The sequence below is a fragment of the Cucumis melo genome, chromosome 7 (genome assembly GCF_025177605.1).
Source record: "Cucumis melo cultivar AY chromosome 7, USDA_Cmelo_AY_1.0, whole genome shotgun sequence".
NCBI lineage: Eukaryota > Viridiplantae > Streptophyta > Magnoliopsida > Cucurbitales > Cucurbitaceae > Cucumis > Cucumis melo.
The window spans coordinates 3,518,125-3,590,213 of NC_066863.1; the positions used below are offsets into that span (position 1 = coordinate 3,518,125).

The 72,089-nt window shown below is 31.8% G+C and overlaps 3 protein-coding genes and 1 non-coding gene across 11 annotated transcripts; 2 read left to right on the forward strand and 2 right to left on the reverse strand.

Annotated features, from left to right (window-relative positions):
• The first annotated feature begins 4,896 nt into the window (after positions 1 to 4,896).
• On the forward strand, positions 4,897 to 6,404 carry LOC103503252 (uncharacterized). Of its 2 annotated transcripts, none has more exons than XM_051087642.1 (2): positions 4,897 to 5,456; positions 6,214 to 6,404. In XM_051087642.1, the coding sequence occupies exons 1-2, from the start codon at positions 5,033 to 5,035 to the stop codon at positions 6,324 to 6,326; spliced, it is 537 nt and encodes a 178-aa protein (XP_050943599.1). In that variant the 5' UTR covers positions 4,897 to 5,032; the 3' UTR covers positions 6,327 to 6,404. The 2 variants fall into 2 exon arrangements, with proteins under 2 accessions (XP_050943599.1, XP_008465611.2); XM_008467389.3 differs by having other exon boundaries at positions 4,898 to 5,446.
• A 102-nt stretch (positions 6,405 to 6,506) lies between these two features.
• LOC103504218 (bidirectional sugar transporter SWEET2) lies at positions 6,507 to 9,510 on the reverse strand. 4 transcript variants are annotated; one of them, XM_051087640.1, is made up of 7 exons: positions 9,167 to 9,510; positions 8,340 to 8,376; positions 8,018 to 8,234; positions 7,754 to 7,912; positions 7,527 to 7,646; positions 7,290 to 7,438; positions 6,507 to 6,813 (listed from the first exon to the last, which is right to left on the reverse strand). In XM_051087640.1, exons 1-6 carry the CDS (start codon positions 9,219 to 9,221, stop codon positions 7,325 to 7,327), a joined length of 702 nt encoding a protein of 233 aa, XP_050943597.1. In that variant the 5' UTR covers positions 9,222 to 9,510; the 3' UTR covers positions 6,507 to 6,813; positions 7,290 to 7,324. The 4 variants fall into 4 exon arrangements, with proteins under 4 accessions (XP_050943597.1, XP_050943598.1, XP_050943596.1 ...); XM_051087641.1 differs by lacking the exon at positions 6,507 to 6,813 and adding an exon at positions 6,876 to 7,139 and having other exon boundaries at positions 7,289 to 7,438; XM_051087639.1 differs by lacking the exon at positions 6,507 to 6,813 and adding an exon at positions 6,876 to 7,198 and having other exon boundaries at positions 9,167 to 9,507.
• A 5,449-nt stretch (positions 9,511 to 14,959) lies between these two features.
• On the reverse strand, positions 14,960 to 31,841 carry LOC103501845 (alpha,alpha-trehalose-phosphate synthase [UDP-forming] 1). Of its 4 annotated transcripts, none has more exons than XM_008465564.3 (19): positions 31,569 to 31,841; positions 24,555 to 24,743; positions 23,654 to 24,120; positions 23,437 to 23,534; positions 22,868 to 23,256; positions 22,460 to 22,574; positions 22,228 to 22,329; positions 20,795 to 20,945; positions 20,177 to 20,265; positions 19,605 to 19,653; positions 18,711 to 18,811; positions 17,613 to 17,800; positions 17,042 to 17,159; positions 16,461 to 16,637; positions 16,258 to 16,380; positions 16,091 to 16,178; positions 15,868 to 15,998; positions 15,658 to 15,756; positions 14,960 to 15,467 (listed from the first exon to the last, which is right to left on the reverse strand). In XM_008465564.3, the coding sequence occupies exons 3-19, from the start codon at positions 24,039 to 24,041 to the stop codon at positions 15,093 to 15,095; spliced, it is 2,781 nt and encodes a 926-aa protein (XP_008463786.2). In that variant the 5' UTR covers positions 24,042 to 24,120; positions 24,555 to 24,743; positions 31,569 to 31,841; the 3' UTR covers positions 14,960 to 15,092. The 4 variants fall into 4 exon arrangements, with proteins under 4 accessions (XP_008463786.2, XP_008463787.2, XP_008463784.2 ...); XM_008465565.3 differs by lacking the exon at positions 24,555 to 24,743 and adding an exon at positions 25,043 to 25,177; XM_008465562.3 differs by lacking the exon at positions 24,555 to 24,743.
• A 40,075-nt stretch (positions 31,842 to 71,916) lies between these two features.
• On the forward strand, positions 71,917 to 72,005 carry LOC127150420 (small nucleolar RNA R32/R81/Z41). Its single transcript, XR_007822725.1, has one exon. It is a non-coding gene; the product is annotated as a small nucleolar RNA R32/R81/Z41 (small nucleolar RNA).
• The last annotated feature ends 84 nt before the right edge of the window (positions 72,006 to 72,089 follow it).

Consider the following 72,089-nt stretch of genomic DNA (forward strand, 5'->3'; position numbering starts at 1 on the left):
TATCCATCCCACTGTCAACAACACTAGACCATTCTAAATCCATATTAGAGACATGAGCAATAGCATGGGCAACTAATGGATGTCTTGTAATATGCCCTTTAACTAAACTTAGAAACCAAGTAACATCTTTATCTTCTTGAATTTGAACCACATTTTGAATATCAGTGATACCATAATCCAATAAGATTGACAATTGTATTGAAGAAGGAGATGCATTAAATCGAACTTCTCTTAATATCAAACTCACAAAATTTTCAAAACACATCATCTCATCAACCAATACACCTGTAGTCTTGTAATTCAAGTAACTATTTGTATCATCCCACTGTCCACTATGAAACACTACTATTGGAAGCTTAATCATAATTTCAAATTACTGCATAATTAAAAAAAATAGTGTATTAGTGCTAGAAGACAAAGTGTCTATCAGTGATAGACTTGTATCATAGTGTATTAGTGATAGACTTCTATCAGTAATACACTAGGATACAAGTCTATCACTATCATTAATAGAAAATGATAGACATGTAATTCTACAAGAAGATGAAGTCATATCAGAATAATAATAAAAGGAACATGTAACTCTTTTAATCTAAAAGCATGAAATCGACAAAAAAATATTCTACAAAGATTCAAACTTAAATTATTAAAATTAGAGGAAACAACTAAAATCAAATATTACAAATAGAAAAACTAAAATAAGAGGAAACAACTAAAAAGAAAGATCAAATCTAAAATCTTTAAAAAATATCTGATTACATACCAGATGATTTAACGAAAGTAGGAGAAAATAGACAATAAGATGACGACTGGTTGGAGGTGGAAGAAGGTGTGGTTGGAGGCGGAAGAAGGCGTGGTTGGAGGCGGAAGAAGTTGTGGTTGGAGGCGGAAGAAGGCGTCGTTGGAGGAGGAAGAAGATGTTCTTAACGTGGAGAATGGTAAAGATGAAGAAGGGAGAAAATCACGCAGAAGGGGAATGGAGGAGGAGAAAGTCGCGCCAATATCCTTTTTAAAACAAGGGCAATATTGGAATATATTTTTAGAAAATAAAAAATTTGCTATATTTGCAAATTGTTTAATAAACTGACATATACTTAATATTTTATACCAAAATGGTTATACATTATAAAATCTCTAAATTAAATGATAAATTTTTCCATCTTTATTATTAATAATATATTAAAAAATAAAAAAGCAAAATAAGAAAAAATTCTATTACAAATAATATTATAATTAAATTTACCATTTAATTATTTTTTTCAAAGAAAAATTTGTAGCTTGGTTTTAATTTATATTACTTCTCTCATTAACAACATATAATATTTATAAAACCTTTTTTTTTACTTCTTTATTGATATATTATACTCCTCCTGTCTTATCTTTTCATTTTTTATGTATTCAAATTCAAATTGGTATCATATCAACTTAATTAATTATAAACATGATTAAATATTATATTATAATTAACATCACGTTCAATGGTTAAATATAACAATGGGTTAATTTTAAGTGATCTTTTTAAAAAATAGTTACCATATAAAAAAAATTGAAAAAGGAAAAAACTCACGAGTCACAACGTGAAATAACTAAAATACTTATGCAATTAATCGGTTACACACACACGTGAAAAATGATTTTGTACCCTTATACCAAGTCTAAACAATATGGTATTCAGTCTAAACGATCTTGTATCAAATTTAAACAAAATTGTACTATTGTATCCAATCTAAACAATTTTGTCCCCTTGTACCCAGCTTAAACGATTTTTTAACACTTGTACCCAATTCAAACGATCTTGTATTCTTGTACCTAGTCTAAACAATCTATCAATGATAGTGATATGTCTCTGTCTATATGAGACAGACAATTGATCATTTAGATATTGTACTAAAAAGAAAGAAATAAGATAGGGATGAAAAAGAAATAACAAAATATGGAATAGAAGGTAATTAAATAAGGAATAAGGAGAAGTTGAAATATGAAAATGGATATGTAATAATTTGAATAAAATAATAACATGAAGATGAGAAAAATAAATTGCAAAAAATAAGAAAGAGAACGAATAATGGTCCACCAATATTCAAAACCAACAATGGACAAATCTGAAATTTTTGAAAAAATAATAGTGGTTTCATGCGCTTTAATTTCTTGTTACACATCGTAAATATTTTTTTTTAATTTTGTTACATTTCTGCCTATTTTATAAATTAAATTCAAAAATACTTTTTGTCCATAAAATTTTAGTAGTATTTTCCATGCACAACCAAATATTGTCATATCTAATTATCAGACATCTTATTCCCAAGTATTTCATTCTCAGGCATATTTTATTCTCAAACCCTATAAAACTTTAAACCAAACGACCTCTTTATTTCACAAATTTGAGAAGAAATACATATGTTTTTGTCTTTGGATCTTTTGGATGTAGTTTTTAAAATATAGAAGTTTAATTAGTTACAATCATCGGTCGATTGAAGTCGACTTTTCAATCAAACTGTCATCAAACCGACTATGGTTGGTTTAGTAAATGTTCAAACCGACATCGATCGTTGATGAATAAACATCAATCAATTTGGAACTTTCCAAAACCAACACCAACCGACCCTTTCCAAGACTTCGGTTTGGTCGATTGAATCAATTTTTCTATTAACCATACTTACCCCTAATTAGAATATGAATGGTATAGAAGCTTATTGTAAATAGCAAAATTGTTGATCATATTTACAAATATAGTAAAATGTTATGGTCCATTGTGATATATATTTTGTTGTATTTACAAATGGGTAATCATAATATGTAGCAATTTTTAGAATAATTATTAAGTATGTAGCAATATTTTTAAAAAATTGCAAATATAGCAAAGTCTATCAGTGATAGAGTCTATCGTTGATAGACTCTTATGGTTTATCAGTGATAGACCAACATTTGCTACATGGTCTATCAGTGATAGACTCCTATCATTGATAGATTTTGACAAGTTTTGCTATATTTGCAATTTTTTTAGAATGTTGCTATATACTTAATTATTTTGAATATAATTGCTACATTTGCAATTATCCCTTTACAAATACTTTGATTCATTTTAATGTATTTGAATCCTCTTATGACTAAACCAACTCATTTTCACAAGCACACGTGTCCAATCTCGTGTAAATTCACTTCTAAGTTTTTTTTTTTAAAAAAAGAAACTATTTGATAAAAAAAACCAATAAAAGTCAAAATTTAATTTCATTTGTTTTCTTTTAATCAAAATATAAATATTTTGTTAGGTTTTCTATTTTTTTTTTATGATTCTCGTTAAAAAGATGTCCACTGCTAAGAATATTATTTGTTTACAAACACACTTGCCCTATACAAGACAACACAACCAAGTGCTACACTATGGGTATAAAAATATAAATACAACATTTACTAATTTATGAACAACAAATAGCTTCGTCCTTTTTCACACAACATCATCCTCTACTTTAGGCATTAATCTTCATATTTTTTCTTTTGTGTTTTACATATACCATGGATTTTTTTTTCTTCTATTAACAATACTATAGTACCAAATCAGAAAACCACTGTGAATGATCATCAGTCGATTGGTTTAACACTTTAAAAATATTTTTTGGAAATTCTCCATTCGAAACTTTTCCAAACCAATCCTGACCGACCACTTTCGTTTTTCGATCAAATCGGATTGACTTTGGTTTAATTGATCAGCTCGATTTTTTGATCTATCATACCCATCCCTCAAAACTGCTTAGAAGTAAGTGAAATGGAGAAGATTAAAACGATTCTCCTGTACATCTTTACGAGACAAGGATGGAATCAAACCAAGAAAAAGGGAGTGCCATGCAATTTGAAAGGAAAGTGTCTGACACAATGCATACAAACTTATACATAAACAATGATAAAATTTTAACACACAAGAAGGGACCATAGACATTCATTGTTTTATCAATCTTATTTAGGAAAAGAAAGAATAAGAATGGAAAAAACAACAGATTTGAGCAATTAGTGGTTACATTTTAATTACAACCTTCCAAAGTCCGTGAGTGACATTAAATATTTGCTTCAAACGGTGAGACATCTCCAACGGCTCAAACCCAGCGGTGGATCCATCTCACTTCTCAAAATACTACTCCTCTTTCTAATCAAAAATTTTCCCTAATATATCATTTTCATCCATATCCATAGTAGTGTCTTTTTTTTTTTTTTTTAACTATTCAAAATTTTATTTTAAATAATAAAATTACTTCGACTATTTTCAAATACAATAAAATTTTAAAATTTGTCCACAATGATTCGTGATATTGATAAATTTCTATTAACGTCGGTCAACGTGACACCGATAAAAGTCTATCATCAATAGAAACTAAATTTTTTGTTACATTTTGTAAATATTTTGGTTTATTTTACAATATTTGAGAACAACATTTTAAATATATATATATATATTTATATATATAGCTTTTCTTTAAAGAAATATATTTTCTCTTGATAAATAATGCCGAGAATGATCGTATTAGTTTAGTAAGTCGGCCAAAATTCACTTATGTAACATGCTATATACATTCAACTATATTTATATTGAAACTTATTGTCATCTATAAAATAACCATGTTTAACTAGAATATAAATATATATAATTGGTCTATTGTATATCAGAGATCGACCGAACAATGTCAATAGGCGGTCGTGAATATTAACCTAATCACACACTTAAAGTATATATATAAAAGTTGTGGGATGACAACTTGATTTGAAGAACAAGGACAAAGTATGGGAAAATTTTGAATTTATATATATATATATATAAAAAAAAAGAAGTATTTATGGAGTGATTAATTGTGAAGTTTAAGTAGCAAATATTAATCATCCTAACAATTATTGGGTCTCATATATTCAAAAATTGAAATCATAACAACGGCAACATTCCATTTAAAACACAAATCTTATGGTTACTATTACTAATAATGAGTTGACAGAGACAGTATATAGCTCCGACTTCATCACCCTCTTCCAATAATATGTCTTGAAAGCCATGGAAGCTCTGTGGAATTTAGAAGACAAATGGAAGCTCTCAACCCAACAAGCCTTCGTTCTCTTAACGTGCACGTTGGCCGCCGTCATTGCCCTCTGTGCGGCGGCTTGGGCGAGGAAGAGAAAGGGGGAGAAGAAAGCCCACCGACGACGGACAGATCAGAGGTGGTGGAAATGGGCAGCGGAAATTAGGTGGAAGGGGAGCGGCGGCGGCGGAGAGACGCCGGTGCGGCTTTTGGGCAAAGAAGAGGAAGGGGAAGAATTGGGAAGCCGGAATTCGACGGCGGCGGTTTGGCAACGGCCGATATTAATGGGGGAAAAGTGTGAGATGCTGAAGTACAGTGGGCTTATTCTGTATGACGAAAGGGGAAGATTGCTGCAGGATCAAATTGCCGCCATGGAAAATGGTTACAAGGTGCTGATCCGTAAGTTCTTTGGGAGATTTGAACACACACAAACCTCTTTTAAGATTTTTTTTAACAATTCTAAACTTCTGTTTCAATTATAAACAATATCACAATTCTAACACTTTCAAATCTTATTAAGGAAAGAGAACAAATTTAATGTTACTAACTCTTTCAAAGGTTATACATTTTAAAAAGATGTTCAATATTTCATACTCATAATTGTTTTATTAAAAAATCTAAAGAAAGAAAAATATGTTTAGAAAAAAATGTGATTATTATTATTTAAACATTAGAGTTGGAAGTTCAACAAGGATTTCCAATGGTTAATTAATGGCCAAGTCTCTTTTTTCTCTCTTTTAAGTAAATTAATGGACAAGTAAGCTTTAACTAACATTTTCATTTAATCATGATAGCTTGGAAACAAAGTAATCATGACCTATTATCATTATTCAAATGTACTAGAACACATTTAAATGATTTAGTCAAATTAACAACACTGTAGAACACATTTAAATATCTAAAGAGATAAGATTTTCTAGTATTTAATTTTAATAACAACATTTGAGTTTTTTTTTTTTTTTTTTTTTTTTTGATAAAATATGTATTGTTGTTTTGAAGTATATCTATTATCAGAAAAATAAAATTAATCATCTAATTAGGAGGCAAGAGAGATTAGAGTCCTTTGACTCAAGAAAATGAAGTATATGTCATTTGGTGTTTGGACTTTTTTTCCTGTCTTCTAACATCACATGTTTATTTGATTAATTACATGTAGGAAGGAGAAGGCATAAAAGTAAAGACAAGGTTGAAGGATCTACTTTGATGCTCTTTCTCTACTATGGGAATCTTAAAAAAAAAAAGAGGTGTAAAAATTATACAAAGGGGTGAGCTTTTCCAATGTAATATCCCTTTCTTCTTTTTGGATAGATTCTCTCCTAATAACTTTTATTTCTCTCTCTTTTTACACACCATCCACTTCTCTTAGCTTTCACTTTCTTTTGAGATCTTTGGTGGCTTTAGACAATTTTATGTCCATGAAAGACACGAGTAGTTGACACGACCATCAGCTTTAACTTAAAAAGAAAAAGTTTATTAAAAGTTTAGAACTAGCCACGCATTAGAAACTGTGAGCTTTCTGTTTAGTTCATGCAAGTGAATCGATACAATTATCAAATATGATATAAAATGGAACAAGTAGCTAAAGACTAAGTTCGAAACAAGTGCAAGCTGTACTTATTGACATATAGCCGAACTTTGCCAAGTTTAAATCCAAGCTCTATCCCAAATCAACGAGTAAACTTGGAAGAAGAACCTACCGGAGATGGTTAAACTTCCTTCGTTGTCCTTTCTTTTGGTTCTTATCTGATACAAGATTCTTCATATTCAAACAAAATCAGAGAGAGAGACAGAGAGAGTGAGAGTGGAGAAGCAGAGCAGTGGAGCAAAGCTTTTAAATCACAAGGCTAAAAAACATTACAACATTCTTCACTCTTGAGAATTTGGGGTTGGTTGTCTAAAAATACGCCATTTAAGTGATTGGTGGGTTGAAAAAACAAACCAATCAATCAAAATGAAGAAATTAATGGAGAGGTAATTTTACAACAAAACACAATGTAGCCCGATAACGGCTCATTGGCTAACAACGAACTGCACACGGATGCTGTGGAAGAACCAATTATCAACCCTTGGAAATCTGTTGTTCGTGCGGTAAATGAAAAACATTTTCAGATTGGCTGTTTTCCTATTTTCCACACCATGTCCTTACCGTAGCAGAAATCCAAAAAACTAGATCGTTTTAGTCCGTTAGTTAACAAGGATAGATGATAAAGCACATGGAAATTGAAATCTTACCTCGTTATCATGATGTAAATACACAATGTACGTATCTACGCATATGATACAATTAGAGGTTCTCTAGACTCCTCTCTAGCAACTCGACTGAAGTAGCAATACAACACCAATTGAACACTCCCCAACATAGTTCCTATTCCATTTGGGGCCTGCAGTTAGGCAGGAAAAACATTTACGTCACATAATCAATAAAGTAAAAGTGCAATGAACGAAGGAAATGGGTAGGACAATGCTTACATAAACGAATAGATCGTAATTGAACAGTCCATAGAGGAAAAAAGATATGCTCATGAGGAAGGTCGAAAGGGAGAGATAAAATGGCATAAACTCCACACTTTTCGTTCGAATCACCAAATTCTGAGAGCACACCAAGGGAAATTGAAGGGGTAAGAAAACTAGAAAGTAGGCAAGCCTTTAAAACGTCCAACAATAAAGATAGAAAAGAAGCTTAAAAATAGACTTACAATAATAAACAAGGGAGAGGCGAACATTGATACGAGAGATGCACAACTCAAAATCCCGACAACATTCCGTCGCAAGGGGAGGTCAGTTATTTGTAAGCTCCCAATAACAATAACTATAAAAAGGCCAAATACTCCAAGCAACAATCCTAGCATTTTTATCTGTTACAGCATGAAGAGAATATTTCAATAAGTTAGACCTTTCACAAACTCCCATCATTCATAAAGACATAGTCCAGCACATATTATAGACAAATGAGTAACCACCTTTTTCCCCTTTTCAGCATATGTTATGAAGAGCAAGATGTAGGCTAACTGAAATACTGCGCCTATCGAATTGACCGTCATGACCATCGTGTTTCTCGGAGAAATGAGGGGTGTGCCATACCACAGGCAAATAAGGCAGTTTAACAGAGCATATATGTATGGCAAACCCGAAAACTGTTCTGTTGTTTTGTTTCTGATCACACGTCTAAATGTATCTCTGCAAATTAATCCCAAAGAAAACAAATCAATAAAATGGTGAGCATATAAATTCTACACCATTACTTATCTAGAAAGTCTAGTAGAGCAGATAGCTAGAACTTACAAAGGTGACAGGAAAAGCCCAAAAGCAAATATGTGCCCTGCAAATGGATAAAAGTACAATTTTCATCAGGAAAATAACGATTAAAGTTAATCCGTTGATCATTTGGTTTTTAATTATTGAAAATTGTAATTGTTTTCTCACATTTTCTTTGCAATATTTTTCATCTTTGTTTCTAATTTCCAAAAACTTGTTAATTCAACCCCTTCTTCTTGAAGGTGAAGACAGTACTAAAGAAATGATGATGAACCAAACCTAAATTAAAAACTCCAAACTAAAAACGCTAGTTACGAAAATTTTCAAATCCCTTCCCTTCACTGTTCTTTACGGATACAAACAGTTCACAATATCTTAATCTACTGCTGATCATCAAACAAACTTCATTTTAAACAAAACAAATACAATGATATACCAAATAGCAGAACCGAATGAAATGGCATTCATTTATTCATTAGTTTGACTTCAAGAAATAAAATACAGCGGAAGAAAAATCAACAACTTCCTTAAATAAGCCAATAGATTAGGGTAGACTTGATACAACAAATTACCATTAATCAATAAACGACATAACAAAACACAGAGCTCCAATTTCAAACATGCTATCAACAGAAATGATCAAAAGGACATGACCAAATTGAAGGCAAAATCCACTTTCCCCCTAAGAATTTCCCAAACAAAACAATTTCGAAACATGTTATCACCAAAAATGATCAAAAGGGTATGCCCAAATTGAAGTGAAAATCCATTTCCCCCGGAAGAATTGGATTTTCCAAACAGAACAAACTTCTCCAGCCATTAACGGAAGAATTGAATACAAGAAAAAGACGTACCAGCAACTCCAGCTGCATCCCTGCAAATTGAGAAGATGGAACCGAGAAGAACCATCTAAAATAACTTTGAAGATACAACAAAAACTCTTCGTCTCTTGTAAACAAATGCAACACCAACAAAAAAAAAGAAAAAGAAAAAGAAAAAGAAAACGTATATCTCCGCCGGAATATCACCGGAAATCAAATGGTGGGATCGATTATGAAACCCCAGAAGCGAAGAGAGAACGATGAAGAAGAAAAGGGGGAGACCCGAATGATACTTTACGGGGATTTCGTTAATTGAAAAAAATGGGGAAATGGGTTTTTTTTTTTTATATAGACAAAAAAACGGGGTGGAGGTGGACGGATCTTAGAGATGAACACGATTTTTGTTATTTGTTTTTTTTGAAAAAAATTAAACTAATTTTGCACTTATCTTGTGGGGGACAATATTTGTTATTCTTTGGTGGACAGGGCATGTAGAACTGATCCAAAAACGAGTAGACAAGAAGGAACTCAACTAATTTTTGAATAAAAGTTCATCCATATTATTAAATAGGTTTAGGTTATATGAAACAAAAATTAACAATAGTTACGGTTACTTCGGAACGCGGAGATTTGGCAATTGGCATCATCATTATTTCAAATCATAACATCCATAGACTTACGATAATCAAATATTTGAACTGTTCAAATCTTTTATTTGTTTTTTCTTTTTTAAATCTCCATTGGGAGAATCTTTTCCTTTATTTTCGTTTTATAATATTAAGCTGACTATATCTAAAATTTAGTTTTTAAATATAACAAAATTGCTGTAACTATAAAAACACACCTAAACTTTCAAACCTCAACTTTTAAGAAAATACCTCTAAATTATTGAAAAGGTTTAAAGAGTTTGAAAAGTACATTTGAACCTTAAAAGAAAAAGTTAGTTTATGAATTAAAATCGTTAATATCTTGTTACAAAAGTGACTTTAAATTTTAAAAAAATTATCTATTATTAGTATAGTGATAAAGGAAATGCTGGCAGAAGAAATAGAAGCGACAAACACAAATAAGGAATGTATATCTAGTAGAATAAGCGTCTACGAAGATCATCCCTTTTTCAAACAACAACAATGCAATGACATTTTGAGTCGTACCACTCTACTAACCTAAAAGGTTTAAATATTGTCAATCTCGTAAAACATAACAAGTTTAAATAAATTTAGGAAAAATATTAATTTGAACTCTAAACTTCGAGGTCGTATCAATTTGAACCATAAACCAAATAATTGTATAAATTTATCACTATACCAACAACATATTTAAAATTTAGAGTTATTTTTTGTATAAACTAACAGTTTTAGTTCTTATACTAATTGTTGTATTTGTTTTCTTTTATAAACTCGATGATATTTTTTAAACTTTTTAATAATTCATGGATGTTTTTTAAACAAAACTATAACAGTTTTCATCCAAATCTAATAAAAGAGTATTTAAATGTATTTTTGAAACATTTAAAGCTTAGGATTTTTTTTTAGTTTGTAATTTAGCCTTTAAAATATCATAACATTTTACCTTACATCAATAATAGAACGTGATAGACTAATAAATATCTGATACTTTAGTGATAAACACTATTTGGATCTATCACGATCTATTATCGATAGAAGGTAAAATTTTAGTAATATTTTCAATCATTTGAAACCATCTTCCTTTTACAAACATAAATTAACCTCTCAACATTTCTTAAACGACATAGATCACACTAGAATGTCGGTTTAAATTTCTTCTACTTGATTCTTTTACCTTTACATTATTCCACTTTGTTAGTTTCTTTATTTTTCAAGTTGATTTTTCTATTTTGTCAAATTTTTAGTACTATTTGTTAACATTAATCATAATAAAAATTTCAATATTTTCAATGAAGTTTCTCATTTTTAACATATTTTTTCATAACCAATCAAACGAAAAGGTAAATTCTGTCTCTTTGCATTGCTCATTTTAATCATGGAATGATACTAAAGTCAATAATGGTGTATGCACCTCTTTGTTGTCATTATTATTATTATAAATTCTTTTTAACTCAACCATAAAAATCAGATTTTGAAAAACATAATTCATATAGATATCAAAACTTGAACCCATACCTCCGAGAAATAAAGTAAAAGTTATATAAAATTGAATATGAACAATTTATTTTTTCTTTTTATAATTATATTGACCACCACTAAAACAAAAATTACATGTATTTTTTATAGACAAAACTTATAAGTAACATACATGTCCGTAATCAATATATATGTTGTTCAAATCTCCTACTTTTACCATAATAATAATAATAAAAAAGTAAGACATAGTAATAATAAAAAGAAATAATAATAACAACTGAAAATTTAGCATGTGGTTATTAAACACATGAAGGGGTCATGTGTCGGTGGGTCGAAAAGACATCTAATCTTTCTTTCTTTTAAAGTGTAGTTTTCTTGTATAGAACAAAAATTTAAACTATTAACAAAATATAGAAAAAAAAAATGTACCAATAAATTTTACTACATATTTTAAATAATGGTAATATATTTTTGACTATGTTTAAAAATGATTGGTAATAAAAGGTAAGATAAGAAGAAAAAAAGAATAAAGATGATTGGGTTGTGATATGAACCACAATTTATGTCCTACGTGGAAAGTAAAGAGTTATAATATATAAAAGAAATGTACAAGTTGTCAAATTGAATTAAACAACGTTTCACATTTTTTCGTAATTTGGTCTATAAAATCTACGCCACTAATTTCAAATTATGAGATGAGGAAATTAAATGTGGATGAAATTCAAACAACCACTATCAATAATTATTCACACCAATTTTAATACCCCTACATAATATATAATTCAATTATTAACGTATAAATCCACCTATCAACGTCTTATTGTATATCATGTTAAATCGTAATCAAATTTAAGTATGATCATATCAAACGTAGTATCTTAATAATAGAATCGTTTAATAAGAATAAGTTCACCGATAATAGGTATTTACACTATTGATTGTTCTTATTCTCTGTAGACATTTTCGAAAGTTTAGGAACCACTTTTTAATTAAAGAGCCAACTTATGTTGAAATTAATTCATTTCTTTTAATGGTTAATTTGTTTTCTTTTCAACAAGTGAAAACGGAGGGATTGAAACTTATGACTGTTCACTTTGACTAAAGTAATTAAACTATTATTCTTTTAATGGTTAAGCCTTTTTAAGTGTATGAATCAAATTAATAAACATAACTTTCTTAAAATGACTTTACAAATGTTATAACTAAACTCATTACCGTATCTCAAAATCCAAATAAATTATGAAATTTCTAAATTGAAACAAACAAAACAAAAAAAGTTATGAAAAAATAGAATAAATTTGAAATAAATTCACAATTTGCTATTTCTATATATTACTAACAGAACAGACAAAAAAGCCACAGTCAATGAAGGAGGTATTTTATATGTTGAAAATATATCATATTTTTCAATAGAAAATATCAAACAAATGTTAGACATTATTACATCTAAATTAAAGCATGTGGACCATTTTTTTTCTCTTCTAAAAGTACAAAATAAATATACCAAATGAAAGGAGGAGAGATAATGAAATAAGAGCCATGTTTTTTTTTTTTTTTTTTTTTTTTTTTTTTTTTAATTTTTTTTATATATATGAAAAAAGTTTATTTTTGCAATTGATGACAATTCTCTCTATATATAAAGGGGAAGAAATTGCATCTTTTTTTCTATTGGTTCAAAATATTTAAAAAGATTATAATTTTGAAAGTTGCTTTCATGAGAAAATTAAGGGATGGAATTGCTTTTGTCCTTTGCTAATTCTCATGTGAAATAAAATAATTGTAAAATAGCCATGTCAATTTTCCATACATAATTTATATTTGCCATGAATTTTATCCACAATATTTAAGAAAATCATTTTAAATAATCAAAAGTTTGAAAATATTTATAAATATCACATATTCTATCCATTAGATGTGCAATATTTGGTTATATTTTGAAAGATTAATTCATTATAAATAAAAAAAAATATAAGATATAATAAAAAGCAAAAAAGAGATAATGAGAAAATTGTTACAATTTTTTTTACAATTAATGATTATATGCCATTAACATACTAATGAGTGTATCTATCTTCTTATGCATACATTTTATGTAAACTTTTTTCATTACTGGAGGAGACAATATCTTACATCTTCACTTAAGGGGGAGTTTATTTGACAAGGTTCTAAAGCTTAATGATTAAAGTTTTTTGTGCTATGCTTAGGACCGGAGAGTTGAAAGTTTGAAAACGTTGGTTTCTTAACCCTACGTCTCATTTTGGTGCATGTTTTGATGTGTCCTATTTTCTTCAAGAGATTGGATATTACAATTCTTATGTTTCTGTCGTGGATGTTGTACTGGCTTGATAGTACTATCGCAAGTGGGATTAAGGAAGAGTAACTCTTTTCATGTTATGGATAAATGTTGTACCTTTGAATCATAATATTGTAATCATAAAATGTTACACAATAGTGTAATATATGACATCAAATTGAATTAACGAATTATGATATTCTTTTTATATTGTTTATGTGTTTATCGAGTTGTTCTTCCTATCAATAACACATGATACAACAATTACTACAACAATATTTATAATATATGAGGGATGGATCCTTGTAATAAATTTGAATAAACCATTTAATTTATTAATGGTAATTGTTTCACCCTGAAACTTTTGATTCAAAATTTAATTAAATCGAAACCACTTAATAAAAGATGATTATCCAAATGTTTCACCAAAATAACAAGAAAAACTATGCCGCAAGAGATTAACAAAGGAATAGTTTGACGATACTAACGAAAAATTACTACTATATATTTGAAAAATTACATTAATTTTTGCCACAAATTAAAGGAAAAAAAAAAAGTCATATCATATTTGAAACTCATTTAAAATATTAGAATAATGGAAGATTAAAAGAATTACGCAATCAGATTGTGTCGAAAGGAAGTTGTTCAACACTAGATGTTGCGTCTACGTGTAATTATTTTGATTATGGAAGAAGGATAAGTTTGAACATAAAAAATAATAATAATAATTGGACTACTATTTTATTTACAACTCCAACCCTTCAATCTTGTTGAAATAATCTGATGCCATTTCATCTATTTTTTTAATAAATAAATGAATATGTAATCAATTTAGGGTTTTGTTTTATTTTGTCAAAAAGAAAAATAAATTAATCATTATTGGTATCCTGATCATGTGTGTTTCATGTCATAAAAATAAATTTTAGATATTAAATAAGCTATCATTAAAACACAAGGCAATTGTATATATTAGTCTACTAACATAAAATAAATAGTAAACAATACATGAATTCTATTGATATTTATCATAGTCTACCAAAATATCAAATACTATGAAAATATTATCCTACCATAGTCTATCAAATACTATGAACAATGTTCACAGTATCAACCATGGATGATAAATTACTTATAGTGATATATCACTATTTGAGTGAATTTTTTTATACCCGCGAGCGTAAATTAATCTTATGAGACAACCCTAGACCTATTAGTCAGCCATGATATAACAATACTACTTGAGTATAACCCAAGCTATGCTACATAATTTCCATTTTTCTTTAGGGTGAAAATGACGGTTTTTTTCTTCCACAAATAGGCTTAGGCTTAGGCGGTTGGCGCTATGGAAATACTACATATTCCATCAACTCATCAAGCAGGTGAAGGGGTAAAAGCCAAACAACAAAATGGAACGCAGGAGGAAGCAAATTAGAGAACATAACAATGATACCACTATGAAATAAAAGTCATCATACCAAACATTTTTTTATATAGCATGACCACAGCAGTATTTCTACATAAACATGAAGAAATAAAGCAAGGAAGCAAAGCATACTTGGTCTCAAGGAAATGCATTTGCACCTGCCAACTCCTTTAGGAATGCCACCACTTCATCTGATGATCCGAGCAGATACCGAGCATTCGTTCGAGCTCGTCCAACAGCACAAGAGAAGTAGTTCTCAGCCTTGAGATCAAGCACATTCCATTGGATCTTCTCCGGTGATGGTTTACGACCGTTTGCACAGTTATGATTTGAAGTTTTCTTCTCCAACCGACCCTTATTGTGAGGTGATTTTGATCCATTCCTATTTAGAGGAACTTTGATGGAAGGCTTTCTCTCACCCGTTAACTTAAGTCCATCGGTTCCCTTGGCTCTTGGCATGCCTATAGTATCCGATGGAAGTTCTGGCTCAAAGAAAGTGTAGACATCTTCATCCTGTTGACATAAATAATTTGAATGAGTAAAGGAGTAGTAAAGAGGCAAGGTACCATCATGAACTGATAAATCCAAAATATAAATAATAACATTCTTCAAAACATCTTTAAACAAACGAAACTTATGGCTTGATGAATAATTACAACAGGTACAGGTTCTATAACGTGTTACTTGTAAGGACGAATTTTACCTTCCCAAGAAAATGGCCTACACACAAGACATAGTCTATTGGAGTCGTCATGGACTTGCTGTGAACTATTTCTCCCAATATTCGGTCAATTGCTGATCCCTATCCCCCCCCCCCCCCCCCCCCCAAAAAAAAAAAAAAAAAAGAAGATTAGGGAAGAAAATTTTATTTAGTATGATGAAAGGAAAATCCAGGGAAGAAAACAAGACTGACCTTGGTAACACCAACAGCTCGCACCTCGACGGATCGGCTACCTTGAACAACATCAACTGATGCATTAGAAATTGGACCTGTCCATAAATGCTGTAGCATATCCCTTGCTTGAAGCCTTCCAAACTCAACATCTACATCAGGTGATGAGACACAACAGTAAAGAAAAGGAGCTTATAATTCATGTAAGCATTTATAGAAGGCGGTTTGTCTGCGTATCGAGTACCTGCATATTTATAGTTCCAAACAAGAGAAGTTTCCCGGAGCTCATAATGGGAACGGGGAGTTCTCTCTGTGAAGTACTCAAACACATGCTGTAGGAAAAGAAAATGGAAAACAAGATTAGAAGCTGTGAAGAATATTCCATTTCATTAATCGTCCTAATTTAAGCACCTTCACACTGTCGACCCATTCCATATTCAAATGCTCAGGCATTGTAGTCATCCAGTCCCCCCTTGTGAAACGTAGAAACATTCCATTCTCAGCAGCCAACCACATGTCATACTCCCCAAAATTCTGTGAAAGCATTGGTTTTAGAAGTAGGTAAAGAGGATAGAGGCGAAAATAAAAAAGGAACATGAAGTTAGAAAAAGTACATCATCCAAGACAGTTCTGTCACTCCCACTGAGAATGACTACTGTCGTATTTGGGTCATTGCAAATTGCTGTCAGTGGTTCTTTCAAATCTGGGTGTAGTTTCAGATCCATTTCTCTAATCTGATCACCTCTTCTCTCAGGTGTGTCCACCGGTTCAGTTAATGTTGAATTGAACCCCTAAATCAAGAGCACGTGAATGATGTAGGTTAAATCATACTAGATTAAAGACGTACTACATTTTCACATTATTCAACCTAGATGCCTAAAAGGATCTAGAAGAAAGCAGAAAAATTAGTGAGCAAAGTTAATGTGCAGCAATTGCAAAATCCGAGCAGGGTCGTTTTCTCGAGTTAACTCCAATTATCTTCCTTCCATGATTTCACATTTTTATATTGAAAATATTGGTTAGATGTGGCTCTTCCAATCTCAAGTACAAAGTTTCGGTGAAGTTTTAGGATGACATGAATTAAAAATACCCGTTAAAGCAAAAACAGCCCCAATATAAAATTCCCAAGGTTTCTAAAGCAATTTTTCTGTCATTGATCTAGGTAGGCGTATATGATTAGGAGTACGTAGCTAACCAGTATAAGTAATCTATTAGTAGATTGCTCATAATGTTTAATTGCATTATCAAATGGAAGCGGGGGCGGACATTGTCGAATCCTTAGTTCAGCTTCAACGACCGTATCGTTAAGTTCACTGCAAAAAAATAAAAATTTTGTTAGCATCAGCCAATGTTTAGTACTGCCATTAGTTTCAGAAATCTTGTATGAACCTCCACTATGAGTTAACTTTAAGAAGAGAATCGCCAATCATATCTTGGGTTAGTTATTTGAATTTACATTATAACCGGCAAAGTGACACTCAGATATACATAATTTTAGATTGAGGGAGAACTCGTGATTAAGGCGACGACATATAACATCTTTGGACATGATAGTCCTGCGGATTAGGTGATTACTATAAATGAGTACAAATTTCAATAAATGGTTATAAACCTAATTCAAGATTTTTATTAGGTCAGATTTAATCTTTAGAGCACATATGTTCAATAAATCCAATTAAAATAAAGCTTCAGAATTCAAAAAATAAATAATAATTTAACAAATACAGAGATAAAGGTCCTGCACAGAAAGGTCCACAAATTGATACCTCACAAAAGTTTCTGCCCATTCCTGAGCAGTGTGTGTAGTCACATGGAGAAAATTATGCCTATGGCGTTTTTCTCTTTCTTCAGCACCCATATTTAATGCTCGATCAATTGATTTTGCAACTTCTGTTATGTTCCAGGGGTTGACCAAAAGTGCTCCAGCACCCAGGGATTGTGCAGCACCCGCAAACTACAAAAAGCTTGAGAATTAGTAAAGAAAAGAACAATTCAGATTTGAAAAATTTATAATGTCAGAGCAGAGTGTATTCAATACCTAGGTCTGTTATAAAGAAAAACACATGCAATTATATTGACCATCAGTGGCTTTTATTTCTCATCTTATTGAATTTTTGTAAGATAATTTAAAGGAGAGTATTCTATGGTCAGAACGTCATATACATACATACATAAATAGGTATATAATTATAGAATCATTAATAGAAAAGTAATACACAGAAATAACATTTAACAGAATGATGAAAAAGTTACACACACACAAAGATATATGTAAATAGTTACAAAAAAACTATGATAAACGAAGAAAAGAATCCAGGTATAACAGATTAAAAAACTGTCCAGCTATATAAAAATGAGACCAAGAATGTGACCAGACTACATCTTTAGTTAACTCTATTCCAAACGATAGTGAAAGTCCTTGACTTCTTGTATAAGTACAATTATACTCGTTTGAGTTCCTTTAAAACCAAACATAACGATAAGACTCAAAATAGAAGATGAAGCATCAGCATAAGAAGAATAAAGTATTTGCATGAGGTTGAACCGCTTGAATCATAACACCAATCATTCTCATCAACAAAAGATGATTAAATATTCGCTGTCAGTTCAATTCCTTTTGTTTTACAACACGGGGAGTTCACTTCATTACGATTAATGCCTATACCTGAAGAAATCTGAATTTCAAGTACCAGAATAACATGGATATGCATTCCTAGGTTATCTTAAATTTCTACTGGAGTAGAACATAAAACGTTCACTGGGACTGGGAAATAGATTTAAAACCAGGGGAAATCACATACTCAGGTTGGAGTTTAAACAACAATGACAGCAACAATATTGACACTACGAGTTTTCAGAATTACCTCGCTAAGAATTAGAACCCCTTTCTTTGCATCCTGGCAAGCAACAAATTCATAACTGACAAGATTCATTCCATCCCTCAAAGATGTGACAAGTGCTACATCTACGGAGTGGCAAATAAAGAGTTAGTAAATATTAAATAAAAAACATAGACATTTATCTGACATCATATTGTGACATCCCTTAAAGATTTCAATGTCATAATGCAGATGAAATGAAAGTTGGTGACATATTTACACTGTGTCCCAATATTTTGGAAGCAATTACAATCAGAGGGAAATTCAACTAACACACAAATAGGGGAGAGAAGTATACCTATGCACCGACTGACCTATCTCAAATCAATTTTAAGTTCATTATACAAACATATTTTTATATCTAAGTGTCTTGTACACTGCTTATGTATTATGTGCAATTCGAGGACAGCTACTTGACCGCCAATATTTACTAATTACCAGTGTTATAACACCCTACAAAGCTTCAATTATATTATATGAACTTGTCAGAAAACTCGGGATTAAATCCTAAACAAGTGGCCACCAACTCAAAATGGGGTTATTTGCGTTTCAAATATTCAAACAATATTTCATATTCTAATACAATCACCGAAAGACTTGTCAGAGCTGAACCCAATCAGCAACCTTCACAAGTCAGTTGGGATCTTGTTGTGACCTGTCATTGAAGTAGGATATACAACTAGCCGAAACTAATTACATATTAATGTCATCAAGGCACCGATGGGATACAAATACATCATATAGCATCCACAATACTCAGAAATTAGTGACAAAAACCTAGAGGTATGAAACCTTATGTGCCAATGGTGTCAAGATAAAAACATTTCTATGAAATGTTTCATGATCAACATTTGGCAGATGGAGAGTGAAAATTAATACCAGTGACAGCATATAGCGCACACAGTGCATGAAAATCGAGGGAGCGATCCTGCAGAAAAATAAAATACTTGTTTAAAGCTGTTGCAATGTTTCTATACGTAAAGAAATTTGATTATGGCCACTATAATGATTGTAAAATGACCAAACATATCAAGAAAACATCAGAAGTTTTCTAAGATGCAACCCTTGTACTGTTTACAGTCTCACATAGAACAGTCATGTTTGAATACTTTGCAGAAAGAAGGAGTATCTAGATTGAACAAGTGATACTCACTTTCATTGATTGTTTTGACAATGGTTTTCATTTACTTGATCATCGAACCAAGCATTGAAATGAGGCAATGATACAAGATTTGAGAGAGCATTATATTCCATCACTAATATCTAACAAGCAAAGCTATTATGTATCCAACCATTTATTCACGATACCATTGCATCATAAACCATTACTAATAGAGCAGTTAAGAGCGCATAAATAGCTCACATCTAAAAATCCTAAGAAATTTCAAGCACAAAACAAAACAACGGAAATTCTACATTCAAGAAAGGAAATAAAGAAATTGTGGACAAACCAGATGATGTATAGGCACAGTAGTCAGTGTTCCAAATCTCCCATTAATACGCCCAACTATTTCATGAACTTGGCTCGTAAGCTTTTGATCTGTATTGACACAGGATACAACTTATAATTGATATCTAGAGATGCCTAAAGATAGATTAGGCCAGAAAACATGTAATATTGAAAGAAAACAGTGTATATATGTTGTTGTGTTAGACAAGTGCATGGCGCAAAATGAATAGCAGGATTTTCCAATAATTTAAACAGTATTAGAGAAAGGTGACAAACAAAATGGGGGGGGGGGGGAGAATCCTATGCAAGCATATTGTTTGTTTATTTATATCTTAGCATAAACTATTTATCTATGATGTTCCGGAAACTTCTTTTCTCATATCAGTACATCTTAAAGACACCAACATTGTTTGCAGCCATAAACCAGCAGCGCTTAATTATGGAAATAAATGCCTTATAATTCATGTAACTGGACGGTTGAAGTTTAAAGGATTGCAATAGTCTAAAAACCCAATTAGAAATTGAAGCTGACAGTGATTTCAGCTATAGCTTCGCTTAAATATACTAGCACTGCACAAAACACATTAAAATAGAAAACGCATAGAGAAAACAACCATACATTCTGGCACATCTGTTCTTGTTGGCACTGCAATTTGCAGCAAAACAACTTTATCACGCCAATAAGGGTTTTCCTCCAAGAATTTTTCAAATGCTAATATCTTTTGAGGTATTCCTTTAATCATATCAAGACGATCAACCCCTAACATTACCTGCAATGCATAAACAATAGCAAGAATAAGACGAAAGTCCACATGACTGCGTGAAATTTAACTGACATCATTGAGAATGGAATAAACCAAGTCTTCACTTGTTTGCTTTCATGAATAGGACTGGGATAATGCACCATGAACAGCTAGCTTAATGAACCAAACAAAAGATTGTTGGCTAAGAACCACAATAACAATATATGTCTTTCATCATTATAAATATTTTTTAGGCATTGATGGAAGGTTCTAAAAAGAAGAAATACAAGTCGGAAAATATTAGAAACAAGAGTTACTGATCAAATTGAGTCACAAATCCTAGAAAAATTAAGACTAAACTAGCCATGAGCTTTCCATGGTCATATGGAAACCTAAATGAATTCCTGGCTAAGTCATAATTACTTAATATCAAGAAGTAGAAATCCTTCACACTAAAACCCTGCCCAGGTGGAAAACCAGAGAACATAGTGAAGTATTTAAAATAGAGTTAAAAATCTATACATGGACGCATTGCTATCAGTAAAAGCAGGCCAGTTCAGAGAGCGATCACAACAAACAACAGGAAGAAGACTTCATAACAAATGAAAGTTTGAACTCATTCAATAAGAAATGTCCACTGAATTAACAGAATAATATACGCTAAGTGAATATGCAAACAAAGACTAAGATATGTTCGTTTCTTTTCAATTCAGTCCATATTGTATAAAAAGTTTCATCAGCATTAAAATTGGCTTAATGAATTGCCCGTACTTTATAGAAGGAAAAAGGTCGTAGAGAGGAAGATTTCGAATTCCTTGTCCAAATTTTTAAAAAATTGGTGAAAAGTTGAAGTTTTCTCTGTTTGAGGACCTTTTTTGTCATCTAATATATGAAGTTGAGAAAAAACAATGCTATATCAATATACAACAGACAAAGTAGGGAAAAAGAAAAACATCTCAAATGGGGCTGCATAAAACAGTTAATAAAAAAAAATTAAATGGAATATTAGGAGAAACAATTACAATAAACTATTTCCTGAAATTAATTACTCAATCTTAGATGTTTTTATCTCATTTAGTTTGGTAAATTTGTATATGTTCCGTTTTTAGTGGAAAACGAACGTGCACAATAAGGTAGGCTAACACTATGTTAGAATCGATGCAACACTGAAACTAGTTCCCACCACAATGTCACATAGGCAAATCCTGACTTTGTCGTTAGATTTTATGTCACAAATTAATGCAGAGATTCTATTGTTATATTTTTGTATGACAAATAACAACCACTGTGGATTAAAACAACTGTATACCTTTCGACCTTTGAATCTTTCCTTTAACTCTTCAATATGTACTTGGACTTCAGGTATCTTAAGGGCACGTATGAATCGGTCCGAGTCGATACCAATGGGAAACTGGAAATTTAAAAATTAAAATTAAAAAGTTAAAATTACAATGCATGGTTAAGATTAACACCTACAAAAAGGATAAGTACAGGGCTTCATCAATCCAAGAATCACTAGGGAAAAAATAACAGAAACATACTGCAGCCACTCGTGTTAGCTTTCCTTGGTCCTCAACTCCTTCTGGTGTACCCTCAAGTCCAAGAATACGAGTACAAGCACTTACGAAATGACGCGCATAATCATATGTGTGAAAACTACAAAATTATAGTCATCGTGTAAAGGTTGCGCAAAAAAAAGTCATTAGGATAGAACATTTAGGTGTTCAAAAGTTATCATCCAAAGTGTAATTAAATACAAACAACTATTATGAAAATCAAGATCATTATTCTTGTAAAAGGTTGGAGGATTCTCATACTACGCTCCTATATAAACAGGTTCAGGAAGGCAAATTCAGAACAAGAGCTCTATAATCATCTACTCTGGCCGTCTTTTTATGCAGACAAAAACAAGCACCCAAAGGTTTGATCAGTATGGCAGAGAAACTTACCCAACCAGATCAGCAGCAAGTACTGAGCGCAGAAGCTCTGATCGGGATGGAAGGGTTCTGTGGATTTCAGAGGAGGGAAAAGGTGTATGGAGAAACCAGCCGACTTTCATCTTGCGATTATGTTCCTTGAGACATTTAGGAAGGAACATAAGATGGTAATCATGGCACCAAACAACATCACCCTCCTCATAGTGCTTGTTAACTACATCAGCAAACATTTGGTTTGCCTTCTTGTATGCGGCAAACTGAGACTGAAAGCTGCGGGTGGTGGCAAGACGATCTTCTTGAGGAAGGCCAAGGTAATGAAACAGAGGCCATAAAATGTTGTTACAATAGCCATTGTAGTATTGATGAACAATCTCTTCATCAAGGAAAACAGGGATACACCTCTGCAACCAAGTAACAAAAATTCAGATGGGGGGTGTTAAAATGAAAACTGGTAACCGAAACACTAGATTGCCATCTCAAAAAATTTCAAAAAACACCAACGAGTACTATAAAATTTCCATACTTCAGGACTACATCTTTCTCTTCTCAACAATCACAAAGCCTTAAATACAATTGTGTACCTTTTCAGCCAAAGCTTCAGTCAGTGCCTTTTGTCCCACCTCATCGGGTACGTTTACACCAGCCCAACCAATCCATCTCGCCTCAAATTCCTTCACGCCTTTTAATAAATCATCGAGAATGCATTATTTTCATAATTCAAAATTACGAAAATCAAGATAGCAAAAAACAGTTATGAGAGAAAAAGACAATTAAAACAAGGCCATAAGAACCACTCACCCAGAAGTGCACTCACTAGGCCTCCAGCACTGATCTCTAGAGACCAGGAATCTTCACCCCTCCTAACTGCAGAGACGGGCAACCTATTGGCCACAACCAGCAACCGTTGTCTGGGTGGCTTGCCATCTTGCTTGTCACATCCTTCGCCAAAGGTCCTTGAGGATATAGAAGCTTCGGAAAATTTACAGGGAATTCCAACGCTTTCTTCTTCTTTCAAACGAAGGTCATTATCAATTGGTTCAGACTCCTTACCGTAGTCGTTTAACTCGTTTGAATATGAATCCTTAGAGCTTTTCCTTAGCTTTCTCTCTCGCAAGAGCCTTTCCAGTCGACCTGGTATACGGTCTGAACTATCGTTTGAGTTACCGTTATACTTATTCCCAGGCATACGCTTACTTTAGAGCCTACCCTCTTCAAGTATTAGTTCGAGAGCAATTCAGCCTTTTGGAGCAATCGCACAGTGCGTCCTACAATTTAATAAGCAATAAGTTACCATTTAAAAGTAGTAATGCCATCCGACAAAGCCCTCCCAACTGCTAACAAGTGGGAAGATTATAGATAACACGGCTCCCAACAAGATTAAAATTGAGAGAATATTCATATGAAATTTTTTAAGAAAAATGGTGTCCAACACAGCGTTCAAGATTTTAAACATCCCTTGCAAGCAATCTCCAATAACTAAATATTAACATCAAAATTCTTCAGAAAATTTGTGATGTAAACAATGCGAGAGGGAATAGAATAGAAAAGTGAACAGATAATCATGGTGACACGTTTTACGAAAAATGAAACAATAGGTACAAAAACAAAATAATCCCAGAAAAAGAAGAGAGAAATCAAACTCTTGATAAGAGAGAGAGGAACTTAGAGGAATTTTTTCAACACAAAACGATGGTCTCACCTATTATTGATCCAATATTGACAACTATTGAAAGCGGGGTTTTCAACAAGAAGTCAGATAGAAAGTGGAGAGGAGAATAAGTGACAACAGAGAGAAAATCTCCAAATTTTGTACGACCGAGAGCTATCACACAGAGAAAAAGCGAGGAAACAACATGATCCTCGTGTAAGCTTTATAGGATACGTAAAGCTGTCCGTCCATGCAAGTAAGGCAAAAGAATTGTGTTGAAGCAGAGAAAGTAAAAAGACAACTATAATGATAATAGTATAAAATCAAAATACCTAAAACACAAAATTTATCTTAATTTTAAGTGACCACTATCATTTCTGTTCAACAGTAATTGTTTTTTGTTTCACTTTCAGTCAACCTTGGATTCATTTAAACCAGTAATCAACTAATCCGATTCAAGGTAATTTCCTTTTAGTTTGGCAATAATATTCAATATCTGACAAACAAAAGTCTTGAAAAAGATTTGAAAATTAGCTCACACTTGAAGGAGTACTGATAATGACTACCAATATGAGAAATTATCCAAACAATCTCAAGTATTCAGAAGAGGCACTTTTCCCAGGGAAAAGAAAAAACTTTTCTCAGGAAAGTGAAGGCGGTGAGCTTTGAGTAATCTGGAGAAAAGAAAAAAAACATTATATTTACTGTGCAGAATGCAAAACTGAAATGATACGCCCAGATTCTCACACTATTATATCCGTACCGAAAAGGGTCAATGAATAGTCAAATAATGTCATCGGTGTATGAATGAAACAGTATCGGGGTAAAATTTAAGAATTGAAATACGAATGTCATCTGAACTCTTCACTTACTGACAAAGATGGAACTATCACCACACACTTGGGCAACATGCATGGTGCAACAACACCATGTTATTGTCGTTACTCTCAACAATTCGACTAAAATTGGCAAAATAGTTAGACTTCCACAACAAGACCGAGGATTTTTAGGTTATTGCAACACGAGACACTGATAGTTGGATATTTCATTATACGACAACTTTATCTGTTGCTTTAGAATTACGATTTCTATGAAACACATTGATAGGATAAAATTTTAACATATGACAAATTAGGATCGAAGAAATTAATAAAAGATATAATAGTCATAGTCTCTGGTGAACGAGCCAAGTATTTTTCATTTCATAAACATTTCTCTTTTCAAAAGGAGCTTCCAGTTTCTAGATACAGCTTTTAGTAAAATTTAATTTTAATTTTATCACTTAAAATTAAGATAATTGTTTCAAATGGGTAGAAAGCATTTACAAATATAATAAAATTTTATTTTTTATTAAATTACATTGATATGTCTATAAAGACCTATAATAGATAGGTGTGTCTATGTAGGTCATCACCATTCATCATCAATAAAACAAAAAAATAGATATTTTTAGTAGTTCACCATTCATCATCAATAAAACAAAAAAATAGATATTTTTAGTAGTTTTAAAACATCTGTTCCTACGAAATAGAGATGTTTAAATAACTTGACAACCCAACCAACTTGAATTATCCAACTCAAAATATAACAAGTTGTTTTGAGTTAATTTTTTTTTTTAATTTTTGTTTGATTGGATTGAGTTATGGTTGACTAAAAAAATTTGAGCTGACCCAACCCAATCCAAATAACATAGATATTAATATTCATAAAAAGATATACATCAATTTTTCTCTGTTTAAAGTTTGACTATCTTTTATTTATTAATTTGTAAATTTTTAATATTTTTCTTTTAGAATTATTATAGATATTTTATACTTCATATTTGAGTTTAATGAAATTTTAGTTATTAGTAATGTGAAGAAAAATGAGCTATAATCCAACAACTCAACCTAAGGATTAGATTGGGATGAAGACTTTATTGTCAACTCAATTAACTCGAATATTCGAATAGAAACTTTATTTGAATTTTTTAAGTTGTCGATCCGGTTAACAGCTGACCCATGTACACCCTACTACAAAAGAACACCTGAGCTAAAAATTAATTACTAAAACTTTAGCATCATCTGCAAAACCAACAATTTGAAAAGGTACTGCTACTCGGAAATTTGATGTTATTAAGCCCACAAAGAGCTCTTTTCTTTTTTCTTTTCCAAAAACAATCCTATTTTCATCGATATGCGCCCTATCTTCGCATGTCAATCTTGACTGCCTATACCACGTTAGGCAGCTAATTCAATAGGATTAGGAGCCAGATAAATTAAATCTAATAAATTCACTGTCGGCACAGGAAAACGAAGTTCAAAGAGCATTTTGAACAATGCAAAACCCAACAAATTTTGATGGTTTTTCAAATCTATCAAAAATGCATATAAACGTGCTTTAATCAATTCAGTCAACATTACTGTACTAGTTCAAGAAACACAACGCACAAACATTGCCACCCAAAAAGTAAACTGCATGACCCACGATGCATGTACAAAACTGCTTACACTTTCTATTGGATGGCATGAGGAGCGACCCACGGTGCAAATAGAATGGCTAGTGCCATTCAAAAAGTGATCCACAAGTCCACAACATAACAATAGATAATGGGATGTAACCACTCGATTCCACCCATGTGTATTACTATTTCTTCTAATTTACTTTATACTTTTATATTTAATTTTTCGAAATATACAATTGCAAGTTAAATATAAATAAAAAAAGTGGAAATAATAATTCAGGGGCAGTTGTCCTTCCTAATCATATGAAAAATAACTTCAATTAAAGTTTCGTGGAAGTATGGATTTTAGTGATTTAGAATATATTTAAACTGATTTTTTAAGTGTTTGTAAATATTTTTTAAAGTACGTAGAAAGTCATGCATTAATTCGAATAAAAAAAATATATTATCCTCATATTCGTAAGAAAAGAAAGTAAGAATTACCCTTGTCCTTTCACCCACTTTTCCAGCCATTGAAGTGAAATGAATAATATTAAATGTGGCATCCAAATGAGAAAATTATAAGCGCAAAATGATAACAAAGTAAGAAGTTTTAATTAAGAGAACAATTTGACAATCAGAGTGGACAGCATAGTTGATGAGCTTTTGAAATCAAATGCATGAATTTTTTTTGAAGTTTTGACTTTGACAACAAAGACGGTTAATTCGAAGCACCGAAAAGAAAAGGTGGTCATTTGAACCGAATAAATCATGACATATTTTGAATAAAACAGAATCACAATACTGAAAAGAAATGATGTATGACCTCTAATTACGCTTAAATAGCATGTTTAGTTAAGCAACAAACAACTGTTGGCACCTTTGGAAAAGTGTACTTATTTAAACACATGTGGGGTATAACACTGTGGCATATTTGGCCCAAGTGTTGTGTTATTAATTCCACCCACAATTTAGTAGTGAATAAGTTATGAAATTGACAAAGTAAAAGAAAAGAAAATAGTAAACACAGGGCAGAAGAAAACCAATACAAAGTTATTTGTATGATTAACTAACTGTGTATTAGCAACTTTCATGGACATGGAAAGAACAATTTATTATTAGAGAACCATGTTCATTTATAGCGAGGGTTCACTAATAGTGATACCTATACTTGTTCGTTTCAAAAGAACAATTAATAAATTCAAAACCTTTCAGAAAGAAAATTAAATTATAAATTCAGCCTAGTTATATACAAATTGATAAACTCTTCGAATTTACCGATCTTTTGCTAAACAACTCAACTCTTTGTGATGAAATTTTGAATACTTTACATTCTCCAAGTTTGATGCTTATATGTCATTTCACTCTCTAATTAAGGTACCGAGACAAGGAAAATATCTGGCAACATGTTTTGGCAAAAAGTTCAAATGCATACCCATTCTATTTCTTTGTTTAGATCCAATTTTGATATGAATAAATAATAACGACATCAAATCAATACTGTCAACAAATTAAACACAGACGTCAATGCATTTCCAGTTGCATGCCTTATAAAAAATGATACCGTAGCACAAAAGACGAGGGGAAGGCATGAGGAAACTGTTCGGAGGTTGGAAAATCAAACAACAATCTTCAATATTACACTTAATCTTTGGTAAATGTTTGAACATTTTGTTGAATTGCTAGGTCGGATTAAAATTTACCATCACCCAAAAACTTGCTTATGTATATTTGACATGATTTGACATATTCATAAACTTAAAGTTTATAGATTGGTAAGTAAACAATTTTTGTTGAAGTATAATCCTTCAGAGTGTTGGGAAAAATTAACATGGCGATGACCCAAAATGCATGAGTATAATGAATACTTTCCTTCAATTAGGCCTTAATACTATGACATATAACACATATACCAGCTTTTGTCCAATATTTTAAAGATTTTTCGATTTCAATATTAATTTTAGAACTTCTATAAAAAGTTAAATGGTAATATTGAATAAAGTTAATCTTGCAACATTATCCTTTGTTTACAAAGTCTTCAGATTCCTTTTTAATTACGGCTGCAATATCACCTTTAAACTCTTATAAATGTTTTTAAAATCACTCTGGTAGCAAAAATTTATTAAATACTTTGGATGAAAAGGTGAGAAAAAGAATAAAATGTGAGGTTGTGTCCTTGTTTGTAATCAAAGTCCTTGTCACACAATTTTATGTCCTAATGTTCGTACGTCCAACATTCTAACGATATTCCAATTCTAGCTCAAAAATAAAAGAGAAAAAAATAAATCAAAAGTCAAGAATATATTTCAAACAAATCGGTAAACAAGTTCTACTTTTTCTGATTTAGCTTGAGAGAAAAAAGTACTGATCTCGGTCGATTAATTGAATGGTGGTATTAAACCCGTCGCATCTTCTAATGCAAATAAACATCAGAGTATCTTCAAAATATCTATTTAAAAGAAAATGAAACATATGGTCCTTCCTTAGACCTTTTCAAAAGGAGGGCACGTGACTAAAATTGACAATTGGCCTAAGGAATGCTTCAAAGACAGAAGTTGACTGAACAGACTGGCTTGCAGCCTTGTTTTCTCTGGTAAATGAAGGCAAGTGGAGTAGAATTATTGCTATTGTCAGTGGGTATGGGAATCTAATAGTAGGAAAGCCCGTGAAATACATACCGTAGTGAGAGAATTTGAAGGAACCATAATTTCGTCATCCATGAAAACAATTTGCGAGGGTCCCAAAATAAAAGATATTCTCACTTTTGTCCTTTGGCCAACTTCACACCCATTTAGTCTGGTAATATTCCTTGGACGGGCAGTTAAATCTTCTTCGGGGTGGATGGCAGGTGGCCTTTCAGATCACACCAGACTGAAAATTTTTAAAACATGACAATCCGATTCTGGGCAGCTATGTAGTCAAACCCAAAAGAGCACAGAACTACTAGGACAGTACCTTGCCTAGGGCGTTAGGCTAGTGTATAAAGAAAATTACAAAGAAAGTGCTTTAAAAAATGTCAGTCTCTAGTACTGTTCAGTAGGAGATCTCAAATTTCACTTTACAAATGAAAGATTCTCAATTTCCTGCAGCTTTTAACATTTTTCTTCACTGAGAAAGAAGTGTTGGAATGGGCTACATAGAGTCTAATCTCGAGCTCCTTTTGACAACTTACGGAAGGTTTTGATTCGGAAAGTAAAGCCTCAAATTTCCAAATACTAGAGGCTTACAAAGAGAAAGAGGAACTCATATATCCAATATTTTCTCCCCCAAAAAAATTGAAAATTATTCAACGTGGACCCACGTTGCAAAATTTGCCCAAACCATACGTAACGCAAGTATAATAACTAATTAGCCGGAAAAAACGCCTTATTTTCTCTACTTCTTAAACTTTGGTTATGACCACGAACCTTGGTGTTAAGGAGATCTTTTGAAAATAAATTATGTGTTGGATCCAATGGGATTTGTGCTCCTATTAGCAATCCAACTGACCCACTTGGCCGAATACATAATTTCTGAATAAATCTTTTGACACTGTCTTCTCACGCTAACCAAAACGATATTTTTCGAGAGTTGTATCACATCTTGACGAATACGGATAATTCTTTGGGGATTTTCAAAACAGAGTCTCTCAAGATCCCCATGTTTTTTCCTCAATCAATGTAAGAATTACTTTATTTAATTTCCTTGATAGTGGTGAAAAAGGATACTCGGTATCTGGGTTTTTTTTAAAAAAAAATTATGGGTCTCGTCATTTATTACGATAATACGTTATACAGTATACAAGGTCCGGAAAGAAGATTCTTATACACCATTATACTCCAACCTTTTCTTTTTTGTTCCCGGTTTTCAAGCAAACTAATAGAGACAAATTTTAAACTATTCAATTAGAGAGAAACAAAATCAAATCCAAATTCAATTTGGATTCATTGAATAGACATAAACAAGGTGAGGTATAATCCTGGAGAAGTCTGACCCGAATTACCAAATTTTTCAGACTAATAGAATGAATTACACATGTTATGCTAATGATTTTCAAGAAACGTACAAAAGGCGGGAACGGTATTAGGCTCAGAAAAAATGGCGGGAAAAAAACTTAAATTCGATTCGACCAATCACGTCTGAGGAGAACTAGAGAATTAGCTCGAGCGATTGCATCCCCAAACTCAGAAGGAAGACGACGATTCATTAGACGCTGAAAATAACTAAACGGAACAAAACGATTCCAAAAGCCAAGAATACACGAAAAGCAAATGCCGTCGAGTATAAAGAAAAACACAAAAAGATAGATTCGACGTCAGAAACAAATATATACACACACACACACACACACACATATATATATATCGGCGTGTTTCCTTTATTATTCTTTACTTTTCTTCAAAACCAAAGATCTACACAACAAAACAACGCCTACTAACTACAGAATCAGTCAAAACAGCATACACATACAGAGAAAAAAATACAGTACTCTCGGAGTAGTAATAGAAGCAGCGGAACAAAACAAATCACTCTAAGAATAACAAAAGAAATACAACAACAGATACAGCGAAAGCGTCGCATGCAAAGACGCACATACACATTCATGATAGAACAAAAACAAACCGCATAAAATAAGAAGTAGAGATACAGAAACGACGACTAACCTGAAGGCGTATGAACAAGTATGCCAGAGCTTATTGAAGGCGACTTAGAGAGGGAGTAAGAATAAGAAGAAGAAGAGGAAGTGGAGGGGATGAAAATGGAATTGGAGAGAGAGAGAGAGAGAGAGAGAGAGAGAGAGAGAGAGAGAGAGAGTAAATGGGAATGTGCGTTAGAGAGAGAGAATTTGGTTCCGTCAGCGTTTTGGGGGCCGTGTGTGTGTGTGTGTGTGTGTGTGTGAGTGAGTGTGTCCGTTGGGCTGGTGGGAAAGGCAAGGATCAGCTTTGATGGCGTCCAATCATATGGAGGGAATTTGTTCTCTTTTTTTTCTCTCTCTCTCTTTTCTTTTCTTTTCTTTTCTTTTTTTGGTGGAAATGCTTGTGAGTTGTGTGCAAACGAAGCATAAACTTTTTGAAAAATTATAACAAATAATATAGTTACAAACTATTAAAAGAAAAAAGGAAAAAAAATTTAAATTACACGTTTTAGTTTTAGATTAGGTTGAGTTTAATTAATTATTCAGTCTTCTTATACTTTTGAAATCAAGGTTTCAATATCGAGTTCTTCCTTTTACAAAAATACCCATAGAATGTTGATTTCCATTAATAATTCTATAAAAATTTAGATTAGTGACTAAACGTCTTTATGATTTTTTTTAATTGATTAGTATGACTAAACGTCTTTATGATTTTTTTTAATTGATTAGCATGTATATATACTGTTTATATTATATTTACGTTCGTAATATTTTGTCCTTTAATTTTCATGTTTCCTGGTTTTCTTTTTCCATGATCGATGGAGCTATTTATTACTTAATTATATCAATACTGAATTTATAGAAATGTGAAAATATGGATGAAAATATCAACGTATAGATGAAAATTTAATATTATGTTTAAAACTATTCAACATATATGCTATTAAAATTTCTTCTAGTGTGTCGACATTTTTCATGGATCCAATATTGACACGAGAGGTAAATCGAGGAAGAGAAATTTATGAAACATAAATAGTAAGGAACAAAATGTCGCTAGCATGAAAATGACATGAATAATTGACTTTTTTTAACTTTTTTATAAAACACGACATATAAATGTGTGTGTTTGTTAGTTTACATATTTTCTAAAAATGTATTCATTTACATTGACAATCACTTTGTGTTTTTTAGCTGACATTTTAAATTCAAATTTTTGTGTTTAGTTTATCCATTGCTACAAAGACCAAAAAACTTAAAGACTAAATTTGTAATTTTTGAAGTTTAATAAAACAATGCAAACAAATTGTGACATATAGAGATCAGTTAAAAATGTGTTAACCTAGTTAATATATTCTAGTGCATCTCTTGATATCCTTCGATCCATCTTATTCTTGTTCAAAATTAAAATAATATATAATAAGAAGTAAATGATTAGGAAAATAAATAGAATAAGAGAGAAAAAAGACAAATAAACATAGCAGTTTGAAAAAAATATTAAAGAGTGAAAAAAAATATATTTAAATATAACAAATATAGTAAAATATTAGAATGAATAATGATAAACTAAGACGGACTAAATGTCTTCATGCTATACATATAGATAAACGTTTACTATATGTCTATTGAATAGTTTTAAACATGATATTAATTAAATTATATAGTTAAGTATAAAGATAAATAGACAAACATCCATAATCAAAATTAGAAGAAAACAAAAAGAATTAACAAATCTTTTTTAATATAACGAAATGAACTGAAATATTTACGTAATGCAACAAAATTTTATTGATAAACCTCAATCTGATATTTTATTATATTTTGTAAATATTTTAACGGTTAGTTTTTTAATATATAATAAAATTTAAGGAATTGGGAGATTTTAAAAACAAAATTTCCAAAAATCACAGATTTGGAAGACATGCATTAATTAAATATATTAGTAACCTCAAATCAGATATTTAGTTTAAAAAAGTGTTTGTTTTGTGGAGTGTACATCAATTCTCTTAAATATTCAACAAAATTTAAGAAACTTTCCTCCATCCATTATTTAAATGGATAAGTCAACTTTATAATAATATCATAATTAATCCTCAATTTAGAATTACGTTGGATTCAATTTTATATATTATTCTTAACAATTATATTGTCCCTTTTTTTTTCTTCTTTTGTTGGATTGTTGCCAAACAATTGATCATATTCATACCCATGTACAACAATCAAACTAAGTAAAAAATGTCCTTCATTCTAATATTCTTCTATTGATATATTAGTAGTCTCCAAAATTTTAAGAATGCGTTAATTTCGAAAGAAAGTGGAACTTTGATGAATTTTTAAACATAAAAAAATTAAATTTAATTGTGTAAATTAAATCCATTCGTTAGAAACTTCAAATTGGATTGGAACCATGATATTAAGACATTGTTTCATACACAAATTTAAAACTTAAATTTGTTTTCTTTTTTAAAATTGAATGAGTTATGTTTGATTATAGTCAAATATCAACTAACTAGAGTTGATTAAATTTGACAGATGCTCCAACTTTTGTATTTACTTGATTTTTATTTTGGATTATGGAGAGTTAATAATTTTCTAGCCTATAATTAGTAACTTGCTATTTCGTCTATGCATGCACTCATTCTAAAATTGAATAGTTCTCCCAATTATTTCTTTCTTTCTTTTTTTTTTCTTTGTTGTTTATGTTGAGTTGAGACCGAGCATTCAAAAGAGTTTTGCTAAACCCGGCTAGTTCAAGGTTATAGTTCTATCTAAGTTAGTCATTTTATCTTGCTGAGAAGATTGTTGTAGCCTACTTACAAGTCCATGCGGAGCAAATAATTGTCTTCAAAACAACGTTTATCAAAAACCTGTTGCGATCGTACAATTTGAATATACAGATGTTTTAATGTTATTTCAATTATTTGGTTGTTTTCATAATAAGCCTTATCATACTATTTGACTTAAGTGTATTTGTTTCTAATTAAACTATAAGTATATTTGTTTCCAATTAAACTATAATTATTTTGAGAGTGTATTCAGTTCATACCATATTCAAAATTTTCTCTATATGTTATTTTGGATCATGAAAATAATTTAAATAATTATATTTGTATTCTCTCAAATTAGATTGTAATTTAAGAATGGGATGACTTAAATTTTTTATTTTAAAAATTCACTAACCAAATTCACGAATAGTTTTTACTTTTACGTCAACATGAGCTTAACTTAACTGATATGTATATATTCACGATAATAAAAGGTCTCGAATTCGAACCTCTCACTTGATGTTGTACTTAAATTGATCTTTCAAACTTTTTTTTTTTTTTTTTTTTTTTTTTACTTTTACTAAGTGTTAGTTAAGAGAATACAAACTAAAAATATAATTTAATCATTTTATTTCGTATTTTAATACATTGTTAGATTAAATATATATGTATATTGCTCCACTTCATTATCTTTTAATAACAAAAGTGGACAAAAGATATAAATTAAACTAAAAGTTAATGAAATAAGAATCCTGCTTTTATGAAGGTATAAAGATGAAGTAATAAAATATTGATATGGTCCTTATGAGCCATTAATTGGGTCTTACTTTGGTTTTTGACCTAAGATTTAATGGTCCCAAAAGGGCAACAAAGTTTCTAACTTTATGCCTTATTTAATATTCTTTTCTTTAATCTCACGTGACACTCTTGCACCCCTATACCCCAAAATAACTTTACTATATAGTTTTTATTTCCCTAACTTTTATGCATACTTAACTTTCTTTGGTTGCCTTTACACAAAGCATCCCACTACTCTTTTATAGACCACCATCTTTCTACACATATATATAAAAAAAAAAATTGAGATTCCACTTAAAATAATGAAGCAATTTTAGGTTTGTATGGTATGAAACTATTTTTAGGCATAAAAAATTACCCCTTTTTTGGTTAATTAAATACTGTGTGGTTTATAACTTAAATTTATGTTTAGTATTCTTCTTTTTTTACGAAGGTGAAAACCTTGTAGTGGAGACACGAATTTGTACATAGAAAAGGTATTTTAATTTAATCTCAAAATCAATTGACAATGAAAAATAATTCAATTATATCTTATAAAAAGTAAAATTCTCAAAACTTTATCGACAAGACAAAATACATACATTTTAATTTAACAATAAATATATATTCATTCTTGTGTATAGTTTTTATTATGTTTCTCTAATAAAATTTTTATTTTCTAATAAATTTTATATTATTATGCATTAATTTTGTTCTTTTAATAAAGTCTTTGTTGTAAAAAAAATGGTACCAACTTTTTTAAAAGAAAAAAGAATGCTGACATTGATGAGACAATAATGTAATTAATATATGCCACAACAATAGTTCTCAACATTTTTACAATAATATTATATATGTGTATATATGGGAAAATTGTAAAAAAAAATTAAAAATGAAAAAAGAGATAAAATATTTACGCATTTTTTAGCAGATTTTTTTTATTATAAAATGTAAATAGTTTTTTTTAAAAAAATTCATATTATATTATTCATTTTCATTAAAGTTAGATGACTAGTCGACGTGAGTATAAGTCGACTAACACAAAGTATTGATTCATGGTCAATTTTCAAAAAGAGATCGTAAGATCTATTCAACCATTTATAAGATTAGAAACAAAGAATTATTTAGGTTTGGAATAATTTATTCTTAAAAACTTTACCCATCGTAAACAAGTCAAAACTTTTATTACGTTAAAATACAATTTTTCTAACTTTTCCCACTCCCATTGCATTAAACATTTTTTTCTTAAAAGGTTGTTAGCTGTGTATAACCTCAAGAAAATTTCTTTTATACTAAAATGAATATTTAATTAATATTCCTTTTTCTACTTGACGCTTAGTCACATACTACGATTATATTAAACATAATGTGGAGTCTATTACTACACAAACATATTATGAAAAAGAAAATAATGATCAAACACACTAAACAAAAAAAATATTTAATTAATTAAAATAAAACGTTAATGATATGATATTCATTTTTAAAATTGAGTTGTTTTCAATTATATATCAAAATAAATAAAAATGCTTACAAACATAACAAAATATAATCGGTAAATTATGATAAAATGTGTTGCATTTTTTATAGATAATTTTAGTGAGAAAAAGCAAAAGTATATAATTATGAGATCATAAATGGTGGTGTCGTTTTATATTATTATTAGCCGTCGTTTTTGTGCCCATACCCATACCATTATTTGTTAATTTGTGATGATGCAATATATATATATATTTGTGCTGCCTTATCTCTCTCTTTTTGTACGCCGTTCGTATTTTTAAGGTCCCCGTTTCATCATCTAACGTAACTAATCTTCTCTTCTTCCTTTCTATTCTTTTCTATTCTCTTCTTTTATTATTATTGTTTTTGAAGTTACCAATCATTCTATTTGTTGGATAAGTTTACAAAATAATACCAATACACTTTTGTAGTTTTCTTCATTTTTCTAAAACCTTAACAATGATAGATTTTAGTTTTACTTTCTTTTTAATAGTTCGATGAAATAATAATTGGATTCATCTTTCAATACATGTATACAAACTGGTTTGAATTATATTACAGTATTTATGTTAATTATTATAGTTGGGTTATAATATTTATTTTATTTTAGTTTGAATTATATTGGTATGTATTTCAGAGGTAAACTAGTTTAGTTTGATGAGAAAAATAGTAAAAACTATGGTAAATAGTAAACATTTTAGTAAATGTGTGGGATTTTGAAATAATGTTTATGGTGACTGATTGAAGACTTTCTAAATAGTATTTACTATAACAATATGTGGTTATTGTAGTATTAGATAACTCTAATCTCAAACGGTCATTTGGGATTAGATCGGATTGATTTTTCTAATGCATAGAAATATTTTTTACTTAAAAATATATTTTAAACACAAACAAAATTAATCCATACATATTTTTATTGTACTGATTTTTTTTTCCTATTTTGTTTACGTTTCTTTGCACTTCGATATATTCTAATTGTCCAAATCATAAAAGTACAAGAATTAAAATGGTATGTATCTTAACCTAAAACTAAAAAGGACAAATATTTTAGGAAAACAATACATTTTTGGTCTAGTTTCCATTTAGTCATTATGTTTCAAAATGTTACACATTTAGTCCTTAAGTTTTTAGTTTGATTTCGATTTAGTTCATAATTTTCAAATTATTACAATTTTATCATTGATATTAGAATTTTGTTCAATTTGGTCCCTAGATTTTAATACTTACATTTTTAATCTCAGTTACTCATTAAATATTTATTTTTCGTCTTTAATGTCAGTGTAGGTAAATAAATTTAGAACAAAATAAAATTAATTAAATTTTACTATTTCTCATTACTTTTAACATTAAATTTTACTTCATAATTACTTAAAATCAATCAAATAATTATCTTATGAAAATTGAGGTTAAGGGTGTAAGATAATAAACTGTATAAACCAAATTAAAACAAAATTCAAATTTAAAAAATAAAATTCTAACATTTTGATATTTAATTAAATGAATAAATTAAAATTAAGTTAACAACTAGATTCAAAAATTAGGAACATAAAAAAAATATTTTTCTCGAAATTCTAAAAAGAAATTAGAGATGAGAGTAGAGTGGTAGTGTGTAGAGTAGTAGTGTGTTGAGACTCGAAACGCAAGTGGAACGTAGAAAGCAACCATAAGAATTCATGCACGTAGCAATTTTCTTTTTAATTCTTTTTTTTTTTTTTTTTTTTTTTTATATAATACAATATTTTTGGGAATTTGGATTTGTGTCCGTACCAAAAAGATTTCGTGGTATTGATGTGTACCTTTACCATTCTGCCCCTCCATCATTATTCATTACTTTATGTTTATATGTTTGACAAAAAAACCCAACCATAGACTTTCAAGTAATTCACACATTATCCTATGTTTACACACCAATCTTTTTCCCAACCATATTTCCCTACCCTCAACCTTTTACCCCTTCTTATCATCTTAATTAATTTTCTATGTTCATTTTACTACTTTAGTTACTGGGTGTCTGAGTTTCATTTCAATTAGGTTTATATACTGAACTAAAGTTTAGGAAAGTTCAACAACTTATATAGATTTAAATGGTATTTTAATCTACTTGTTTAATTAGGTTAATAATTATTGAACTAAGCTCGTTTTGACATTTTGTTTAATCAATTTTTCTTGCATGTATGTTTTTCTTTTTAAAGTCTTATTCTCCTTAAATACTTTTTTTTTCTTTTATGTTTCCTTGCTAACCTTTGTTATTATTTTTTTTAACACTTGTTCTTACTTTGGGATTGTTTGAAACAAGAAGTATCTAATACTATAATGATCGTGATTACCTCCTTGTTACAATAAATAATATTTATATACTTCTTAGTTAAATACTATCATTATTTTAAAACTTCAACTTTTTATAATATTTACTATTTTACATTCATCGTTTTTTTCTCTAATTCCTATCGTGTTTACTATTTATTTTTTCTACTAAAATAGTTTACATTTCAAACACATACTATTAAAATCCAAAATAAAATAACCTACACTTTAAACACATGTTGTTATAATTTAATTATAATAACCAACTCATTGCTTTGAACACTTCCTATCATTTTATTTCAGTTCTTCTTGCAATAACTTATGATTAAATTGGTTATAATATATATATAAATTAATATTAGAAAATTCAATTGAATCAAAATCATGAGCAGACAAAGAAAAGATTTATCATTAAAGCACTTTTTGAATAAAAGCAATGCTTTTAATAAAAACAAAATTGATCTTATAACACTTTAAAATACACTCGTGGAGGCAAAAAAAAAAAAAAAGTCCCTTTTTATTATGCTTTTAGAGAAGTGTAGACATTAGTGCAATTCAAATTGGGCGTAGATTACGTTTATAATTTTATAATGGGTTTTGGCCTTTTAGACAACTTTTTTATAATTTTTCTAAACTTTTATTTTTCTATAATTTACCAAGTGTTTCCCTCCTATTTATCTATTCATACTTAAAATTCTATCATAAAATTTTATTGATACACCAATTATAATAAAATTGACTCATGATGGAAGAAGACAAATGAAAATATATGGTAAATATATCGATAGCAACCCTTACATAAACAACTTGTATTATGTACCAAAAAAATTAATATACCTAAAATGAGAATAAATCCAACACATCACTCTCGTACTCTTAAATTTATATGGACTCGTTTTTGCTTTCTCTCATGTTTTTACATATTTAGATATAATATTGACCTAAAATGTAAATCAATATTCTTATTATATAGTAAAAAACCACGAAATATAAAACATGAAATGTTATTAATTAATATAAAAAAACACGTTAATTCGTAAAAAAGTTAAAATGTTTATTTAGTAATATGAATGTTCTTTTCAAATTTTTTCTTCCAAAATATTAATCTACGTTGCCATTCTATTAATGTTATTCATAAAATCGAGATGTGTCTATTTATATAATTAACATCAAATATTTTAAACCTTTACTTGGTATTCAAATATATTAAATGTGTTTCATATAAATTTTTTAGTTGAGTTGAGTCGAGTCGGTAATTATTATATGATCGACTAATTTGAAAAATCTATAAAAACGAAGCGAAAAATTTGATTAGTCGATCTGAATAAGAATGCAAGAAATATGAATAATGGAATTGAAATAAAGTGAAAAGCGGATTAAAAGATGCAAAATTTATAGGTAAGGATGGATTGGGAATCATGACTTCACTAAGTGTGGAAGTTTATTAGGAAGATGGAAGAATAATAGAATATCCAAAAGGGTTCCACGTGTGAGTGCGTTAGCCGTAAACTTTTTGTGCTTCACATGAGAGGGAAGCGAGAAGGCATTTAGTGGAGCAAAAAAGAAGAGAAACCCCCTCGTCAGCATACAATATCCCATACACCCATCCTCCTCCAGATTTCCATAAACCGCTAAATCCCAACAAATAAACTAATTTTATTACATACATTACACCCTCCCAATACTACCCAACAAAACAAATTTTTTTAATGTTTATTATCTAACTTTGAAGTTCGTATTATACTACTTTCAACCTTTAACTTGAAATTATATTCATTTTAATACTTGACATTATTTTTCAAAGAACCAAATATTATATGAATGTGTTATAATTAATCAATTAAGTTATGAATCACTCTATCATATTCAATATATTACAATGGATATGTTTACGATTTAAGTGATAAACATATATCAATGTCTCTAATCTTAATTTGTTTTGCATTAATATTTATGATGGGGTAGAAAATGAGAAAAAAAATTAAGTGGGTAATTCAATGATTAAACGAATCGTATAATTTCTATTTAGGTGTGTGTCTTTTAACTAATTAAGAGGTTCCGTGTTTGAATTTTTTCGTCGACTTGCATGTATTTGTTTAACTAAAAACAAAACAAAACAAAGCATATTACGTGAACACAAAATATAGCTCTAACAATACAAACCAAGTGAATAGTAATAGAATATGTTTGAACGTTGTCTCTTATTTACTTAATTGCATGTACCACGACTAAAAATGTTATTGCTATTTCTTTTTTGGAGTAGAACATTCGAGAATAAGAATTTTGTACCTCCAACCTCGTTTTGAACGACCTTAAATAAAAAGGTGACTTGATGAACTAAATTTTAATAATGATTTGTTGAAAGGGATAATTTGAAGGGATTTAAATATAAAATTTTGTACTTACATTTGAATTAGAAGTGTTTTAAAGTGGAGTGATGAAAAGCCATGTGGTTTTTGGGTTTAGGAAAATCACAAAACAAAACAGACTGAAGTAAGGCAGACGTCAGGAGGTGCCAATAAACTAAAAGAAGACTTGGAAAATGAAAAGAAAACAAAAACAAGAAAATAGAGATGATTTTAAAGGAAGATAAAAAAGAAAAAAAAAAAATAGGGGAAAAGTAGTTTTTGGGGGAATATTGATAGCCACCAAACATTGCCGGCCAGACAGGAGAAATCCCCTGCCGACCAAAAGATTTCTAATATCTTTGCTTTTAAAACCTCTCAAAAGAATATCATCAATTTTCTTTCTATAAATACTAAATACCATTTTACTCCTTCTTGCCTTCAAATATCACTTTACTCCTTTTTTTTCTTTCTTTTTTTTTTTTTTTACTTTTTTACCTTTTTTTCTTTTTTAATTCAAATTTTAAACTTAACTATATGTATTTTCGAAGTAATAACAACTATAATCGGAAAATTTTAAGATATAAAAACTAAAATTAAACAAACTTTAAAGTATAAATACCAAAATGACATTTTAACCACTATAGTTAACTTTTATTTGGTGATATTTCTAAAAAGAAAAAACTAATCTCCATTAACATCTACTTAGTAAATTATGAAAATATATAATTTTTTTTTTACGAAAAATTATTATGGATGACAAAAAAATGAAACTATTTACAAAATATAGCAAAATTTATCTATCTCTATATAGTCCTTTGAAGTGTTTTTTTTTTTTGTTATATTTTATAAATAATTTTAATATTTTTCTATTTTAAAAAATGTACCTATATTTACTTTTGTATATTTTTCTTACATTATTATTAATATTATTTCATGAAAAAAAAATTTAAGATTAAAGAAGTATACAGATTAAAAATGAATATGTGAAAGTATACCAAAATAAAAATAATAGTAACAACAACAATTATTATTTGTTTTAAAGATAGATTTAAAAGGTTCTAAAAATATATTTTTGTTTGATATTTTAAAAATAATTATACGATATCTAAAATAAAAAAGTAGCTTTAAAGTGTATATAATTTTAGAAATTATTCATTTAAATTAAGATATTATATAATAATTTAAAATAAAAGTATAAAGTGATTTGAATAACTTTGAATGATTAAAAAGTTACATTACAAAATAAATATATATTTTATAAACTTGAAAACTAAACAATTAAAAAAAATAGTTTCCCCAAATTTTTGCTCTCTTTCCACTTGTGATGATAATAAAAGACAATGTAGGCATAGCCATCTACAAGTTTTACCCTTACTAATTAGTAATTACTACCACCTATCACATAGAAGGGTGAGGGACAATTTTGAGTGTATATATCAAATAATTTTCTTCTTATTTCTAATTTTCCTTTTTCAAACTTATATTTATGACAATGAAAGAATAAAGCTCAATAATCTAAGATTTTTTCTATTTATTTTTTTTAATGGTTTCTACCATTAAAATGAGAATAATACTATTTGATTGTTCACATATATTCTATTTCAATTTAACCCTATATTTACTTTAAAAGCTTATTACTCTAATTAATCAAACATGTTTTAAAAATGTGAGTTTTATAATGAGTATTTTTACCAAACACATTGTTATATGTCATGAAGATGTCAATTCTTAGGGATCGTTTGAGAGAAGGATTGGGTTATGGGGGTTAGGGTTGTGATAAACCTAGTGTTATAATAAATCTAGGGTTATGATTAGATGTGTTTGAGGGAAGAGTTAGGAAGTGTTATAGTAAAATGTGTTTGGGGGAAGAGTTATAAAGGAAGTGTTATGATAAGATGTGTTTGGGAGAAAAGTTATGTAGTGTTATGGAATTTTATGTATATATATATATATATATATATATATATATTTAAATCATATTAGAAATCCAATACACAAATTTCATATAATTTAATTTAACAAATCGTCATAGCTTTCGTAAAACAATTTGCCTTAATTTCTCTAAATACGGCGTTCATTTTCAACATTTTTTAAGTAATCATTATGTGCGAATAATTTTTTTTTAAAATTAATATTCTAAATCCAATAACGAATTTCGTATATTTAATATACAAAATCGTCTAAGCTTTCGTAAAAAGAATTTGACTTAATTTATTTAACTACGACATTCATTTTCAACATTTTTTAAATATACGTTACGTTTCAATAAATTGATTTTTAAGAATGAGACATGCAACCCGTAAACATGTAAATAAGTGCAAATAACAATTGGAAACACAAAGTACCAGAAATAGAAAATAACAATCAAGGCTTTTACCAACTCTAGTTTTGTTTTCTAGTGGAAAATTGCAATGAGTATAGTTTTATGTTTCTCTTCCGTTTATTTTAGTCTACTTTTAAAAGATTAAATTTAATTTTTATTCTTTTTGTTCTTTCAAAATATTTATTTTAGTCATTGTGCAATGATTATTGGGTAAAAATTTCATGAACCTACCATTTCTCTAACAAAAGATTTGTTATATTAATTTAACCAAGTTTAATTTAATAACTAAAATAACATTATGCAAGCGGGAAAATATCGAAAAACCACCTCTAAATAATAGATTTGTTGATACACGATCCTGTAAATTACCAAATACATAAACGATCAACAATAAACGCTAAATGATAACAAAATACTTTAACGATTATCTTTAACGACCACGTAAATTATCTTTAACGATTATCTCATATCACTACTACAAAAACAGACTCTCTTAACGGTTTGACGGTTTTAAAACCGTCGTTGAATCCAGTGTCAAGAAAGACAAAGTTCTTGATGGTTGGTAAAAACGTCAAGAATAGTGAACGTTGACAGTTTATGACCGTCAAGTATTCAATTTTTCATGACAATTTAAAACCGTCAAGAGTATAAGTGTTCATGACAGTTTAAAACCGTAAAGAATATGAGTATCCATGACAAAAACCGTCGAGAATATGAATATTTATGACATTTGATAACCATCAAGAGTGTTTTTTCATGACATTTAATAACCATCAAGAAAGTGATTGTTTATGACATTTAAAAATCGTCAATAATGTAATTGTTTATGACATTTTAAAACTGTCAGGCATTTTTCTATTTTTTTTTAATTGTAATTCAATTATATTTGTTCTTGTATTATGCTCCCATTTGTCTTGTATAGTGGTCTAACAATTGTTCCATAAATACATATATAAGCGACAATATTCATCAAATATAAAACCTTTCACCATATCATTTCCAAAACTTTGCAAATATTCCTATCGTTTACAAAACCAATATACAATTTGATCATAGTTTCAGAATGGCTACAACAACAAAGTTTCAGAACAATTCAACTCTTATGAACGATTCACCTATCATCCATATGAACAATTCACCTATGAACAAATAACCTATCAACAAAGTTTCAAAATGACTACTACAACAAAGTCTCAAAAGTATACCAATCAACCCCCTCCATATGAACAATTCAAAGAATCAGCCCCCTCCATATGAAAAGACCCTCCATGTTTGCTGTTTCTTCCCTCTTTCTTTCCTGCAGAATGAAACAACAGTTAACAAACAAAAACAAACCTCCCAGAAAGTTGCAAATTTTTTCCATCATTTGAGTAAGGATCATAATACAGTATTAAAATTAGATCAACAAAAAGAAGTAAATTGCCAAGTTTGAAGTTTTCCTAACAACAAATAAAAGGGCATTCTTATAACAAATAATAATAAATAAGTAAATAAATAAATAAAACAAAAACAACAAGAAATATCAACGGAAAGAAAAACCTAAGGTCTAAGGAACATGCCTTCTTCTCAGCTTCCAGCATTTCACGGAAGTTATTCACTGTGTGCTGTAAAGCTCTAACCACATGGTTCCTATTCCAAAATGATGCATATTTATATCTGACCCTACCTGAAAATGGAATGAGAAAGTGAGGAAAGATAATGAAGTATCTAGGTGCATAATCAAGATTTACAAACGAAAAGACACATTTCATGTACTTCTAATAATATTTCCGTAGATCACAATCTAACCACCACTAGGAAGCTTACAAATTAGAAACAACAGTTTCATCAAGGAAATTTGAAATTGACAAGCTTGAAATATGTAATTTCAACTCATATTTTGTGACATAATGAGGTTTCTGTCAAGTATACAAAGGTACTGACCATCAGGACTTCCCAACAGAGGTACACCATGCCCACCAGCACCCATGCTAAGAATAATTGTTACAACAAGATTGATAAATGTATGTTGAGTCCTTCGTATCTTCAATCAAAAGAGATTCTGTCATATACGGCACAATATTCTTATAAGAAAACAGCAAAATTATTATGGAGAGAGAGGAGGCAGAAAATACTTCATCATTATCTCCTAGTGGTATAACCACCTATCAAGAAAAAAGAAAATAAACATAATATGAAACAACAAATCTAATTTAAAAAAAAATGTTTGATTTAAGAGAACAAATTGCCAACAAACACAAAAATTAATCATTAAAACGTTCCTAACCTTCATTTGCTTGGAGAAGATGTTAGAGTGCAAGCAAATGTGCCAAGAAGAGACATACATACGACCATGATACAAGAATGATCTCTCAAGCGCACAAGAAAAACTATGCTCAATAATCTAACGGAAAATGGTGTCTGTTAGGTACGCGTAAGAAGAAACAGAAATTCTTCTTCTCACCTCCAAGAGTAAGCTCTAAATCGTCAACCCCAACTTCATGAATTCTCTCACCCTCCTATGGCTTCACTGTTCCACTCTCAAATTTCTCAAATTCAAACTCAGAGCCTCGTCCCCTATCAGATGTAGCACCTCATCCACTAATTCATAAGGATGAACAAACTAATTCTACCATTTACAAGTCTAATACTTCACATTTGCTAGACATCTAAAAATGAAAGCCCTTACATGTAGGAGTGGTGCTAAGCCCCTTATGGAACTATTAGGGAGTAGAGCACCCTAATTGAGATATTTAAGTTAATACTTATTTAGACATTAAGTAAGTTTTCACATATTTAATTTTTTTCAAACACATAAGTGTAATTAAATATTATTTATTTATAATTTGTTTAGAAATTCTATATTAGTGCAACCAAGTTGTACCTTTGCATTAGAAACAATGAGATAAATATCTTGATTAAGTGTGTTGTACATTTTAGATGAACAAACCATAATCGAAAACACACAAACGTGAGAATGATTAACGTGAGATGATTAACAAGATTCAAAAAGGGAAGAACTTCATAATAAAGATATAGAAACTCGTTTGTGCAAACAAACTTGCAATTTCATTGAAGTCCAATAAGGATGGATCAAAAGTAGAAATAAACTCATTATAATCCAAACAATGGGTATAAAAAGAAAACAACGATTCACACCCATATCCCATCCACAAATAATCAATTGATATCGAATTACCTCAACTAAACTAAATAAAAAGAGAGTATCCAAAGGTTATAGACCAATCTAAACTACTTTAACTGAGTTCGAAATGAACTAAACAAAACTTAAACTGCATAAAACTCGGCAAAACAAAAATGTATAAAAATTTAAAGAACCACTACATATATGACAAATATAGCATGTTTAAGCAACAATTCAGTTACATAGAGCACAAGCTATACAACAAGAATTACTCTAGTTTAGAATCAGTAGACATTGGAAGGAAAGAAAAGAGATAGAAAATCCACATACCGGAGTTAAGAAAGAATCAAAAGGCATTGGAAGCAATGAAGTAAAGATTGCTGTGAGAAATCTGAAATTTGAATGTATGAAAGCAGTGGGTTAACTCAAATTGGACTTCTAAAGACAACATTATAAAATAGAAAGTTTTTTAATAAAGAGTAAAATATTGCCCATGGATATTAGCAAAAATAATAAAGTCTGTAGTTTCATAATTTTGTAACCTTAAAAATAAATATTCTTGACCGTTTTCCAAGCTGTTTTGCAAGTTTGAGAACCTTTCTACATACTATGACTCTGTTTAATTTTATCTTCCAAATAGGCAACCTCATGTAAAAAAAAAAAAAATATACTTGTATAATATAATTTAAAACCAACTAAAAGAAAAGAACTCATAACAACAAAAATCTCAAGTGTCTTGCAACCTTTTGTACTATAATTCAAAATCTAGTGAATTATAGTAGAAAATGTTATACTAATTTATGAAAAGTACTTTAAAATAAACCATCGTCAAGGAATATTAGAAAGTATTGCAACATTATTGTAACGACCCAACTCCTTATACTGAATCGAAGTCATTACTAAATATAGAACAAGTGGTTTAAGTCATAAAATTTAGTAACACGCATAAGGTTTGAGAAATTTTATTTATGAAAATCCAAACAAGGTAGTTATGCAAAAAAAAAAAAAAAAAAATGAAATGCGTTCTAAAGTCCTACTCGGGCCCTATCTACATAAAAAGATGGTAAGTAATGAAGAATACTCAAACTCAGGTACTAAAGTCAAAAACAAGAATAAGCAGAAGCAGAAGTCCCTATGGCTCGCCACGGTCACTTCGAGTCGCTCGCCAGCTTGCCTTTGCCCTTGCCTCGTCTTCTACCTGAAAACATGACATGAAGAGAGTGAGTATAAAATACTCAGTAAGGGACCCACTACTAGTCCCACTAGGTGCCTGTTAACTTCCTGTTAGAGTCCTGTAACTGGTACCCAATCTCTGACACGTTCCCGAACACGTGCAACATGCGCTCCCGTAGGAACATAACTCTGGTCTTCGGTGCCCCGGGGGACATCTAGGACAATCGGGATGCGAGGACCCCGTCGAGTCACTCGAGTCATATCTACATCCATGCTAGACTGGTGTCCCGTCGGACCGCACAGTCCTAAATAGGTGGTGATCCCGAAGGACACCAATGCAGGTACGACAACATGTACCCTAATCGCAGTATACATACACATGGCGTCATCATATAACATAACAGATAAATCATCATTACACTCTCCATCTCGACACCCGTCGTACAGCCATACAGTTCTCGTCATCACAACAACATGCTATAATATAACCATATCATCATTTGCATCATACTAGCATTGATTTCATGCATCGTACAGTCTAGTCCTAAACATGCACATTTGAAGGTATACGTGATCTCATAATTCTAAACATGGAGCTAGTAGTAGAATCTCTTACCTGGAGATTTACTTGGCGAATTCTAAAAGTAAGAAAAGGTGTGCTTTCCAAGCAGCAGGGCCCTAAAAGATTAGAAGCAACAATTAAACCTAACCTTCAAGGAACAGAGACCCAAGAGTCGTTTGAAGCAACTTACCCCAAAATCAAGGTTGCGCTAACTCCCTTTAAGTCGAGAAAGAATCCCACGCTCCAACACCAATTTGTCCAACCGGCCCCCTTTCAGAAAGATAATTTAATTCAACCATTAAATTATTTAAAGAAACTAAAATTCCTCTTCGTTGGGTATACCAAATCCCAACTATCTTCCAAAACTTACCAAGGAACGTGGGGAACGACCAAAATTTGTGTGGCTCCAAAAGGTAGGGATTGGCTCGGCTTGATTGGCTGGAAGAGCAAGGATCGGCTCGTGTGCAGGCGCGACTCGACTCAGTAGTAGGCGCGGCTCGGCTCGGCGCAGGAGCTGCGCGCGTGCCGCTCGGCTCGGCGCAGGAGCTGCGCGCGTGCGGCTCGGCTTGATAGGCTGGGCACGGCGCGGCTGGGCTGCGCGGGGCGATCGGGTCGCGGAGAGCTTCGACCGGGTCGGGTCTTCGCGCAACGTGGCGCTGACTTTCGGATTCGGGTGGTGCGACGGGTTGCGACGGTCCGGCTTAAAACTACGGCTTCGCTCGGGACGGCTCCAGACGGAGGCTTCGACTTGATCTGCGTCGGATCGAAGTGGCGCGACTCGGCTTCGGCTGCTTTGCGTCGGATCGAAGCGGCGCGACTCGGCTTCGGCTGGCCGACACGGCTTCGGCTTGCAGACGCGCGGTGGATCGGCTTCGGGCGGCGGCTGCGAGAGACGGCTGTGCGATGGACGCCCGGCGTGCGTGGATCGACTTGGACGGATCTCCGGCGCGGCTGGGAGGATGGCGTCGGCCCGGTGGCGTGCGGCGGTCGTTCGGCGGCGGCGTGGAGAGTGGCGGCGGCTATGGTGGGAGCAAAGTGGGGCTAGGGTTTTCTTGGGAAGGTGATGAGTTTCACGCCTCCCAATGCCCCCTTTTTAAAAGAATAAAAATAATTAAAAAGATAAAATAAAACCTACACAAAATTACTTTCTTTTCTTCTTTTATTAATTTCTTTTCTACTTTAATCCAATGACAACTCTCCTCTCTCTCTCTTCATTAAAGCCACCATTGACCCTTTCCAAGGCATTAATTAATTTGTTGCTGCACAATTAATTAATTTATTTCACCCTTAAACCTCAACAATTAAATAACCAACCAAGGAAAATTTTTAACCTTAATTAAGTGTAAGTCAAAATAATCTCATTCCATAACCACTCTTGAATTAAAAAAGAAATATAATACTCTTGAGATGAACAATGGAACTCCAATCTACTAGGGCGTTACAATTATTATCTTGAGATGGCTGCATACCCACTTCCCATTTGCGAGAAGAACTCCTTTTACATTATGAATATTATTAGAGAGAGAACCATAATGAGACAGTTGAATTGAAAGATTGAGAGAAATTTGAAACAGAAAAAGTAGGTATAGGGGAGGCCCCTTCTCCAACTCAAACAATTCATAAAAACTAATCTGTCATTCAAATTGGGAAGAGAACAAATCTAGTTTTGTTTTCTTAGTAGTTGTTGAAGGACCTTGTGCATTTTGAGTTGGCCTAGAGAAAAACACCTAATAGTTTGATAGAGAAAACAATCAAATAAACAGGAAAAAACGACGAGGATAATTTAAATGATTGAAATAAAAAGCCATGAATCCCCATTCTATATATTCAGATTAGATGTTTACTACTTTAAATCCACAAGGAATTTAATTCATGTATTTATCCCAGAAACGTGTCTAAATATGACATCTAAAATCTCTTGAGAAGACAAAGCATAAAATTTGAAGGTTACTATGAAAAAAAGAAAGAAAAACCATGATTACTCAAATAAGAAAATGTATAATTGATGTATGGCTAACCGACGTTCGGTGAGCAGGGGAGCGATGTTCATCGTTCGGCGAGCAAGGGAGTAGGGGAGCGGCGTTCGACGAGCAGGCGTTTGGTGTTCAGATGGTACTTAGCACAACAGCGGCGTTCGACGTTCGGTGAGCAGGCGTTCAGCGTCGGATGGTAGTCGGTTCGACGGTGTTCGATTGTGTTTAGTGACGTTCGGGATGGGTGAGTTGGAGAAGAAGGTATGGCGTCGTGTGGGTTGTGAGAAAGGAAGAGGGAAATTAGGGTTGTGTAGAGTTAAAGGGAAAAGTAAAAAGAAAAGGGGAAAATTAGGTTAATGTTTTAAAAATATTAGGTTTTTATTTATTTTTAATTCTTGACGTTTTTAAAACGTCAAGAAATGTCAAGAAATTTAAAAATGAATCCCCTCCGCCTTTTCATAAAAATTCTTGACGTTTTAAAACATCAAGAATTTAAACGATATTACTTGACGTTTTTAAAACGTCAAGGATAAGTATATATCATTTGACGTTTAAAAAACGTCAAGAATGTTGAATTCATAAAAATTCTTGACGTTTCAAAACCGTCAAGAAAGCTGAAAATTGACTACCCTCCGCCTTTTCATAAAAATTCTTGATGGTTTTTCTTTTAAATCACCCATTTCTTGACGTTTTTTTTTCAAAAACCGTCAAGAAATTAAAAATACAACCGTCAAGAAAGACTCTTTTCCTAGTAGTGCATGTGCTCTGATCATGTTTGAAAATATAAACGATAATCATACACGATTCTGTACATTATATAAACGATAATCATATATATAAACGATAAGGTAATAAAGAGTAAAAGATGACGAAAAAGTTTTAGTATACATGATCGTGTAGAGAAATTTCAACGATCGTTTATATAAGTATAAACGAACATTTACAGAAACTCCAATAACTCGTAATTACAAAAATGCCATCAAAATGAAGGGGTTATAAAAAGGTGAAGGAACTTGCTCAGACTTTTTCTTTCATCGTCTTCCTTGTCAATTGTTTATATCCTGGTAACTACTTCAACAGAACTGTTGCGATTGACGATCTGACTTGCTTACAAAAAGGTTTGAATCTATATTCATTTCGATCTATCTCTATCATCCACATATATCTAGCGCGATCTATATCGCATACAAAGAGGTCTTAATCTATATTCATTTCGATCAATCTATATCTATCACGATCTATCCCACATACAAACATGTTTGTTTCTATACTGATTGTATATATTTCATTGAATATAATTTATACTATTCTTTTTTTTTTTTTTACAAAAAGATGGTGAGCAATAATAAAAAAGGTCTGAGTCTATATTCATTTCAATCTATTTCCATCATCCACATATATCTAGCACGATCTATATCGCATACAAAGAGGCCTTAATCTATATTCATTTCGATCAATCTATATCTATCACGATCTATCCCACATACAAACATGTCTGTTTCTATACTGATTGTATATATTTCATCGAATATAATTTATATTAGTTTTCTTTTTACAAATAGATGGTGAGTAAGAATCAACAAGCATCATGTAGCAAATCAATAAGGTGTAAAGCAAAGACAGAAAAAAGAAAAATAAAGAAAGAACAAATGTAACAAACTAGAATGTGAATATCTGTCTGTATAACGTTATATATTTGTGTATTTTTTTCTTTATAGCGCTCTGCATTTGTAAATTTGTTTAAACTTACCATTGTTTGAAACATGCTATTTATTATGTCATTCAATAGGTGAAACACTATTCAAATGACATTTTATGGAAGATGAACAAAAAAAAAACCTTAGAATTACTGTATACTACAATTTAGAAATATTGAATCAGATCGAGTCAAAAACAGACAAAAGAATTCTCTCTCGTGACAAACAATCCTTTTGGCCAGTTCCTTAACATTAAAATGACCAAAATACCAACATAATTCCTGAATTTTCTATTAAGAAAATATTGCCATAAAAAAAAAAACTAATGTCCTTGCTTTCAACTTCAATGGACGCACAACAGAATTTGGGCTGAAAGACTTTTGTTTTGTGATTGGACTAAAAGGTCACAAATTTCCTGAGTTAAATCTAGGAGAAAGAAAAGAAAATGGTCTGAAAAGTGCTCTTTTCCGTCATGATGACTTTATAACAAGAAGGGATATAGAAAGAACTTTCAAAGCGTTATGCAACGAGAAAGACTCATTAAAAGAAAAACTACTTAACCTCTATATCTTAGAAGCATTTTTAATTCACAAGCAACAACAAAACCACATAAATCTCCTACATCTAAACATATTGGATAATGAAGAAATCTTCAAAGGCTATCCATGGGAAAGATTATCAGACATCCTAACATATCAGTTCTCTTGAAAAAAGCATCCTACAAAGACAAGGTTGTTATATACCTTCAAGGGTTTTCCCTAGCTTTAGTCTATTGAGCTTTTGAGAAAATATCAAGACTTTCCAATTTAGATCTTGGGTTTGGAAGAAAGCTTGCAACGGAAGGGCCACCAATTGTAACATGGGAATATTTGGAAACAAGTGAGTGGAGGACTCTAAACATCGATATTTTTGAATCTGAGAATGTAAGTAAACTTAGAGCATGCTTTATATATGTCTATCTAGATAGACAATGAAAGATTTTCTATCAATGTCTATCTTGAATAGATGATGATATAAATCTATCATTGTTTATTAATACCTTTGCTACTTTTTCACTAATAATCTAATATCATTTTATTTGTCGTAGTTCTCCATGACACCTTTAGACTCATCAGAAGAAGAGTCTCAAACAATTTTGAGATATTTCAAAAATATTGAAAAGCAGAAAAGAAAAGAAAAAGCAGAGCAACAGGAAAAAAACAGAAAAAATGGAAAAAAAAAATAATGAAACAAATAAAACTTAAATGAAATAAGTGAAATCAGAAAAAATCAAGAAAAAAATAGAAACAGAACAAATATTATTAAGAGAAGGAATAAAAGAAATAAAAAGCATGTTAACAATAGTTATGACAAGCTTGAATGTTCCACCACCATCAGCCAAACTTCAACAACAACAGAATGAGAAAGAAATTGCATATACAAAAGTCGTGGAGAAAAATAGACCACCTACTTGTAGCCTTGATCTTCTTGATGAAGATGAACAAGTTAATACAATGGTGAAGTATGCAACAACACATTTTCCTACGGTTAGTGCCTTATTCATTATGTACTCCTTTGTTTTGTTTAATGTTCCTCAATTTCCAAATAAAATAAAACACGATTATGTTGTTTCTTTTTTTCTTTTTTACAGGAAACTGCTGTTTTGGAAACACAAAGTAGTTTGGAAACAATAGCAACTACAGATTTAGAAACACCAAAAACACAAATATTGCGCAGGTTTAACTCTTTTCCAAACAATAAATATAACTCGTATAGACATATATAATGTCTTGATGTGTCTTTTTCATGATGTCTCTAAACATTCTTACTTTATGTGCTTACAGATAGATGAAGAAGACAAAAAGAACAACTGGTTTATTCATTTAGAAACACAAAACACACACGTATTTGTTGGAAAGCATACAGTCACAATGGAAACAGGATCGGAAAAAAACTCTATATGCAACTAAACACTTTAATGATTATCATGCTTAAGACAACCCTAATTACACTAATTAAGGTTAATAGAAATTCTTTACCTTCGAAGCTCCCGATGCTCCAAATATTTTCACAATCACGAACCTGGGACCACCACTAGAGTTGACCCGCTATACTCCGGACTAAGAACCGGGTTGTGGGACCTGTTAATTAGAGGAATTAGAAAAAGAGATGGAAATAGAAGGTGAAGAATAAATCAAATTTGAGTTTTGAGAGCATAAGTTTATTTGTAATTCAAAATTAAAAAATTACAAAAATCTTTTTTCAAGTTGAAAAATGCCCCCTAAATAGACTAATTACATGCAAAATTGCATATAATTTGTTTATTAAAACTCAACAACTAGCATTCCACTTATAGTTAGTGGAATTGATCACCACTCCACTATCTCTTAGTGGACTTGGTGTCATCACCATATGCTTCCACATAACCCATTAAGATTTAGTGGGATTATCCAACAAACTTTGGTCAATGGGCAAAATGGTCGTTTGACCATTAAAGTCAAAGTCAAACTTTGACTTTTTCAAGTCAAAAATCTATTTTTTTGACTTTTTACCATTTTGTCCGTCTTGTCTAAATTCGACCTCTCGAGCATGAATCTGCATTCATTTTTCTGAAATTCAAATCACGTGTGAATATAAAGCTGGTCAAAGTTTGACTTTTCAAAGTCAAAAGTCAACACTTTGACTTTTTACAACTTTGACATTTTCCATTAATTTCGAGCTTCCAAATATGAATTCATATTTACATTTTTAATATTTAAATCAAATTTAAACTATAAAGCTCTATAACTGACGACTATATCATATATATTCATCAATTTCTCTCTCTCTACTAATTCTAACAATGCGAATTATTTCAACAAGTTGTTCTAAGTTAATTCCATATGAGCTAGCAGGGGAACCTAATGGACCTATAGATCATGGGCTCCAACAATTTGAGATTAACTGGCTAAACCCTTTTAAACCAAGTTAATCAATATTCGTTAACCAACGAGTCATTCCACTAAAGTCTCGTACCTGCACTCCCCTCACCATAGATATATTTCTGTCCATTTGATATAACTATGATCAGTAAGTTAATCTTTCACAGGTTGTTCATAACCTCGGCTAGGTCAGAATATCGTTTAACCCTCGAGACTACATCTTATTCCTTAAGTCTCACTGATCCACTATTGAACATTTGGTTTAAGGTCCAACCTATAAACCGAGTCCCTCTCTGGCCAATGAGAGGGCAAGATCCCTTGTTCAAGACTTGGATTCAGTACTTAAGAGAACAACCTATCTACTAACCCTAAAGCGGGTAGGTGTGAATTCCATCTTGCACCTTATGTTCCTAGCCATCCACTCGGTCTAACCCCTAAAATGAGAGGCTTATTGGGCTAGCGCCATTGAGCTACGCTCATCTATGCAGATCTAAGGATAATACCAGTTGAATCAGAAGCTCATAGTTAGCTTAGGATTAAGATTAAGTTACCTAGGTCATCATAATCGAAATAGTCAGTTTATATAGTCAACGGTGTTATAAATTAAAAGTGACTATTTCATGGTTCCAGTCTTATGTAAACTCTTTACATAGGATGCCCCCGCTTCCATGTCTCTACATAAAGTTCAAGTCTACACTAGATAACCTCTGGACCTTAGTTTATTGGTTTTAAGATTATAATATTCTATTTTCACTAATAAGTTCTCAATAACCACTTTATTGAGTAGAATATAGTTTTAAACTACAAACTACGAGTTTTAGGACATAAATTCCAACAGTATTGAAACATGTTTTAATTTGTTTAATATACAACTGGTTTCATGATCGTTTAATATAAATAAACGATTATTTATATTACATTTTCAATTCAAAACATAAACCCCCCTTCAAATTTGAATACAACCATAACCCCTAAAAAAAAAAAAAAAAAAAAAATCAATTTTCAATTTAACTATAACCCCTCTCCAATTTCAATTTTCATTTCAACTATAAACCCCCATCCCAATTCAATTTTCAATTTAACTATACTCCAAGTCAAATTTCAACTTTACTATAACCTCCCTCCCCTCTTAATTCAATTTTCGATTTAACTATAAACCTTAAACCCTAAACCATTCAAATTTTAATTTAACTATAACCCCTCAATTCAATTTTGAAATTAACTATAAATCATAAACCTTAAACCCTTCAAATTTAAATTCAACCACAAATTACACACATTCTATACAAAAATACATTTAACAAACAAAAATCTATTCTAAAAGAAAATCCTAAAACATTTCTCCTAAAAAAACCCTAAAACATAAATTTAAACTAAACAAACTTTATATTTAAACTTACCTAAGGTGGCAGACGGCGGCGGAACAGCGGCGAGGGACGGCAACGACGACGGAACGAAAGGTGGCGATGGCAATGACGACGAAACGGAAGCCTCGACACGGTTCTCTCCTCCCTTTCCCCTTTCGATTTCAGTTATGTGAAATACAGAACTGAATCGTTTATAAAGGGGATTTCCCGACTCAGTCGTGCGGCGTCGGGAAATCCCCAAAAAGGCATCGAAAAAACCCCTTATTCCCGACGCACTCTGCATGGCGTCGGAAATAAGGTGTTTTTTAAAATTAATTTGGCCTATTCCTGATGCCGTGTGGCCGATGCGTGTTTGATGCATTGGGAAAAAGTGTATCCTTGACGCCTCTCTCAACGCCGTGTTTATAGCGTCGGGAATACACTTATTCCCGACGTTCTTTATGTCGACGTCTTTGTTGGTGTCGGAAAACCTCCGTTTTCTTTTAGTGTAACTAAACGATCGTTTAATTATATTAAACCATCATTTATATATTTCACACGACTGTTCGTTTAGTTTGTAATTCTTTAATTTATATATTTTTTAATTTTTTGTTACTCAACTGGTTATATGATCATATATACATATTTAAACGATCTTTATATTGCACGACTGTCTACATTTTGTTGCACAATTATTTTAACAGCACATTCTCTTTTTACATTCAAATAATTGAATTTAAAGATGGAGAAAAAGAAGAAGTTTAAAATAAGAGCCAGGAAGACAAAACAAACCGAAGCCAGATTCAATTGGAAAATATTGTGATCGTTGAAGAAAAAAATAGAAAAACAAGGGGAAGAAAATACAAAAGATACAATAAAAGGAAAACAAAATTTGATTGAAGAAGATGAGTTTGATAATAACGAAACTAAAACTGAAGAAGAAATTGACACTGATAACAGTCAAGAACCACAAGAAGTTGAAACAAAAGAAAACAAGAGAGAAATTAAAGAAATACAAAAGGAAAATAATGTTAGCAAAAAAAGACAAAAGTCTCAACACAAGAAGAAAGCAGTAAGAGAAACGAAAGAAGAATGTCAACTCAAGAATACATTGATACTGCTCTATCCTTTGACCTATGAATTTCTCAATATTTTAGAGATGATTTATAGTGTTTGTAAAGCTTCAAATCTTTAAATTTAACTTTAAAAACATTCTTTATTTTATACTTGAAAAATCAGTATTCCATTTCACTTTTTATATCCTACACTATCTTGTAAAACGTATAAAGGGATCAATTACGTTTATTACCATGATCATTTATATTCAACAACACCATCGTTTAATCGTATAAATACATAGTCGCTTAAATAATATACTCCATGATCGCGTAGATTGTACAACATCATCGTTTAACATCTTATAAATGATATCCTTCACGATCGTTTAGTTGTACAACATCGTTTAATATTATATGTTTTTTTCATTGTTTAACAATGCGATCACTTACATTTTTTACTTAATTACACGATCGTTTATATATATTAAATAGTAAGAAATTGGATTCAACATTTTAAAAAAAGCATGTGAATTTACAATATTGCCCCTTTGGTAAAAACAACTAATATATACGTACCGCCTTCTTTGTTTTTCGTCACTTTGCAATACACAAACACACTGATCACTCAGCATTTCGTCTCACAGATTTTCTATTCCATTTTTCTCTCAGTCCATTTTTCTCTTCAACGTCAAAAGGTATTTTGCTGAACTTTTCATACTATAACGTTATGGTTCGTCTTCTTTATATTTCAAACGTTTCCACTTCTGTCTTGAAAACTATCGTTTTGTTCTTAAATTCTTATTCTCAAGCGTTTAAGTTTTCGAATTCGTTTAAACTTCTATTCTAGAGATTGTTAAATATTTCAATTTATCATTACTTACCGATTAACTATATTACGAATGTTTTTCTGTTTGGATTAAATTGTTACATCAAGTAAACGATAGTTTAATTTTAGGGTTTATGGTTTAGTGTCTTATAAACAGTCGTGCACATAATGAAAGTATATTATGATCATTATTTTCAAAATGACTGTACCTAGCGACAAGTACTTTCCTGCCACTGTCTCATGCCAAGTGCACAGGATTGACAATCTGATTAAGGATAAACTGACCAAGGAATAACTGCAGATGTTCAACAAAACAATTTTTGGTCGATTGCTAAATGTCAACATGGTCTTGATCCACCATTTCTTGCTAAGGTAGATATCTGAAGAAGTCAATGCAAATAAAATCTGTTTTTCAGTTTTGGGAAAAAATGTCCATTTCACCCAAAAGGAATTCAACATCATAACTGGATTGTGGCCAACAAATATAACATTGGAGAAAGATTATGATAATAAGCACCTACAAAACCTTCTATTTGGATTAGAAAACTAGAAAATAATAATATGCTTGGAAGTTGAGGAAATTTTCAAGAATTTTGAGTTTACAAAAGATTACGATGCTGTGCAGGTCACCTTATCCCTCTTTATAGAAACTGTGATGGTCGGAAAGGATAAGAAAACACAGTTTGACATGGATATTTTGGGAAGAGTTGATGATGAAGAAGTATTTAAGAGCTTTGATTGGTCAACTTTCTTCTACACTTGTCTGCTCAACAGATTAAAGACAAGTCGTCAAGGGAAAAAAGAAGTATACGAGCTAAAGAAGACAAAAAGTTTCAAAGCAGTGACATACTACAACATCAAAGGATACGTGCTTGCTTTTCAGGTGATTTTTATTTATTTATACATCTTAATTAAATGCAAATTAAATATCAAAGTTTAACATATTTGTTTAAATATTTTAGGTGTGGGCTTATGAAGTACTCTCAACTGAAAGTGAGCACCTGGCCACAAAAAACAGTAAGGGATCAATCGCTAGGATATTGAGATGGAATTGTACACAAGCTCCATCTTACAAAATGTTGCAGAAGAACATATTCGACAACAAAAATGTAAGTAAAACTTGTCAGCAATCGTTTAATACAATTTCACGATCGTTTAATACAATTACACGATCGTTTAATACAATTACACGATCATTTAATACAATTACATGATCGTTTACATTTTAACATATATGATCGTTTAGCTTAATGTAATATCGTTTATATTGAATACCATATGTAGTATCATATTATTTTATAAACGATCGTTTATATTAACAATTCTTTGATTGTAACATTGCAGACTGTTGTTAAACCTAAACTGAAGCTATCAACCTGAGAGGAAGCTTTCATGGAGAGTCGAATTCGAGGGGATGATAACATGAAAATGGAGGACGATGAATCCATTTCAGATATTAACAACAATGATACCAATACTCTTGATCATGCAATGAACAATAAATCATTGGAGCAATTAGACTCATCTCCATAAAGAAAACAAAGTCAAACAGTGGCTGACCAATCTGAAATGGATCCAATCAACAACAAGAAACGTTGCAGATCAAAAAAGTCCAATGACAAAGAACAACAAAGTCATTCGCAATTCTACAAAAAACTGAAGAATAAAATAAAAGAAGTTCGTAAGGATTTATCCACAGTGACTTCTATAGTCTATAGGATGGATGACAGAATCAGAAAGTAGTCATTGGAGCTGTCTAAAATGAAGCAGATGCTGGAGAGATTGGTTCATGAAAACTTTGTTTTCAGAAAGTATTTCGCTTATCAGTTGTTTAAATAAACGATCGTTTAACTAAAACATCTGATCGCCTATCATATTTCAACGATCGTTTATTAAAGTTACATGATTGTTTAGATATTATACATCATCGTTTACTTTTATGTACACGATCGTTTAACAATCTATTATTTTTAAATTTTATTTTCGTTTTTATTTGTTTATAAGAATCAAAATCAAAATCACGGGAATGATTATATTCATCAGAATGACAATGATTGTATTATATTATATTCATATGTAGTATCATATTATATTCATCAGAATGACAATGACAACTATTATCTTCATCATAGTAGAGAAGATATGATCACCAATGACCAACCATATGTTGAAGGATAACATACCGAAGAACAACATACTGAACATCAAGAGGAAACCCAAAGGTTAACATTTCATTCATTGTTTACTGCTTTATATTATTGAAAATTGCTTACATTCTAAATACGTAACTGTATTTTTTCTTATTCTCATTTTTTTTTCTCATTTTCTTTAGGGAGCATCAAGAGCAATTAGGTGGTGATGTTAACATAGATGACATGGATGCAGACTTGCTATTGACTATAAGACATTTACCGGATAATATAAATAGTCAAAGTCAGAAAGAAAAAGACCTGCCAGAAATGATTACTACCTTTCCACTTATGAGCCAACCTCTTCCACTTTGTGAGATACTACCATCATCAAGTAGTACTCTCAAACAACTTGCAATGGCTCTATTGGATCAAACTATACAAATTCATGAAGTGCCACCATTAATTTCAATTGTAAATGAAGAATCTCAACTGGTATATATAGACAACAACTGTGTAGTCTTTTGAATTAAGAGTTTGTTTCTTATATAATATTATGCATTGTAAGAAATACGAAAAAATGATCAAGCAGTTACTTTAGCTGAGATACAAAAAGAAAATCAACAAGTAACTGAGGATTAAACAAGTGGAAATGTGCAACAATCAACCTCAACTGAAAAAATAGAATCTCAATTGGTATGTATACACAACAAAATGTGTAGTTCTTTAAATTAATAGTTTGTTACTTGTCTAATATCATATATTACAGGAACGACCAAAACAATAGGTTAAGATTAAAAAAAATGATGAAGCAGTTACTTTTGTTGAAAATGAACCAGTAACGAGAAAGAAAGTTTTGCAATTGATTTAGAATCTCTATTGGTATGTATATAAAAGAACTCTAAATTACTTTGCATCAATTATTATTGTTTTTTTTTTCTTAATTAACAACATTGTGCATTATAGGAAATAAATGAACAATAAAAACCAATGAAGAGAAGGAAGCTATGTAAAATAACAAGTAAAAAGATGCCTTATTAAGATCAATAAGTTAATTCACCCACAACATCTATTGAGGTCATATCATAACCTATAATACCTGTCCCAGATGTCGAAATCAGAGATGTAGATAGGTATGATCCCATGTGGCAAGTGGATCCAGAATTATGGAAGACATACTTATCTTGGAAAAGATAAAAAAAAAAAAAAAACTCATGAAGGAAGGCAAGTAGTCTCCACAACCAGAAAGAATTTTTTTTTTCAAAAAGCTTGAAGAAAACACATGGATACTAGGAGACGTAAGTACTTTTTCCAAATTTCATTTTATATATAAAACTGCACGATCGAGTACAACATACTTTATCTAACCAAACGATCATTTATATATATTACATGATCGCTTAGTAAGGAAAAGAATGTTGTAAACGATCACTTGTATTTGCTAAACGATCGCTTCTATTCACTAAACGATCATGTATATATATTACATGATCGCTTAGTAAGTAAACGATCACTTGTATTTACTAAACGATTGCTTAAACTCTCGTTTCTATCCATTAAACGATCGTTTAAATTTTTTTTAGACCATGGATTTGCTATTGTCCCACTTGTAGAAAAAAAAGTTGCATATCAAGCAACTTTGCAAGTATACTTTGAGAGTAATAGATTCGACATTTATAGTAAGTTGTTATTCTTTAATTTTTTTTCTATAGAAGTTAAACTGCATAATTATATTTTGATTAACTTTTTTTACTTGTTCTTCAAGACTAAAATCAATAAACCACACTGCATAGTTTGACAACTTTTTGACAGTCATGTGCTGACAGCAAATAATAAGAAAGCTGAATGGATAGACACAACAACACATTTAGAGCTATGGAATGATCAACATTTGGAATACTATTTTAATACAGCTTTTGGTGATTTCCAAGACAAAGAAGGGTGAGGAGATGTCAATTACGTGATTGGCTACATCAACATAAGAGGAACATTGGTTGGCTATTGCAGCTGATATAAGGAAATGCAAGATCTACGTGTTCGACTCAATGTCAAATTATGTTGAGAAAAAACTTGTTGATGAAGCTCTTGAAATGCCTACATGATGCATCCCTCACTCGCAATTGTAATTGGAATGAATCTCCATTCAAAACACTTCAAATATAGCTCTCGGCCATTAGTCAGATCCAATACCACATTACAGAAAGGGCATTCATTAGATTGTGACATTTTTTATTCAAAATTTATTGAATGCCTTGTAACAAATGCTGACATGATTGTCTAACTGTGGAAAACATGAAACTGTTTAGACAACAGTATGTACTGAAACTTTGAGCAAATAAATACTTTTGGTAAATAAATGTTTATTTGGTTCTTGTACTTTTTGACCGAATGTTTGTATTCGTTTAGATAGATATCATAAAACAATTGCATAAAGATATAAAAACATTCGTGTAAAATAATGTTCATTGTGCATATATCTTTAAGCGATTGTTTAGTAAAATCTAAACGATCATCTTAATAGACATAAAAAAATATTAAGCAATCGTTTATAAACCACAGTAATATCTAAAAGAATATTAAGCGATTGCATAAACGTGCATGTATAGAATATTAAGTGATCGTTTATATGTATCATACTAATGTAAAAGATCGTGCATATATCTTTAAGCGATTGTTTAGTAAAGTCTAAACGATCTTCTTAATACACATTAACAATATTAAGCGATTATTTATATATCTAATGTCTAAACGATATCAACTCTCCATCAAATTTAATATCAAACGTGTATACATGATAATGAAAGAGAGAGAGTACGCATTTTCATTAATTGTTTAAACCTTGCCTTGCTTACAAGTCCTACTATTATGTCCTTTACGATTACAATTGGAACATCTAGTTGAACTACTAAATTCGCCAACAAATGGAATTCTTTATTTTCTTGGTCTTCCAGCCTGCCGTTTAAAGACTGGGGGTAATATTTTCATGACAGAGTCTACAACTCTACAATCAAAATGAGATCCAACAAGTTGAATACAACCATTGGATGTTGCTGATAGTGTTTCTCTATAATAAAATTCAGATACATAAGAATAGGTATCTAAATTAAGCATTTGTAGAACAGCAAGAGCATGTGCATAAGGATTTTCTTCAACATCCACTACTCGGTAACTACAACATCTCACGTTTAACTTCACAATAAACTGTTGATTTCCATCCGTTACTTGGTATTTAGTTGTACTTATTGGATCAACTTAATACATAACACAAATAAGGACAATTAATAAAATAAGAAGAAATAGATTTCAATCTCTGTATACATTATATATATATAGAGATATCAATCTACCAGTGCCTATCTGAGACAGGAACAGATAAATTGCTATCTTTATTTATTGGATAGACAAAGATAGCAATCTATCTCTAATTGTCCGAGATAAATTTTTTTTACTAATAATCTTCTCTACTTTTCATGTTCTAAACGCAGAACATTCTCAGCTCAAGAAGTCAAATGACTCTTCATTGTAGAAGCAGCTTTACTTCGTTCATACACTACAAGAATTCGGGGCTTTCTTGATGCAGAGAAAGACGTCTACTGAAAAATCTTCGAGAATAGCTCGTTCTTCCGATGCCTGACATTAGACGTCGAGTAAAAGGACCTTTCTCGATGCATTATTCTAGGCATTGGGGACGACATCGGGAATAAGGACCTTTTCCGATGTCGTCATGATGCATCGGGAAAGCCTCGTCGTAATTTACAACGAATTAATTACGGCGGGCATGTATCCCCGACGATTTGCTTTATACGTCGGGGACGACGTTGAGAATAAGGCCCTTTCCCGACTCCGTCATGGTGCGTCGGAAAAGCCTCGTCGTAATTTACAACGAATTAATTACGGCGGTCATGTATCCCCGACGCTTTGCCTTATGCATCAGGTAATAAGGACCTTTCCCGATACACCATGACGACGTCGAGAAAGGTCTTACATTTCCGACGCCATAAGTGAGATCTCTCGACATTTTCGTGATGCGTCGGGATATCCCTTTTAAATTCATTTCAGTTCTGTGAATCACAGAATTGAAAGAATGAAAGAGAAAAGGAGAAAGGGAGAGACGACCGCCGTGTGCCCTGTTGTTGAGCCTAGTCGCCGTTGCCGTTGCCGCCATTGTCGTCGCCGTCCGTCCTTTCCGCTGTCTACTGTCATGTATTAAGGTATGTTTAAAATCTAAAAGTTTTAGGTTTAGAGTTGATAGTTTAGGGTTTTTTTTTGAAAAAATTGTTTTAGGTATTTATTTATTTTTGTATTGAATGTGTGTTGTATTTTTGTATTGAATGTGTGTTGAATTTGTTGAATTGAAATTTGATTTGAATTGAAATTTGTTTTAAGGTTTCTTTTTTTTAAAAATTGAATAGAATTGAAATTTGTTGAATTGAAATTTGTTTTAGGGTTTTTTAGGTATTTGTTTGAATTGAAATTTGAAGGGGGGTGAGTGTTATGTGAATGTAAATTTGAAGGGGGGGGGGGGAGGTTATGTTTGAATTCAAATTTGAAGGGGAGGGGGGTTATGTTTGAATTGAAATTTGAAGGGAGGGTTTGAATTGAAAATGTAATATGTGTTAATATTTGTTTTGGCTATTCTATAGTTATGGTAACCTTTTTTGTTTTGAATTTGTTTCTATTTGCGATGGCTATCCTACAGTTATGGTAGCCTTTTTTGTTTTGAATTTTTTTATATTTGGGATGGTTTCAAGGGGTATGGTAGTAGGATAGCTTGTTAAGGTGTAGCGTTGTTGGAAAGGGTGGGTAGGATGTGAAGATATAATATTTTTTTTATTAATAATTACGTTGTGTTGGCTATCCTACAATTATGGTAGCTTCTGTAGTTTGAAGTTAGTTTTAGTGAAAAATTTGAGAGATTGTATATTACTGAAAAATAGTGAAAATTCTAGGGAGTAAGTTATGGATGTGAGAGAGGGAGAGAGATATGTTTTTAATCAAACCTATTTATGTTTTAGGGACTTAAACGATGGATAAGGGTTGGATGAAAATTAGAAATTAGTTCTCCCTTGTGTATAGACAGAGAGTGACCCAATTTTTAGAATTTGCCTAGTTTCACGTTGATACTTACAGACGATTAAGCTGTCCATGCAAGAGATGTTTGAATTTAAATCGGAGCTCATTAGAGGGTGTGGAACGAAATCTATTGACTATTGGAATATCCCCCTACTACACAGAATAGGTGTCTCATGGAGAGTCATTAAGCTTTAGAGGTACAGAAAACTTTGAGAAAGGAACTAGTAGTAGGTAATTTAATGAAGAAGATGATATGTTTGGTATACTAAATGATTTACAAGCCCCGATTGAAGAGGAAGAGGAATTAGAGGAACGTCATTTAGAAGATGAAATGCCGATGAATGTTGGGGTAGATATAGATGAGGATAGAACAAATATATTTCAGAACTTATTAAATGAAGCACGTAATGAGTTGTACCCTGGTTGTTCTGAATTTTCGTCGTTGAATTTTTTGGTTAAGTTGATGCATGTGAAGGTTCTAAATGGTTGGAGTAACAATTCGTTCGACATGTTGTTAGAACTCTTAAGAGCAGCGTTTCCAATGTGTAGTACTATACTATCCCTAGTTCATTTTTTGAAGCAAAACGAAAACTTCGTGACTTGGGCTTGGGATACGAGACTATTCAAGCGTGCAAGTATGACTGTGTATTGTATTGGAAAGAGTTTGTTGATTTGCAACATTGTCCTACATGTGGCGAGGCTCGGTACAAGGTTAATCATAATAGAGGAATTTTTTTTTGCATAAGGTATTGTGCCACTTTCCTTTGGTACCGAGATTACAACGCTTGTTTGTAATACATGAAGGATCTGCTGACATGAGATGACATAGAGATAAACGTGTTGAAACAGATGATGTGTTGAGACATCCAGCTGATGCAGAGGGTTGGAAGCACTTTGATTCTGAATATCCTAATTTTGCTTTTAATCCACGGAACGTGCGTTTGGGTTTGGCTTCAGATGGGTTTAACCTATTTGGTCAAATGAGTACCTCGTACAATATGTGGCCTGTTGTGTTACTTCCTTACAATTTGCCACCATGGAAATGCATGAAAAAGAAAAATTTCTTTATGTCATTACTCATACCCGATTCTAAATCTCCTAGTAGGGAAATTGATGTGTATCTCCAACCATTGATTGAGGAATTGAAAGAGTTATAGACTTTTGGGGTACGTACGTATGACTCTCTTACAGATCAATTCTTTTAGTTATATGCAGCCTTGTTGTGGACGATTAATGACTTATTCGCGTATGGTGACCTATCAGGGTGGAGTACAAAGGAGTATCAGGCATGTTCTATATGCATGGGTGATAGATCGTCCTTCGAGATATGAGGTAGAATATCTTTCATGGGACATAGACGTGATCTTTCAGAGAACCACGTGTGACGTAGAAATAGGCTACACGATGGAAAGGTTGAGTGTAGGGCTTCTCTAGTGGTGATGAATGGGCATGAAATATTAGAACAACTAGATCAGTTAGAGTTTCCAGTTATGAGTAAACATCATTCAATACAGGATAAGAAAAGAAAGAGAGCTCTTAATTGGACGAAGAAAAGTATTTTTTTCGAACTTCCTTACTAGTCGAGACTACTGTTACGTCACAAACTTGACATAATGCACATTGAGAAGAATGTGGCACACCCCGTTCTAGGTTTTTCTCCTCTAACCTAGATCGTGGTGTGACAACTTTGGTATTAGAGCATGGTTTTGGGAAACGTAGGGATTATGAGCGAAAGTTTTAAGGATGTTAAGGGTTATGCATTTGAGAAATCATATGTTTAGTAATACTGTAGTAAATTACATGAGTTATGTTTACTAAATAAGTGTGCTTCATCATTGCATTATAGGAACCATGCCTCGGGTAGACCTCGAAAGCGTCCTGTTGCACAAGCTAGTAACGCTGCTAGAGAAGCAACTATGGAAAGTGAGGAGTTTGATGCTGAATTTAGTCGTCCCCATGTTGAGGGGAATGTGGAAGAGCAGTTGCTTGATAAACTGGCTCAAAGATTGGTGTCGGAGATTAGATCGACACAATTAGACCCTGAAAAGAAGTATGAGATTGAACGATTGAAAGGCTTAGGTGCTACCACTTTTGTGGGGACAATAAATCCCGCTGATGCTAAAGCATGACTTACTTTGAGCGAAAAGTGCTTCGGAGTAATGAGATGCCCGAAGGATCTACAGGTGATAAGAGTTGGGATGAGTTTTATCCAGGCTTCTTCCGAGATGTAAAATGTAGTGAGTTCTTAAGGCTTACTTAAGGGTCAATGACTGTTGTGGAATATGAGAAGAAGTACACAAAATTGTCTAAGTATGCCACTAGTGTGATTGAGGACGAGGTGCAAGGATGCAAGAGATTTGAAGAGGGGTTATGAGAGGAAATTCGTACTCCTGTGACAGCTTGTGCAGACTGGAATGATTTCTCTAAATTGGTGGAGGCAGCTCTAAGGGTAGAGAAAAGTTTAAACAAAAGGAAGCATGAAAGAGAAGCTTCTAAGAATGTACGTACATTCAGCTCGTCGATGCATCGAAATCGACTAGGTAAAGGAAGATTTTTGTCAAGGGTGTCTAGCAGAGGAAATTTTAAGTCTTAGTACAGTGGTTCTTCTTTCTCTAAATCGGGATCAGGCGGAGGAGCCTAGAGATCGAGTGGTTCTAGTCATTATATATATTCTATAGAAGGTTCTCATGTTGCTGGATCAAATAGGGTTGTATTAGAATCTGGCAAGAGCAGTGTATGTTATAACTGTGGTCAGCTAGGACACTATCGTAGAAACTGTCCACATTTGATATCGAAAGGTAATACTATGATGAAAACCACTTCTCAGACAGTAAGCCAACAACCAAGGACCACAAGAACAAGTGGTAAAGACTCTAGTGGGGAAAAACAAAAAGGACCAGTATGTCGTTCTCGTCAGAAAGGGAAGATTTTTGCAATGACACAACATGAGGCAATAGATACACCAAATGGGAGGTATGAAGCATGAGATTGTAGAATATGTGGCTAAGTGTTTGATATGTCAGCAAGTTAAACCTGAACGTCAGAGACCAGCAGGACTACTAAATCCTCTTCCAATGTCAAAATGGAAATGAGAGCATGTTACCGTGGACTTTTTATTTGGACTACCCCGCACAACGAATGGGTATGATGGCATTTGGGTGATAGTTGACAGACTTATGAAGACAGTCAAATTTCTACAAGTTAAGGTCATTTTCACCTTGCATAAGCTGGTCAAATTGTACGTTGATAAGATTGTGAGTGCGTTTAGAGCTCTAGTATTGATTGTGTTTGATCGAGACTCCAGGTTTACCTCAAAGTTTTGGCCAAGTTTACAACAAGCCTTGGTTACCAAGTTACATTTAAGTACCGCATTTCATCCTCAAACAGATGGCTAGTCAGAACAAACCATTCAGACCTTGGAAGATATGCTTAGAGCTTGTGTTTTACAATTTAAGGGTAACTGGGATGCTCATCTATCCTTGATGGAATTTGCATATAATAATAATTTCCATTCAAGTATTGGAATGACACCATATGAGGCCTTGTATGGTAGACGTTGTAGAACTCCCGTGTGCTGGGATGAAGTTGGAGAAAGGAAGTTAGTGGAGCCAGAATTAGTACAAACTACTTCAGAGAATGTGAAAATTATTAGAGAAAAGTTGAAAACAGCCCAAGATCGTCAAAAGAGTTATGTAGATAAGCGCCGACGAGACTTAGAATTTGAAGTTGGTGACAAAATCTTTCTAAAGTTATCTCCTTGGAAAGGTGTGCTTCGATTTGGCAGAAAAGGGAAGCTGAGTCCAAGATTTATCGGACCTTATGAGATACTAGAACGTATTGGGCCTGCAGCATAGCGTTTGGCGTTTTCTATGAAACTTTCCAGGATTCATGATGTATTTCATATGTCAATGTTACATAAGTACGTCCCAGATCCATCCCATATTCTTGAAGCACAACCAGTTCATTTAAAAGAGAACTTGTCCTACGAAGAGGAACCGATACAAATTCTTGATAAGAAAGAACAAGTGCTAAGGAACAAAGTCATACCATTAGTCAAGGTTCTTTGGAGGAACCATAATACTGAAGAAGCAACGTGGGAGACGGAGCAAGGAATGAAGGCGCGATACCCACATCTTTTCACATCATCACCTTGATCGAATTTCGAGGACAAAATTCTTAAAAGGAGGTAGTAACTTGTAAGCCCTCGTCTCGATCTCTTTTATTTTATCTATATATTTTATATCTCTTAAATGGTGAAAAACAAGTTGGAATACTTTTATACTCCTTAAAATTTATTCATGCGATAAGGAAATTTTAGAGCTACATTAATGGAGTTTTAAAGCTTAAATTATTTTGTATAGGTGTTGAAAAGAATGAAAGAGGGTAAAAAGGAAGTTTAAATTTGAAGAGATGATCATTTTTGTCATTCCATCATTATTACTATTAAGTTAAAAAAAAAGAAAGAGAAGAAAAGAAAAAAAATTTCTTCTTCTTCTTCTTCTTCTTTTTCTTCATTCTTATAGAGAGAGACTCGTCAGAGAATCTCTTAAAAAATCTCTTCCGCCACCACATCTCCCTCTTTCTCTCCTTCATGCCGATGCCATCACCAAGCTTCACTCGTCGGACGACGTCTGCAAGCCGGCGGAACCTAGTCGATGCCTTGCGTCTCTCTTTCATGTGTCGGCTATGACGCACTCCAGTCGTAGCGTGACTCGCCGATGCCAAATCAACCACCGTCGCATAACCTAACTCACCAAATGACAATTACCCCACGTCGAACCCTTCACAAGTCACGCAAAATTGAAGTTCTTGGATCGATCTAAGTTTTGGGGTAAATTTTCGTTATTTTAGTTGGATTTCTTGAAGATTTTCAAATACCCACTAAGTTTCGCCCTTGATTTTGTAATACCCATTACTCTCTGATGCTAGATTTGAATATTAGAGGATTTTACGCCGCTGTCCAGCCATTCAAAAACTAGAAATTGGGCGTTTTGGCACAATTTGAGTAATTTGGGTAAGTTTCGTGAATACCCATTAGTTTTAGCATGAACTTGATATTACCCATATTGTTATGTGTGAAGGATTGAAGATTTGGAGGACTTAGAAACATTAATCAATATGTTTAAGATTATTTAGGACAAGTGTGGGTAATCTCTTAAGTCTTAACTTACTAGTTTGACTTTGAGATTGTTAATGGACCTAAACCTTTAAAGCATGGATATTGATTAGGAGCGTAGATGGTTTTAGACTACGACTTAAGTTTGGGTGCTTGTGGCGTTAAAGTTCAAGATGAAGTTAAGGGTCCAAGTATCCTAAATTAAACCATTTGTAGGATAGTTCAATCTAAATCTTAGAAGTACTTAAGGTTGTTGGTCCCTTGTTGTTATAATGGATATAAATCCACATAAAAGACCCATTAAGCTTGAACTAAGTTGAACGCTTATTGTGTTAAGTAATTAGACTTTAAGTCTAAGGGTACGTAGGTGAAAATTCTAGCCTAATCTAAGGCGAATTGAGAATTTAAGAACTTTAGAAACTAAAATAAGTTTTGATTTGGCCTTATGAAGTATGTTGAGGATTGTTGTGTCGTCTCCCCTTGTGAAAATAATTAATAGACCTTAATCGTTTTTTCAGGCCAAGTTGAAGTGGGGAAAGGGTATAACCCCGGGGGATCGAGTTACTGACTGTGAGTGGCTTAATTTTCGAGCATTCTTTGTATTTATACTTAGGGGTGAGCATGGTGGGCCAAAAAACTGAAACGAACGACCGAAACCAAACGAACCGATGTCGGGCAGACGGAAAAATACTATGGGCGGTCGGGTTTCGGTTATTATAATTTCAAAACTGAGTTCAAGCGGTCGGTTCAATCTATGAGGTTGGTCGGTCTAGTAAACCGACCGAACCGACTCCCTCTTTTAAAAAATATATATATATTATATAATTTTTGTAAATTTAGGTTTTTTCATCTCGCTGGCTCACGCTCCAGACCCAATCCACGACTCCACATCCACACGTACAGATCTTTCATCTCTCATTTTCCCCCTAGTTGGCCGTCGCAATTGCCGCCGCCGGTGACTCCGTTGATCGGTTACTCCATAGACTCCATTGGCTGGTTCGTTGCCTCAGTCGTTTGCCGTCACACACAGATCTCTCGTTTTCCCTCAACCGTTCGCCGTTAGCCACATGCCCGACCAGTTCGCCATCAGCCGCACGCCCAACCCGTTCGTTGTCAACCGCACGCCCAACCTGTTAGGTATTTTTTTTCTTTTCTTTCTGAATATATGTGTATACAAAAATGTAAAGAGAACTGATATTATACATTCATCTTACAACATTTATATAGTTATAATTTATCTGAGATGGAAAATCAAAGCAGATATTTCAATGCCTTTTGGCTACCTACACAATCTCTCTGTTATTCCAAATGACATACATTTTGCTTTTCTAATCACTTCATCTTCTCTTTTTTGTTAATTTGTCTTGTTTGATTTTTGATTCCGATGAACATGATGAAGGAGAAAAAGATTGGATGATGACACATGATCTCAGAAACATCCTTTATTCGCTACGTTCTTTCTGATTCATCCTTTTTATTTGTTTGCCTTATGTTCTTTAAATCCTTTGTTTTTATGAATTTTTAGAATTTAGTTTGGCAACTTTTTTGTTCTAGT

Bases quoted from the DNA above. Each gene is read 5' to 3' on its own strand.
- LOC103503252 (XM_051087642.1), top strand. From the start codon at position 5,033: ATGGAAGCTCTGTGGAATTTAGAAGACAAATGGAAGCTCTCAACCCAA. The intron at 5,457-6,213 runs GTAAGTTCTTTG...AATTACATGTAG, and splicing joins TGGTTACAAGGTGCTGATCC to GAAGGAGAAGGCATAAAAGT.
- LOC103504218 (XM_051087640.1), bottom strand. From the start codon at position 9,221: ATGGTTCTTCTCGGTTCCATCTTCTCAATTTGCAGGGATGCAGCTGGA. The intron at 7,913-8,017 runs GTGGTTACTCAT...ATGCTGTAACAG, and splicing joins ATGCTGAAAAGGGGAAAAAG to ATAAAAATGCTAGGATTGTT. The intron at 7,647-7,753 runs GTAAGTCTATTT...GTGTGCTCTCAG, and splicing joins CCTCTCCCTTGTTTATTATT to AATTTGGTGATTCGAACGAA.
- LOC103501845 (XM_008465562.3), bottom strand. From the start codon at position 24,041: ATGCCTGGGAATAAGTATAACGGTAACTCAAACGATAGTTCAGACCGT. The intron at 19,654-20,176 runs GTTTGTCCACAA...ATTTTTCTGCAG, and splicing joins CTGTGCCTATACATCATCTG to GATCGCTCCCTCGATTTTCA. The intron at 18,812-19,604 runs GTATTAATTTTC...GCCACTCCGTAG, and splicing joins TGCGCTATATGCTGTCACTG to ATGTAGCACTTGTCACATCT.